At 35.1% G+C, this 72,089-nt stretch overlaps 1 protein-coding gene and 1 long non-coding RNA gene across 7 annotated transcripts; both read left to right on the top strand.

The window, feature by feature from the left end:
• Positions 1–557: 557 nt before the first annotated feature.
• Positions 558–54,844, top strand: LOC127876217 (CREB-regulated transcription coactivator 1-like). Of its 6 annotated transcripts, none has more exons than XM_052421265.1 (16): positions 558–711; positions 900–1,025; positions 4,289–4,414; positions 4,916–4,980; positions 10,735–10,791; positions 16,160–16,251; positions 20,161–20,225; positions 24,032–24,067; positions 24,672–24,712; positions 28,333–28,462; positions 30,137–30,337; positions 33,079–33,099; positions 37,978–38,247; positions 43,758–43,967; positions 45,097–45,349; positions 45,811–54,844. In XM_052421265.1, the coding sequence occupies exons 1-16, from the start codon at positions 601–603 to the stop codon at positions 45,975–45,977; spliced, it is 1,971 nt and encodes a 656-aa protein (XP_052277225.1). In that variant the 5' UTR covers positions 558–600; the 3' UTR covers positions 45,978–54,844. The 6 variants fall into 6 exon arrangements, with proteins under 6 accessions (XP_052277225.1, XP_052277227.1, XP_052277226.1 ...); XM_052421267.1 differs by having other exon boundaries at positions 45,097–45,340; XM_052421266.1 differs by having other exon boundaries at positions 45,100–45,349.
• LOC127876221 (uncharacterized) lies at positions 40,241–41,037 on the top strand. The gene is made up of 2 exons (XR_008047739.1): positions 40,241–40,727; positions 40,884–41,037. It is a non-coding gene; the product is annotated as an uncharacterized LOC127876221 (long non-coding RNA).
• Positions 54,845–72,089: the final 17,245 nt, after the last annotated feature.

The raw sequence follows: 72,089 nt of genomic DNA on the forward strand, positions 1-72,089 counted from the left end.
ATTATTATATATAATGCAAACTATAAACGAATAGTTATGCCATAAATTTGTATCGGGTACACTTATGTGCTATATATACGTTTTAAAAATAGCCCAACTCAATTTAAGAAGTTACTCCTATCACACTGTCCCATAGGAAATGGGTTGAACAATAAACCTTTGAATTGATTCATAAGACGAAAGGACAGCGCAGGTTCTTTATACCGGTAGGTGTCTATTCACATTGAAAACTCAATATGTCGAAGTTCTTCATCCGACCGAATGATCCGGTTTGTAGAACTCACTAGCCAAAACAAAAGATTTTGTTCGTAAAATTAATGACAAATAATTTATACAACAATGTGGGACATCCGTGCAATACAGTTTTGAAAAGGTAAACTGGTGAAAATATGGTATGATTATGACTAAGAATGTCACTGTCTCTTGTTAAAACTTAAAACACAACTATATTTATCTCATAACGATAGCTGGGTGTTATTTAACCGTATCTGAAGCAGGTGCTTGAAGTGACATCTATCGGATAGAGATTTGTGTAATTTCATTGGTCAAGACTGTGACAAGGACCCCCAATAGTGGCAAAATCATAACAAGTCAGTCAACATGGCGAACCCAAGAAAATTTAGCGAGAAAATAGCCCTACACAATCAAAAACAAGCTGAAGAAACTGCTGCATTTGAAGCCATTCTCAGAGATGTCAGCGCAGCTACAAGAGTGCGTGCATACCATGTCCATTTTTAATACGGAATTGCAAAATCTAAGAATGTGAAAATCTGTTCCTTTAACTGTCATCTAATTGATTTAAAATCTTGTATTTACATACACAGCAAATGTTTGTTTTGCAATATTGACGCCTATTGTAGGAGTTCTGTTGATTGATAACGGTTCCATATCGTTTACAGGGCCACCCAAAGCCACAGCCTAACCAGCAGCTCCATATTCAGCAGAATATCATCCAGCAATACAGAGGTGGATCTCTACCTAATGTTAATCAAATGAGCAATTCAAATTCAGGGATTGATTTACAGGTAATAGTTGTTTGAAGTTAACCATTATAGTTACTTAACAATATTCACCTGCTATTACTCTGGAAAGTATTGTATGAAAAAATCGAGCATGGATATAGTTTTCTACTGACTTATTGGTAATCCTGTAGTTTAGCGTCGATAATTTTTTGCTTTTTTTAAACAGCTAGAAATATGTTAATTACTAGGATTATGGTTAGCGTTATTGTTTATTGAAGCCTTGTTCTGGGGAAACCAGGGTTAATGCATGTGCTCAAAGTACCGTCTCAGTTCGCAATGGCTAATCAGAGATGACACTTTTCGTTTAATCTTGATTATCAATTAGAAGATCTTCCTTTAAACAAAAAAATCCTTTAAAGCAGTAAGTGTTGTCCCTGAATAGCCTGTGCAGAATGTACAGGCTAATCTGGGATGACACTTCTGGCGCATGCATTAAGCCCAACTTTCTCAGAACGCGATACCTTGTTACCTTAATAATAACATTAACACTAACCCTAGGTTAATAAATACCAGCTTGTTAAAAAAAAGCCTGTTTAGTTTTATGTGCATTTTTACACACTTGCCCAATGTTAATAAGACTTATATATCCCTAGAAATACCTCAGAACATATTTGACACATCTGGATTCATATAATAAAGAACTAACCAGTTGAAAATTTAAAAAGTGCTTCAGAGTTTGATGTGTTTTTGCAAACTTGTCTTATCTGACATTTAAAAGTGTGCAGTGTACATGTTGCACCATTAGTGTTTTTTCACTATTTTGGGAATGGTTCCGGGTCCCTCTGCAGTGCTCCAGCCAGCTTTTCAAAATAGAGGGGAGCTTCCCCAAAAAGGGCACATTTCACGCGTAATTTTGGAAAATAGGGCATTTGGTTATACATATACTTAAGTATATACTTTGGTTATACTATATACTTATTAATTGTAAACACTAGTGCATTGGATAACTTCACCAATTGTATGCTGTTCCTCATTTTGTGCAATGAAATTACAATAAAATATATTACTTTCTACATTGGCGCTAAGGAAAACAACTTAGTACTAGTAGCCAATTTCCTAACCGACTTGGGCTAGCATCCGACTACATTCATTAGAGATATGTAGATATCATATTTCTTTCCGGTGTGTGTGGGGGGGAGTTTTGATGTTTTTTTATCACCTATCATCATTGAACTGCATGTTAATCTTTCAGGTTCCAGTTTCAGCATCAGTGGCCTTTAAGAAGAAAATTAAATGAAGAAAACATGAAATAAATTCAGGGGTTTCACTGGGTCAAAAAAACGTTGTGACTGTCACTACTTAAATTCGTTGATTTAAATAACTTTGAGCCAATGTTTGTCCACAATAATAATATTTATTAAAACAAAAATCTATATTGACAAATTTAAAGTCTAAACAATGATCAATGTCACCATGAAGTAGCATCCAGTCTGGAGATTAAAATGAAACATTGTTATTGTTAATAATGGGATATATTTATTTCACAACACGTTATTTCAACTAATGTCAACAACGTTGACAGTTTTGTTAGGTCGCAAAAATATATGACAATATCAACATTACATTTTACTTGCAGAGTGATAAATCCCCCTTCCAAACAAGTTCTTTATTTGTTGAAATAACAACTGTCTGCCCTTATTCATTTTAAAATTCATCATGATTGAGGACAGACAGTGTTTTAAAGTTCAGAAATAAAATCCAAACACATATATGTTTCCATTCCGTAATTTGGGACTTAAAAATAACCGCATATTCGCGTTAAAAAAAGATGATTAATTTTCTAATGTTAATAGGTATTTTGAATTAAAAATCACTATTTTTGCAAACAAAAAATTATAGCCAAAGAATTAAGAATTAAAAAAAAACCAATAGTGCTGAGTTTGATTTCATTCAGTGTGATTGTGCCTAACCAGGCGTGATCTCAGAGATAATCTTTCACAGCATGTTACTATCGTCTGCAACAAAAGGCTAATTAGTGATCTGATAACAAACCATGCCCTTGGGGCTTGTTTGTTCACAATGTGTTGACTTTACACACCCCAGGCAGTCATGTAAGGGTGTTCTCTGTGTATTCATGTCGATGTTTCTGGCGATTTATACGGCCTGAAAGCAGGAATTAAGAGATCAAAAGGGCATTTGACAGAAAAATAGAGGGGCGCTTTTTAAGTGGGCAAATTTTAGAGGGGCGCAGCGCCTCTATTTATTGCTAGCTGGAGCACTGCTCTGGATTGTGAAAATTAGACTAAAATTAGGAAATTAGTTATTAGTGTTGTTGTTTTGCTAAAAGATGATAGAATAAAAGTGTTTTCAGTGTTATATTTACTAAGGTTGAACTTATATAGCTGGATAGGAGATGAAAAAAAAGTTGAGATTAAATTAGTTTTTTCGAAACCTTGAATTGGGAATGTTTAAATCCCTTTTTGGAAAAATTTATATTTTTTCCATTTTGAATGAGGCCGAATACTAGACCTTCTTTTGAACGAAAAAATACAACAATGACCATACTTGTACACCTTAAAACATCCATATTCATATTGCATGTCTTTCATGTATGTTACTAACCTTTATTGTATCTGCAATCACATATTTACAGTCAAATCCTTGCATAATTTATGTTGGGCAAACGTACCAATACCTTTTGCCTTTTATCATAATTTGTTTGGTCCAATTAAATATCAAACTTGAAGGGAATTGTCCACAGATTGTCTTGTCTTTATGACAATTTTCAACGTTTTTTGCCACAGATTCAAAAATTTAAAGACAACACTTATGACATAGATTCATCCTGAAAAACATTTTTTTTCATTTATGAGTTATCTTTATGATAAATTGGTGAAATTGTAAAGTGTTGCAAATGCGAAATGATTCAATAATTTTAGTGTTATGTTGCTGTTTTTGTGATAAGTAGTTCATTGGAAGTATAAAATGCTTTACCGGTACATCATGTAACAGGCCAGATGGCTGACAAGTGGTTAAAATAATGAGCCTAACTTTTTTGTTCTATGTTCTTTTAAAAATTTGTTTAATCTTTTATTCTGGAGCTTTGTAGTTCCAATGTTTATGTTTACAAATTTAAAGCATTAAGGGACAACCTAAAAAAAGAGTCCAATATCTGTGAACAAGTTCCATTCGACTGACTGTCAAATGAGTAACTAGAATTATAGATACCCCAGAAAAAGGCCTGTCAGGGAACGATTATCTGCCCCAATTTTGCCTTGTCAACACAGTGTACTGTAACAATAAATATTCCTTCGAAAATTCTGTAGGTTTTACAGCATATGGAAGCCATGAGGGGAGGGAGTCAAGCCCGTGTGGACAGGATTCATCCGAGAGACCGGGGAAGACAAGGGGGACCTCTTCGCTCCAGGCCTTTCAATATGGAGAAAACCAGGGTAATGATAAGCTAAGGCAGCAAAAAGAAGCAAAGTGAAAAAGGCTATTATGCAACCAGCATAAAACCAGAAAAGCCTGCAAGTAACCCACAGTCTGTTAAGGTTTAATGCTGTTTTCTGCTGATTATTATTATCTTAGGGTTTCAAAATGGGTAATCTGATTGACCTTGTTGATTACTGGTACTGGTAGTTGTCATTTGAAAAGATTTGTCATTGACAGAAGAACGTCTTTCTATTGTGACAATTTCCTGAGAAATTACATGATTTTTTAAAATGACATAGTTGTTTGGCCTCTTTCTAATAAATGAAATTTGCACTTATTCAGTTTGTTGATTTTTCATTTTGGACCAGCCATTTCAACTACATAAGTTGATTTTAAGAAATGATGTACATCTGTCTGTAAAACCTAGTGTCTGAGTTCCCAGTTAGAATTTAATGTTTAAAATAAAAGAATCCCACAGATGTGCTTAATTTCATGTCGACCATTTATTATTGTTGCAGGCTGATTGTTCACCATATGGTTCGGGCGCATATCTCTCCCCACCTCCTGACACAAGCTGGAGAAGGTAAGGCTGTGATTTGCACCATCTCTTATAGCAGAGCATCAATCACCCTTCATTGATTCCCAGTGAAGCAGGGATGATGAAATCAATTGTTCAATTTCCCGCTTTATTCTAAGCTTGTTCAGTAATTGGAGTATTGGTCAGACATTAGAATTTCTGTAAAGTGTGTAAGGAATCTAAACAAAGCACCAACACTGCATTTTGGATTTCATCACCCCTGATGGATGGAATTGAAAAAACATGGGAGCTGAAATATTGTAACTAGCTTTTTGAGATTTTCATATCGCTGTACGTATGAAAAGTTTAAACTATCTCAAGCTTTAAGCAATCAACTAAATGTGTTAAATTGGGACCCTTGATCATTTTAATGTATGCGTTATTGGCTATTTGTTAAATAAAGAGCCTGGGTTTATACAGTTACTTGTTAAATGAAAAATGTTTAAAACATTTGATTTAATTCCACATTCACCTAGATGATCATTTTGGTTACTCTTATTATGGATAAATAGTGTGGTTTTTTTTGCAATGTATATACCTTTGTTTAATTTTTTCAGTTGAATCTGTCTCCTATTGCCTTAATGTGTAAAAACGTTACTTATTACAGTCCTCATGTTTGCCTCTTCCTCATGCTGTGGAAACAACATTTTGTACTCCTAATTTCTGATTTTAACAGTCACCAGCCTTCCAAATGTTTGTTATGATATGATTGTGTTGTTAACATTCTTTTGTTGATTTAGCTTTAGCCCAATTTTAGAAACCTTAAGCTATGCCTCTTTACATTAATAATTTCATATTGCCATGATCTGCATTACACAAGAATACTATCAAACATATGTATTGACCAAGTGCTGATTGGAAGTAGTGTTCTTAAACCAAATGTCTCTTTTTACTGATCATTTTAAATGAGATGATACTGGGGTCTGAGCGTTGAAGAATAGCAGTGTTCTGCTGTGGATGCCAAAAATGGTCCCCCACCTGGTTTTTGAAATTTGAAATACAGATGATTGATTTATCTTTTCATGTGGCAAATGAGTTGATAGAAAGCAAAAGTGGAACAATAATTCTAAGGGGTTGTGACATTTCAGTTGTTCTGAACATATATAATGAAAAATAATTTGAAATTTGAGATTATAGCATTCAATGAGATATAAGTGCAAAATGTTGAAAAATCTTGAATGCCTAAAGAGAATAAAATCTGTTTTTATTTTTTTCCCGTAGTTAAAAATAAGCCAATTTGTTGAATTGATGTATTGGTTATTGATATGTGCAATCCCAATACAAAGTAAATAAATAATATTATTTGCAAAATAATTTACCCACTTGCCCTTAATTGTCAATGAGTGCCCCAAGCAAATATGACAATGAAAAGGCACCACAAATCAAACGTTTTACTAAGATTGGCTGCTAAATAATATGGGAAAACCAAAGGAGACTTGAGCAAAGAAAAATCGTTCCTTCCCCAAATTTTTATGATTTGTTTCCACTTCTTGTACCCAACAGTCCGAAACCAAGGTAGAAAATTGAACCTTGGCTTCATAAACTTAAGACGCCTTTTCATAGTCTTATAATCAATTAATAGCAAAAGTAATAAGCTAAAATTGAGAATATCCTTATATTTAATTGACTTGTTAAAGTCAAATGCTTATATTGAGAATATCAACTATTCCATTCCACTAATCCTATGTTTTCTTAAAGCCACACACCTTGAAATGAAGTACATGTTAATCAATACATGTAGATGCAATTTGAAAGTGTGCAAAATTGTCATTAAATCTATAGCTTAGTAAGCAAGTAATTTATTATTTATTTTAGTTTTAAAACCGAAAGTAGGATTTATATACGAATACGTACATTTTGACAAACGCGATTATTTTTTAGTTTTAAAGCGCAAAAAGACTGGATTTCTATCTTATGAACACCTGATATATTCTAATTGAGATAGATAAAATTAAATCAAAAGCCTAGTTAGCAGGTAATTTATTATTTTTCAAACAGTACCGCTTTTAAAACCGAAAGTTGGATTTCTAGACGTATACGTCCATTTCGACAATCGCGATTATTTTAAAGTTTTAAAGCGCAAAAGAGACGGATTTCTACCTTGTAACCACCAGATATATTCTAATTGGCATAGATAAAATAAGTTTCTTATTTATACTTAAATTTACAATGCCATGTATTTCATTTCAAGGTGTGTGGCTTAAAGTGTGTTGCTTTAAAAAGTAAAATATCAAAAATAGAATTGTTAATGCAGAGCATGATCTGTTCATATTCACCAGTATTATAGCAGTATATCCTGATAAACAATATGTTTTTACTAATCATTATTGTTAAGCATCAGGGGTGTAAAAAGTCACTTGGCCGTGCAGGGCTTTCAGGTGAAAAAATTATCTTGCTTCAAATTTCTTTGTAGTCACCATGCTACCTTTGTAGTCACCATTGTCAACAAGACATAATTTTTCTTAAGATAAATCGTGAATATCAATTTAATGTGATATTTTGTGGGGAAATAAACACAAGGAGTTGTACCTCCACACGCAAACAAATAACTTGATAATGTTAAAATTTTAAGCATATTGTTTCCAGACAAGCACCTATTGAAAAATAAGGTTCTGACTTTTCTATTATTTGGGTATTTAAATCGGGAGAGTATTTCAGATATCAGAGTTTCCTGCAGCCAAATTTTAAGCAGGCTAGTGGAATTTTACACCCTTGAAAAAGTATGCTTATGTGTAAATCCTTTGTTGCAGACCCAGTTTTGTGTAGCCATTTAATTTCTTTCAGTTGATATTTTATTTTTAATTTTGCAGCCTTTGGATTTCAGCTATATATTCTTATTGAGTATTATGTTTCCTTCATTAATTTTTAGTCCCCTACCGGTGAGACCGGAAAGGGACTTATTGTTTGCGCTCTGTTATCTGTCTGTCACACTTTTCTGGATCCTGCGATAACTTGAAAAGTTGTTCATATTTTTTCATGAAACTTAAAACATGGACAGATGGCAATATGGAGATTGTGCACATCATTTCATTTTGTTCCAATGTTAAGAATTCTGGTTGCTTCATGTATTGCAACAAATAGACAAGAAATATACCTGAAAATGTTGGTTCCTGCGATAACTTTAAAAGTTCTTAATATTTTTTCATGAAACTTGAAACATGGATAGATGCGCAATATGGAGATTATGCACGTGAGATCATTTTGTTCATACATTAAGAATTCTGGTTGCTATGGCAACAAATAAACTACAAATATTGCTGAAAATGGTGGATCCTGCATAGGTAGAGGACTTTTATTGCTGGGCAATAGTCTTGCTTTACTTTCGTTTTAAAAACATTGTATTAACCTTCTGCACAATTGTAAAGTCCCTTGCTGGCACACAATATCCACGAGATTGTAACAGTTGGCTGAAAACTTTATCAAAAGATAACACCACAATTCCCATGGGAGCCACATCCTGCTATAATGGGTATTTTATTACATGCAACCAGTGCAGCTCCAGACCAACCTGCTCATTGGCGCAGTCTGGTCAGGATCCACCCTGTCCACAATTAACCCTTTAACACTTAGATATGGATTTTGACGTGTTTGTAGTCCCATGGAAAATTCAATTTAGTTGAAGGTCTTTCAAACTAGATTCAAGTTTTAAAGGCTTCGTTTCCAACCCTAAGATACTAATGAGCAGCAAACAGCATAAAACCTGAACAGACTGCAAGTTACTCGCAGGCTGTTCTGGTTTTATGCTGTTTGTATTAGCAATTTTTACTTTGCCTCTGAGTGGGAAAAGGTTAAGTGGCACAAGGTTTTGCAATTATTTGCTAACATAACATGTCATCAGAGTATATTGATGAAGAGACATATATTGAGCGCTATACTGTTGGGATCTGTTTTAAGGCTCGTTTTTTTTCACAATTGGGCTAATTTAATTATAACATGCATATCAGCCTATTCCAATGACAGTCTTCCAAAAATGGATCATATTGACAAATTGTCTGGTTTCTATAGGGATAAGGTTATTGTGTCTTTCATGGTTTGTTTTAACATATTGAGATAAATGAAGTTTTTAACCAGGTTTTTAGAAGAAAAAAACTGGTTATTAGATTGGCGAATGTCGGTGGGCACGCTGGCTGGCGGGCGGAACAAGCTTGTCCAGGCCATAACTCTGTCGTTCATTGTGCAGATTTTAAAATCATTTGGCACATTTGTTCACCATCATTAGACGGTGTGTCGCGCGAAAGAATTACATCAATATCTCCAAGGTCAAGGTCACAATTTGAGTTTGAAGGTCAAAAATTGCCGTAAATGAGCTTGTCCGGGCCATTACTTTGTCGTTCATCGTCACATTTTAAAATAATTTGGCACATTTGTTCACCATCATTAAACGGTGTGTCGCGCGAAAGAGTTATGCCAATATCTGCAAGGTCAAGGTCACAATTTGAGTTTGAAGGTCAAAAATGGCCATTAATGAGCTTGTCCGAGCCATTACTTTGTGATTCATTGTGACATTTTAAAATCATTTGGCACATTTGTTCACCATCATTAGACGGTGTGTCGAGCGAAAGAATCACGGTCAATATCTCCAAGGTCAAGGTCACAATTTGAGTTTGAAGGTCAAAAATGGCCATAAATGAGCTTGTCTGGGCCATTACTATGTCATTCATTGTGACATTTTAAAATCGATCGGACGGTCCGTCCACCAGATGGTTTCCGGATGATAACTCAAGAACGCTTAGGCCTAGGATCATGAAACTTCATAGGTACTTTGATCATGACTGGCAGATGAGCCCCTATTGATTTTCAGGTCACTTGGTCAAAGGTTAAGGTCATAGTGACTTGAAATAGTAAAATGGTTTCCGGATGATAACTCAAGAATGCTTACTGCCTAGGATCATGAAACTTCATAGGTACATTGATCATGACTGGCAGATGACCCCTATTGATGTTCAGGTCACTAGGTCAAAGGTCAAGGTCACAGTGACTCGAAACAGTAAAATGGTTTCCGGATGATAACTCAAGAATGCTTACGCCTAGGATCATGAAACTTCATAGGTACATTGATCATGACTGGCAGATGACCCGTATCAATTTTCAGGTCACTAGGTCAAAGGTCAAGGTCACAGTGACTCAAAACAGTAAAATGGTTTTCCGGATGATAACTAAAGAATAATTAGGCCTGGGATCATGAAACTTCAGAGGTACATTGATCATTACTGGCATTTTCAGGTCACTAGGTCAAGGTCACAGTGACAAACTATGTATTCACACAATGGATTCCACTACAACTGACAGCCCATATGGGGGGAGGGGGAAGGGGGAGGAGGAGGAGGGTCTCACAGTCAATTATGACCATGTCAGACATCCCTGACAACCAAGGCCTGTGGTTTAAAAGGGATCATAGCCAGAGTTGATCATGTATATATGGACGTAAGTCCACAGGTATGTAATGAACATCAAAGAAATTATATCATTTAAACAAAAACATTGAAAAATCAATCATTTGGGTTATAAATAACCCCGGTTGGATTAGACAAAATTCAAGGGAAGTAATAACCTTTAAAGGGAGATGATTTCTATACCTGCCAAATGATAAATAGAAATTTTATTTCAATGCTGTGCAGTAGGGGGCATTGTGTTTCTGACAAACACATCTCTTGTTTTCCACTGAAAATTCGGTTTTGTTACAATTTTGTCCCTTGTTGAGCTTTGTAAATCTTTCTGTTTCTGGTGTTAGGAATTAACATTCTTCTCACTACAATACAGGCCTGTGCCAATACCTCGGTTTTACCGACACTTAAATGGTGTGAACCATTTGTCACGGTGAGTTGAGACCCTAACACCATGTCATCCTAACCTCCATTTCTCCGTGACTTATGAGACGGTGGCTGGGAAATCCAGGGTTAATGCATGTGTCATGTTTGGTGTCAGATTGGCCTGTACAGCCTGCACAGGCTAATCAGGGACAAAACATTCGCTCTTATGAGGGTTTTCATTAAAAAAGAAGTCTTTAATCAACAAAAATCCAATCTAGGCAGAAAGTGTCGTCCCAGATAAGCTTGAGTGGACTGCACAGGCTAGTCTGGGATGATACTTTATGCACAGTAATTAGCCCAGTTTTCCCAGAACATGGTTCATAATGTTCATCCAGCATCTCTGAGATCATTTATTGGGGACCTAAGTGATGGCCATTTTCAAACATGATGTCACATTGTTATGAAACCTGCTGAGTTTTCTATTAGCAAATAAATGATTGCAGTCATGATTTAGCTTTACTTACCACTCTAGGTATCTAACATTTGACATCAATAACTTGAAGCGCTAAATCTTATCTACATGTACAGACAAAGAAAAGGGGAATCTTTTGATGACTATTGTGTTTTAAAATGTTAACCTAATTGGCATCATGTTGAAATTGACTGAAAGCTTGTCACCAGGAGTTAGTATTCAGGCAATCTTAAGTGGCATCATTTATATGCATGCTGTATGGATGTCATCTGTGGCACATGCATCTTGCTGCTTCATGATAAGATGGCTTGATGGAAGATATACCACTGGAGATATGTTCACTTTATACCGCTGGATATATGTGTACTTAAATAACTATGCAGAGTAATTACTTTGGAGAATGGGCTTTTTACTGACCTTTGTGAACCAGAAGTCCCTGTGAAATGTGATCTTTTGTGATACCTCTGTTTGTAGTACATGTGTTTGAAATGGAATTCTGTAAGCAAGCTTTGGTTCAGTAAGTCCCAAGGCATCAGCTGTTTGAGTCAAAGTTTCTTGATTCCCAAAAGTTATAAACAAATTGCCCCCTTGTTGCAAAAAGGTACCATGTGACATTGAAATTAGAAGGCACATGAAGCTTTTTGCACCAATGGGGCGAATTATGTGTTTGTTCCTAATTGTTTCCTGTAAGGGTCATGGAGAAAATATGTTCACTGTTTGGTAACATTTGATAAATATTATTGTTTTTATGTGCGCACAGACCAATACTGTGCAAATGTATCTGTGTATGTACAGTTTATGTATTTTATGGGAAAGATCTAGACAGGAGTGTGGTTCATAATCTTCTGTTGCATAACAATCCAATTGGTTTTTGAAAAAGTGATTTTCATTTAATGTACTTCTAGATGATTGATTGCCAAAAATTAAATGGCATTATTATTACATTGCTTATTCATAACAAATACAATTATTTATATTGAGTATCAGTGAATGATTTGTTACTTCAGGTATTTGGGTCGACAGTTGTGTAAATTGTTGTATCAGTTTGATTTCCTATCGGAGCAAAGCACTATTTCTAGATCTTTCCCTATGACATATCAAGTAGCCAATCATTGTGGGGTTAGGTTTAAGTCCTATAATGTATTGCACAATATTTTGTCCACTGGCCTGCGTATATTGAAAGTGTACATTTTCTCAATTTCATGTTAAAAACTGTATTAATTTATGAGCAAAATAAAGTTATGTATGTGTTCTGGTTGACATGAAATTAACTGTTGAGTAAAATATTAATTATGAACATAGAATTATATGCATATTAAGTATTAACAATTATTTGAACTGTGTTGTGACACTGGTACTGGTATTGGTTATCAAACAATTTGTTTGAGTCTTGCTTTCTGTGCAATTTAATGTAATTTTTGTTTTAATTTCATTTGAGCCAGGTTACTTTACCAGACATAATTTCATGACTCATTTTCAATATTTTTACTGACACTAACCAGTAGTTTACTAAGAGCTGCATGGCATACAATGCTGCCTGGAAAGGGAAAGTACGTGGTGCAACTTGGTAGCAAACTTTTTTGCCCATATATAGTAATTTACATTAACCATCAATTAATATTATTATCTATTTACTTTTTATACCCCCATTACCAATGGTAATGGAGGCTATATAGGAGTCACTTTTTCGGTCGGTCGGTCGGTCTGTCTGTCGGTCTGTCCTGAAAGCTTGTCCAGGCCATAACTATGTTGTTCATTGTGAGATTTTAAAATCATTTGGCACATTTGTTCACCATCATTAGAGGGTGTGTGGCACGAAAGAATTACGTCGATATCTCAAAGGTCAAGGTCACACTGAGTTCAAAGGTCAAAAATGGCCATTATTGTCTTTATTGAGCTTTTCCGGGTCATTTATTGTGAGGTTTTAAAATCATTTGGCACATTTGTTCACCATAATTGGAAGATGTGTCGCGCGAAAGAATTACGTCGATATCTCCGAGATCAAGGTCACACTTTGAGTTCAAAGGTCAAAAATGGCCATACATGAGCTTGTCTGGGCAATAACTATATCGTTCATTGTAAGATTTTGAAATCATTTGGCACATTTGTTCACCATCATTGGACGGTGTGTCATGCGAAAGAATAACATTGATGTCTACATGGTCAAGGTCACTTGAGTTCAAAGGTAAAAAAAGTCCATAAATGAGCTTGTTCGGGCCATAACTATGTCATTCATTGTGAAATTTTAAAATCATTTGTTCACCATCATTGGACGGTGTGTCGCACAAAGGAATTATGTCAATATCTCCAAGGTCAAGGTTACACTTTGAGTTCAAAGGTCAAAAATGGCCATAGATGATAATGGCATAATAATTCTTAAAAATCACCATAAATAAGCTTCTCTTGTTTTGTGAAGACAGCATGCAAAATAGTCTGTGTCAATGCGACACGTGGGGGAATACGTCACATCTGTGACAAAGCTCTAGTTTAAAATTTTATTGTAAGGTTTAATTCAGTTACTGGGAGTCTGTTCTTGTCTTACTTGTTGTCGCTTACCGGTTTCACCGGAGGGGACTTATGGTTTGCGCTCTGTGCGTCTGTGAGTCTGTCTGTCTGTCACACTTTTTTGGATCCTGCGATAACTTGAAAAGTTCTTCATATTTGTTCATGGAACTTGAAACATGGATAGATGGTAATATGAACATTATGCACATCATTTCATTTTGTTACTATGTCAAAAATTCTGGTTGCTATGGCAACAAATAAGAAAAATAAAAAAATCTGACAATGTTGAAATTTCTGCCAATGGTGGAGCCGGAAGGGGACATATATTGCTTGGCAATAGTCTTGTTTATACAATTATTTTTATGTCCCCCCACCACTATAGTGGGGGACATTGTTTTTGCGCTGTCTGTTGGTTTGTTGGTTTTCGTCAAACTTTAACATTTGCCATAACTGTAGCAATATTGAAGATAGCAACTTCATATTTGGAATGCTTGTGTATCTCATGGAGCTGCACATTTTGAGTGGTGAACAGTCAAGGTCAAGGTCATCCTTCAAGGTCAAAGGTCAAATATATGGGTCGAAATTGCTCATTTAATATACACTTTTGCAATATTGAAGATAGCAACTTTATATTTGGCATGCATGTGTATCTCATGGAGCTGCACATTCTGAGTGGTGAAAGGTCAAGGTCATCCTTCAAGGTCAAAGCTCAAATATATGGGGGGACATAGTGTTACACAAACACATCTTGGTTTTAAAAAAAATTGGGGGGTGGGGTGGAGGGAGGGTCAATACTGTGAAATGTGGTATTTAATATCACACTTGTTTTATTGTCTATTTCCCCAAAAAACACGTGTTTAAAACTTAGGACTTTTAATATTGAAATATTTTACAAATTGAATGAATGGTGCTCTAGTAAAGTTCATGTTAAAAAAGTGCAAAGGTCAAGGTCTCAGTGCAAGTTAGTATAATGTACCCTTTACAATTAACAAAACTATTTGCAAAATTCTTATTTCTAGCAAAATGTCCCATGGAACAATGTTAAGAGTAAAGAGTTGGACTTTGAGCTACAGTTTAATTGATACAATTTTCTGACCATCTTAATGCCAATGGTTTTGCATCCCTTTTTGCTGATAAAATGATTTGTCCATCAGTGCTTCTGATGAAGTAAAGTTAAGTGTTTGTGTAGGGATATCTTCCGCTTTTTGTCACAAAGTCACAAGGCATACAACATTTCTTTATAATTAGACTGCTTTTTTTTTTACAAGAAATTAACCAAATCAGATAAAAATTACACGAACTAGTCTTTTTTCACTCATTAGTTGCCTCCTCTGTTTTTTGGATGGTGAAGATCCACTTACTTACCTAAAATTCAGTATGTGAAACTCCAAATGCATCTATCCTGTGTAATTTATACACACTTAAATACAACTAATGACCATCTTTATGATTTCATTTGGGTATGTACACTAATACAATAAAGAGTGCTAATTGTATGCACTTGAAAGAGCTTTATTGGCAGTTGAAAAAAAATGTTGGCAATGTTTCAGATTAGTTTTGTCACTGACTGCATGGTGTGTGCTGGAGAACTCTCCTTTTATCAAAACTTATTGTATAGAGTTACAAGTGCAATCTTCTTGCTTGTGTTTCAAACAGATTTGTATCTGACTTTTTCATTTCTCAAAAGTTAATTTTTTCTTTAAGCCTTGAAAATAATAGCGTTTGCCTTTGCATCAAGTCTCACAATTAAAACCTTGAATTTTTGGAAATGACCATGCTTTTCAAAAAAAAATTCTTGCGATTTTTTTTCTCTGTGCCTTGAAATAAATTATATAAAGCAAAGTGATAATTCTTCGACATGCCTGCTATGAGAATAGTGTATTGTAGTGGAATATATGCATCCAATAAAAAACTATGAACATCTATATTAAAAGCATTTTTCTAGCAAGTGTTTTATATTTCGGGGTAGAAAAACAAAATATTCCACAAATTTGTTTACCTTAGTTAAAAGATGTATGCTTGAGTGTCCAACTGGAAGTACTTTATGCACATTTATACTTTATAATATACACCTGGTGACAATTGTCTATAACATTTCAATCGATTGTTTTTACCCATGATCTTTTTGAAAACAATTATTATATAATAAACAATATATCAAGGTCAGAAAACAATAATTTCAATTTCATTTTGTTATTTCTTTAAGTTGTTTGCAATATTGCTATTTTTAACAGTTAAATCTAACAGTTGTATGCAATATTTCAATGTTAAATAGTTGTTTCTTACAGTTGTGTGCAATAAAGCAGTTTAACATTTAGTTCTAACTTATAACAATTGTTCCAAACAGTTGTTTATGAGGTTGCAATTTAAAACAGTTGCAACAGTTTTGAGCTCAACCTCAGCTTCCCCATCTGTCAGACTATTACTCTACTAAATAGCTGCTTGTATCTGCTTTCAGAACAAACTCAGACTCGGCGATTCACTCGAGCTCCCTTGGAGGGCCCCTGGGCATGGATCCCAGCCCCAACACTCCACCCATGCACAGGAGAAGTAAGATCTTCTACTCAAATAATCATAAATAAGCCTTATTTTTATTTTAAGCACATACCTGTAATGTAACAAATTGTGTGTTAATGAACACATCTTAAAATGCTATTGAGTCTTGCTTTGAGAAATCATGGCTTAATGCATGTGCACAAAATGCCTTGCCAGAAAAGTTTGTGCAGTGCCCACAGGCTTATAAGTGACAACACTTTCCGCCTAAATTAGATTCGTGCTTAGAAGGGACAAAGGAAACAAAAAATATTATATATGCTTAAAGTGTCATGCCTGACTGGCAGAGGCTCATCTGGAACAATACTTTTCCCACATACATACAGCCTGACTGGCAGAGGCTCATCTGGAACAATACTTTACCCACATACATACAGTCTGACTGGCAGAGGCTCATCTGGAACAATACTTTACCCACATACATACAGTCTGACTGGCAGAGGCTCATCTGGAACAATACTTTACCCACATACATACAGTCTGACTGGCAGAGGCTCATCTGGAACAATACTCACATACATACAGCCTGACTGTCAGAGGCTCATCTGGAACAATACTTTACCCACATACATACACCCTGACTGTCAGAGGCTCATCTGGAACAATACTTTACCCACATACATACAGCCTGGCTGTCAGAGGCTCTTCTGGAACAATACTTTGCCCACATACATACAGCCTGACTGTCAGAGGCTCATCTGGAACAATACTTTACCCACATACATACACCCCGACTGTCAGAGGCTCATCTGGAACAATACTTTACCCACATACATACAGCCTGACTGTCAGAGGCTCATCTGAAACAATATTTTACCCACATACTTACAGCCTGACTGGCAGAGGCTCATCTGGAACAATACTTTACCCACATACATACAGCCTGACTGGCAGAGGCTCATCTGGAACAATACTTTACCCACATACATACAGCCTAACTGGTAGTGGCTCATCTGGAACAATACTTTACCCACATACATACAGCCTGACTGTCAGAGGCTCATCTGGAACAATACTTTACCCACATACATACAGCCTGGCTGTCAGAGGCTCATCTGGAACAATACTTTACCCACATACATACAGCCTGACTGGCAGTGGCTCATCTGGAACAATACTTTACCCACATACATACAGCCTAACTGGTAGTGGCTCATCTGGAACAATACTTTACCCACATACATACAGCCTGACTGGTAGTGGCTCATCTGGAACAATACTTTACCCACATACATACAGCCTACGTTAGCGTTACCGATCGCCGAAATCGCCATTGGCGATTACAATTCCTGGCTGGCGATTAAAAATAAGATTTTCATGAAAGTGGCGATTGAAAAACATTAGACCCTATGCTTTACAAATGCACACTCTAAATGCCTGTTTTCAGGCCGTATAAATCGCCAGAAACATCGCTAAGATTACACAGAAAAGGCCCCAGGGGATAACGACGACAGCCTAGGTCGATAATCCACATGGCTAATGTCTTAATTGGTCACGCTTTACACTGCGACCAGACTTTACAAATATTTGGGTTACTTGGCGATTTACGTTATAACTGAACCACTGAAGCGTGCCATATAATGACCTATGCTATTGATGTTATGATTCAACTTAATCGAATCGACCAGTACGGAATTGTCATTTAATCAGAAGGGCGGAGTTATGGTATTGAAATAGCCACTATAAACTAATTTCCCAAGAAACAACAGTTTTTAATTGGCTAAAAAAGTAGATAAGAGTAACTTCCCTTTACTGTCGCTATGCGATTCAAAGACCGATTTAGAAAGTGAGTTGCAGATTCCGGGAAAAATGGATACTGCGAACGAAAATGGAAAGTCGGAGCAACAGAAATTGACACAATTCCTTAAAAAAGAAAGCGAACAGAATAATGTTAGCTCAGGAAATGACCAAATGTTAGGTTCGCGATCAGAGGACGTCTTAAATAGTGCAGACGTGAATGCAGAATCGGAAACGTCTACCTGTCAAGTCTCACGGTTTCGCCTTGAGTCTCAGGTTTTTGACATGCAACTAAGTAATTTTTTACGATTTCTTCAAAAACAAAAAATGAAAAAAGTAATGTTTGTATTTCATACAATGTCGTATAATTACTACCGAGACGGCGGGCTGTTTTAGTGGTTTCTGGCGGGCTGTTTTAAGGGTTTCTAACCTAAATACCACGTGTATCGAAAACTTTTTAACGGTATTAATGTATCATTACTACGCCCCCGGTGTCTCTGTAAACAAAAAAATCGGCTGCAAAATGTCAGCAAGTGTCTCACCAGCGAAGACAAATTTTCAAGCAAAAAAGGGCTAATTTCAGACAAAAATAGTCTTAATTTTACTCAGAAAATAGCCCCTAAACGCATCACAGACGATCTAGGATCTAAAACTTTTCAGGGGGGGGGGCATGCCCCCGGACCCCCCTAGATTTGGCGACTAAGGTTTTTTCCTTAGCGCCAACCTAGACAGCCTGACTGGCAGTGGCTCATCTGGAACAATACTTTACCCACATACATACAGCCTGACTGGCAGTGGCTCATCTGGAACAATACTGTACCCACATACATACAGCCTGACTGTCAGAGGCTCATCTGGAACAATACTTTTCCCACATACATACAGCCTGACTGGTAGTGGCTCATCTGGAACAATACTTTACCCACATATATACAGACTGACTGTCAGAGGCTCATCTGGAACAATACTTTACCCACATACATACAGCCTGACTGGTAGTGGCTCATCTGGAACAATACTTTACCCACATACATACAGCCTGACTGGTAGTGGCTCATCTGGAACAATACTTTACCCACATACATACAGCCTGACTGGTAGTGGCTCATCTGGAACAATACTTTACCCACATACATACAGCCTGACTGGTAGTGGCTCATCTGGAACAATACTTTACCCACATACATACAGCCTGACTGTCAGAGGCTCATCTGGAACAATACTTTACCCACATACATACAGCCTGACTGGTAGTGGCTCATCTGGAACAATACTTTACCCACATACATACAGCCTGACTGGCAGAGGCTCATCTGGAACAATACTTTACCCACATATATACAGCCTGACTGGCAGAGGCTCATCTGGAACAATACTTTACCCACATACATACAGCCTGACTGTCAGAGGCTCATCTGGAACAATACTTTACCCACATATATACAGCCTGACTGTCAGAGGCTCATCTGGAACAATACTTTACCCACATATATACAGCCTGACTGGCAGAGGCTCATCTTACTTACATACTTTACCCACATACATACAGCCTGACTGGCAGAGGCTCATCTGGAACAATACTTTACCCACATATATACAGCCTGACTGTCAGAGGCTCATCTGGAACAATACTTTACCCGCATACATACAGCCTGGTATTCCCAGAGCATGGCTCACGTTGAATAATAGTTTACTTGAAATAAATGAGTCGTGTTCTGAGAAAACTGGGCATAATGCATGTGCGTAAAGTGTTGTCCCAGATTAGCCTTTCCGCTTTTATAACATTTTTCCTTTAAATGAAGTCTCTTCTTAGCAAAAATCCAATTTAGGCAGAAAGAGTCGTCCCAGATTAGCCTGTGTGGACTGCACAGGCTAATCTGGGACAAAACTTTACGCACATGCATTATGACCAGTTTTCTCAGAACGCGACTCAAATGTATATTGCACAAAGCCATATAAGACAAACATAATACTGTCTGTAAGGCCTAGTAATTGTGTTTTCTAGTTACTTAAGTTGACACTTGTAATCTGGCTGATGAATATTCACAACAAAAGTAAGTCATGCTTGCTGAGGCATCACCATCATCTATCGTCAACATAAGTTAAGTAATCAAATGTGTCCCTGACATTTTCAATGACTTTGTTATTTTCTTCGTCATATTGTTACAGTTCACGAGGTGGTAGGGGAGAATTCCGGCCTGTCTGCTGGCCCATACCCTTGGGATCCAAAGAAGGTGAGACATGTGTAGTCTTAAATACTGGAGCTTTATTAGAATAAACAACATTCATATCATAAGCTGTATTAGACAAAGAAAACGCTAAAAAGAAAGAGCTGGCTCGGGTGACTTATTATGTGTTGTTTATTGTCATATGTTGTAAAGAAAATCTCCTGATAAAGTTCCTGATTGGGTCATAAAGTTTTGTTCAAAAGTCATTATTTGATTATCAGGACTTTTTCTCTCCATTTTAGACATATGACCTATACCAGATTAAATGGGATTTTTAACATCAATTTACTTCAAATTATTTTTGGATTTATTAGATTTGAATAATTATTGATAACATTGAAATACATGTATGGCAGAGCATTTTAATAAAAAATGTAGGAAAAATAAACATTACAACCTCAAAAGGCATCATTTTTTTGCTTACAGCTCTATTTCCAAACGTCTGAAGAAAAACCATTAATTTTGTTTTTTAGGACTGGTTTTGGCAAAGACAATGTAATGCCTTTTGGAATATGACTGATGAAGTCCTGAAAAATCAGCAAAAAAATCTCTGGATATGCCTTTTATGACTAGATGGATGCTGTCTAATATTACAAACCTTAACCTGTTTGTGTTAAACTTGGTTTGTTGTGTTGTATGTGGTTTATGTTATTAACCACTTTATTTCTTTAATAGACCATACAAAGACAATTTTTTTATTTAAAAGAAATTATTTAATAATAATGATTTAAGCGATACTAATTTTCTGACCATATTCAGTAAAAAAAAATTAACATGTGCCTTTTGAATTTGAAAAAATAGCGTGTAAAACATTAAAATTGGGAAAAATACAAAATTCAATAGAAACTTGTATTCTTGATGTGCTGATGTGTCAACTCAACAATTTTCACAGATATTGGGAATAAATAATTTGGCACATTGTTAAAATGCACTTGAAAATGTTCATATTAAAAGATAACATGCTACTAATTTACTATCCCCTGCCAAGTGCAGAGGGATCTAAAATTGGCGTTGTCAGTCCGTCTGTCCTACCGTCTGTCACAAAAATTAATTTTGGCGGGGGATTTCAATCCAATTAATTTGTGTGTTTTAAAATACTTGCTGTATACATGTTATATTATTCTCTGAGACATAGTGACTGGATTATGGAAGCAAACTAAATGACTTAAAGACACATTTTTATATGTCCGATTTAAAAAAATGGGACGTATTATAGTCTCACTTGGCGCGAGCGGCGTCCACAGCAGTGTCTGCTCTCTAATTCAAATAGTTTTCATCCGATCTTCACCAAACTTGGTCAGAAGTTTTATCTAGACAATATCTAGGTCAAGTTTGAATATGGGTTATGCCGGGTCAAAAACTAGGTCACAGGGTCACTTACAATGTAGTGCATTTAGCATGGTGTCCGCTCTCTAGTTGAAGTAGTTTTTATCCGATCTTCACCAAACTTGGTCAGAAGTTGTATCTGGACAATATCTAGGTCAAGTTCGAATATGAGTCATGCAGGGTCAAAAACTAGGTCACGGGGTCACTTGTATTTCAAGCATTTAGCATGGTGTCCCCTCTCTAATTGAAGTAGTTTTCATACAATCTTCACCAAATTTGGTCAGAAGTTGTGTCTAGACAATATCTAGGTCAAGTTCAAATATGGGTCATGCCAGGTCAAAAACTAGATCACTAGGTCACTTAGTGCATTTCAAGCATTTAGCATGGTTTCCGCTCTCTAATTGAAGTAGTTTTCATCTGATATTCAATAAATTTGGTCAGAAGTTGTTTCTAGATGATACACTGCAACGCCGATATATCGCGGACTGTTATATTGCGCTGTCCAATATATCGCGCTTTGGCTATGGCTCCCAAAAATCCGACGAGCATGATCACAAAATGACATGTTTTAATCTGAGAATTCGCTAACTTAAGCAAAAAACCGGTTCTAGCTAGTATTAACACCCTATATGTCGCGGCTTACTATGGCACGCAGTGAAGCGTGAAAAACAGTCGATAAGTGACAGTGTTGTGTACACACAGCTGGGGTTGTTTTTAACACTTAACAAATAACCAATTAGTGTCATTTCAAAGGTAATAATGGCAGTTTACTGGTATATAAATCGTTAAATTTCGGTACATGTCATGAATTTCTTTGTTCTGATAAAAGGCGCGCGAAAATTGGCATGGGTGTATTTATTTCTTAATAAAAGTTTCGTAGCGGGTACAACATTGAGATAAATTTATTTCCAATAAAAGTTTTGTTGTAAATTTCAACTAAAGTACCACGGTATCTCGCGAATTATGTGGCATTGTTATTTCCTCTTAATAAAATATAATTCAAACACGCTGTATCGTTACCATTACGCTGTTTCAGTTCCTTCATTAGGACTATTTATAAGCGTAAATTCGAATATATGCGCAATTATATTTTGTACGTTTTTTTTTACGGCAAGAATTCTTGTTTTGAACTGTTTCGCTAGCGATCGTACATGAAAATGAAAAATATAATTTACATTTTGGTTTTTATGATAAATAAAGATACATATGTAGTTATGAAAAATGTTTATTGTAGAATTGGTTTGCAATTATCACTATGAAAATATGTAGTAGCACCGTATATAAAATGAAAACATTGGGGAAATTTGACAAATTAACCGCAATACATTTTAGTTAGACATTTCTCGAGTTATATCGCGCGCCGGATATATCGCTCTAGCGATCTTTGGACCCCAACAACCGCGATATATCGGCGTTGCAGTGTATGTAGGTCAAGTTCAAATATGGGTCATGGTAAAGTTATCAAGTTGTCCAAAACCTTCAAACGGGCGTATCTTGTGACAGTTTGGCACTCTTGTTCTATTCTTCTGACCTAAAAATGTAAGTTTTGATAAGTTAACCTTTCAGTATCTTCTATTTCAGTTCCATGCTTCTTAAATTAACTGTATTGCGTGTCAAATACAATGAAGCAGCATATGCGTATGAATCTGATTATACACAGATCCACTAACATATAAATCAAATAATATTTTTCTATTTCTATTTTTGAATGACAATCTTGTAAAAAAAATTAGTTTGCAAGTAGATTGAACTCTACTTTGCAAACACTGATTTCCATGACATACATTCACTCTGTAGATTTATAAAAAATATTTGTAGTTAATGGACACATGCATTTCATTAATCCCTACTTACTTTATGATGTCAGTTGATTCAACTGTTACTGTCATTTTCAACAAGATTTTTTTTTCTAAATTGTCCGCTATCTTGGAATGCCGTATGCAACAGGGATGTCAAAAAAACAACATGAAATCATATATGTCCTACTACATTCGCAAAACCAATTGTTAACACTGATGTTGCTGGGCGACAGATTGAGATTCTCTTTTAGCTATCGTTTTATGGAATTATCGCTGTATAAAAGTTCTAAATTAAATGGTATTGAGTTAATTTGAAAAGTTTGGCTTCTGGGGGAAATTTTTGTGACATTAATGGTTAAAAAATGTAACTTTGCTTTTGGGAAACAGCAAAATATCAGGGGCTATTTAAAGTCAAAAAGGTACTGTTTTTATCCCCCTTCAAAAAGTGTGGGGTAAATGCTGCATACCATTCCATCAATTAGTAGGCCTGTGAGTCTGCAGGTCGGCCAGTCCGTAGGCCATTCGTTTTCGCGTTACATCTAGTGAATGTTCTGACCTAAATCAATGCAAATTGGTATAATAGTTCCATAATTATTAAATAGTTTATGGTACTGGCAACAATAAAATATGTTCAAAACTTAAATTTAATCCTCTGTACAAACATCTCTTGTTGAATTTAAATTTTAGATGGATGAATTTGATGATTTTCACCAAAATTATCAGGTTAGTTGAACACTTTCAGATTTTGCCCTTGGGTGTTATCCTTACTGTATTGAACTTCTTCTGTTGTTTTATTTTAGCTCTGTTGATCTTAAAGAAAAATAATTTAGAAAAAATTGTATACAATGTTATTTAACTCCTTCACATCAGATCAATTCTCTTAAAATGTATTTTTACCCATAACAAACCAGTATAAACGAAGGAAAAAATTGAATTTATCTGTATGGTTGTAAGGTTTATGGAAGTTTCCAATTTATTATAACAACTTGATAAGTCACATCTTTGCTTGAGGTAATAATGTCTTCATTTGCTTACATTAATTTTTTACAAACCGTCTATCTTCTATATTTATTTAAGTGTTCTCTAACTTTATTACGTTATGTTTTATTTGTACTTAGTTAAATTATATAAGAAGCACTACATTTCAATAAACATTCATATGTTGAGATATCAAGAGTACTATAAATAAGTTTACTGTATTTGACATTTTACTGCTTCTATCTGATAAATATTTTTATTACCAAGCAGAGCACTGTTAAAGCCATTCTTATATCACTATGTTAAAGTGAAAGATACACTTGATTATGTTTTCCCAATCTGTTTTCAGCTACAGCAGAGACCGAAGTCATGTGAAGTGCCAAATATAAAGTGAGTTGAGTCCAAAATAAAAACAATTTAGTATTGGTTAATGATTTTTAGCGAGGCTGTTTTCGGAGAAAACCTGAGCTATTGTCATAGCCAGCTCGTCGTCCGCCGTCGCCGTCCGACGTCCGCCGTAGGCGTCGTGCTAATACCATGACATTGGCCATAACTTTTTAAATATTGAAGATAGCACCTTGATATTTGGCATGCATGTGTATCTCATGGAGCTGCTCATTTTGAGTGGTAAAATTTCAAGGTGAACATCATCCTACAAGGTCTAGGGTCGAAAAAACAAAGTCAAGGGAAGTAATGAGCTTTAAATGGACATAGTTATCTGACCTGCCCACGTATATATTTTTGTTAAATATATCAAAGCGGCGCAGTAGGCGGCATTGTGTTTCTGACAAACACATTGTGGTAAAAGGTCAAGGTCATCCTTTACGGTCTACGGTAAAAAGTACAAATTTAAGGGAAGTTATAAGCTTTACAAAGGGAGAAAATTATTCAACATTGAACTTAGCCACTTTATATATTTGGCATGCATGTGTATCTCATGGAGATGCACATTTCGAGTGGTCAATAACAGTCACGGTAGTGGCTTTTAATTATTTGCTTCTAAAAATAGAGATTAGTTAGAGACAATTACTTTCAAGGGAAGTATTTTATATAATTATAAATCTCATATTATATATTTCCTTACCAAGAATTTAAGTTCTTTTCACAGTTACTGTACAGATTTTTATTTTTATTAACCAGGTTTTTAACCAGGTTTTCCGAAGGAAAAAACTGGTTATTAGATTGGCGAATGCGGGCGAGCTGGCTGGCGGGCGGGCAGAACAAGCTTGTCCGGGCCATAACTTTGTCGTTCATTGTGAGATTTTAAAATCATTTGGCACATTTGTTAACCATCATTAGACGGTGTGTCGCGCGAAAAAATTACGTCAAAATCTCCAAGGTCAAGGTCACACTTTGAGTTCAAAGGTAAAAAATAGCCATAAATGAGCTTGTCTGGGCTATAACTATGTCATTCATTATGAGATTTTAAAATCATTTGGCACATTTGTTCACCATCATGGGACGGTGTGTCGCACGAAAGAATCACGTCAATATCTCCAATGTCAAGGTCGCCACGACTAAAAATAGATTTATTTTAAAACAAACTTACAAAGGGGGTTAATTTTGTTTGTTCATTTCAAAAGTTCAGTTTGAGTTGTCTCCCTTTATCAGATTTTTTTTCACAATGAAAACCTGGTTTTGTGACAATTTTGTCCCTTGTTATTATTTATAACTCAAATGATTGATTTGTCAAAGCTTTTTAACCAGGTTTTCCGAAGGAAAAAACTGGTTATTAGATTGGCGAATGCGGGCGGGCTGGCTGGCGGGCTGGCTGGCGGGCTGGCGGAACAAGCTTGTCCGGGCCATAACTATGTCGTTCATTGTCAGATTTTAAAATCATTTGGCACATTTGTTCACCATCATTGGACGGTGTGTCGCGCGAAATAATTACGTCGATATCTCCAAGGTCAAGGTCACACATTGAGTTCAAAGGTCAAAAATGGCCTTAAATGAGCTTGTCCTGGCCATAACTATGTCATTCATTGTGAGATTTTAAAATCATTTGGCACATTTGTTCACCATCATGGTACGGTGTGTCGCACGAAAGAATCACGTCAATATCTCCAATGTCAAGGTCGCCACGACTAAAAATAGATTTTTTTTTTTTTAAACAAACTTACAAAGGGGGTTAATTTTGTTTGTTCATTTCAAAAGTTCAGTTTGAGTTTTCTCCCTTTATCAGATTTTTTTTTCACAATGAAAACCTGGTTTTGTGACAATTTTGTCCCTTGTTTTTTTAATGATATAATTATAATTTCTTTGATGTTCAATACATACCTGTGGACTCATGTCCATAGTTACATGATCAACTCTGGCTATGATCTCTAATAAACCACAGGCCCCCCCCCCCCCCCCCCTCGGTTGGATTGGACAAAATTCAAGGGAAGTAATAAGCTTTAAAGGGAGATGATTTCTATACCTGCCAAATGATAAATAGCAATTTTATTTCAAAGCGGAGCAAAAGGGGGCATTGTGTTTCTGATGAACACATCTCTTGATATAATTAGCATTTCTTACCTGTTCTATTTTGTGAATGCTAGTTTTCAATAAATACCAGTGAACTTATGTCCATACATACATGATGAACTCTGGCTATGATCTCTTTGATAAACCACAGGCCTTGGTTGTCAGTGATGTCTGACTTGGTCATTTTTGACTGTCTACAGTGACCTCTAAAAAAATAAATTCTGACAAGCTTTCGCAGCCGAGCGTGGTACCTGTTTTGCGGTGCTCTTGTTATGATGTATGTGACCATCTGTTAATTCTAATTACATTTCTAGTTCAAAATTCTATGTTCAAAATTACTAAAATACTAACAAATAATACAAATACAATTTATTTTAAGCATATGTATAAGGGATTCTGATTATTTTACTATGTTTTTGCAGATCAAAAGTAGGTCTGGTTTCAACTTGATGTAGATTCTATTTAATCAAATATGTTTTGAGTTGACTGCAAATGAAAGATAATAACCTTATAAAACAATAATACTGTTCAACAAAGAATTTATTGGTGGAAAGCACATCCAATACAGTAAAATATTGGATGGTCACGTGGAAGGAATGACGACACTCAATCTGAGGATATATACAGGGGTGTGATTTTTCCACGGATCCGCGGATTTCCGCAGATCGGGTTGTCCCGGGGGTCTCTTCTGAGATTCGCGTAAATTCGTTTAAAAAAATATGGGGTAGAGGGGGTACCACCGATTGCTCGGATGTTTTACATAAGCGGCCCGAAATATCCGCGGCCCGCGAAATCTCTTCGCATTTTACTTTGGTAGATTTTGCCTAAGCATTTTTAAAGTGAGCGATATAATTGGCTGTCGTTTCCCAATCTTCCAATTAAAATCGGTTTCTTAAAATGTGTTTGGTATTTCTAAGCTGATTTGTTTGCAAATGGCGCCGTTGTGAAGCGAAAATTAAGATTATTGAAATGACAAATAGCAATCGAATTAACGACTGACATCATATAGTTTGATAGGAATAATGAAATGTGTTTGCCAACGAAAAACACAACGTTTTAGATACTAACAACACATAATTATTTTGTTTAGAAATGTGTGTAGTGAATTTGTGTCATGGAAACCAGTGTTTGCAAATTGGAGATCAGTCTACTCGCGAAGTAAAACAATTTAGAAGAGTATCGTTCGAACATGGAAATAGACAAACATGATTTGATTTATATATAATAAGAAATATCACAACAGGCAAACTTAACATATGAGTCTAGCTCTGCAAATACATGGCTTAATGCATATGCATTAAGTGTCGTCCCAGATAACTTTAGCCTGTGCAGTCCACGCAGGCTAATAAGGGACAACACTTCCCTCTTGACTTCATTTTCGGTAAGATAGACTTCTTTTAAACGAAAATCAAAATGGAAAGTGTGGTCCCTGTTAAGCTTGAATGACCTGCACGAGCTGAGCTGGTACGCCACGATGCTCAGGCATTAAGCCTTGTATTACCACAGCGAGACGCGAGTGCTGTATCTGGCATATATTGTTTCAGCATCTACCCATCAGCTGAGCAGGAGCTGCAGGTTCACATCCCCATCAGTAGCAATACTGGCTCCCTTCCTGACCTGACCAACATACAGTTCCCTTCGCCTCTACAGACACCTCTTGACTTGGAGGAACAGGTGCGAGCTTACTGTGACTCTTTTTGAGCTGCTAAAAATATCTCTCCTTACTTCATACTTCAGAACATCTTGCGTTTATTTCAAATGTGTGTGCCTTAAGTTAAAAGTTAGCAAGATAAAAAGCAAAACTTGTACAGTAGACTCTGCCAATACCGGACTCTGAATACCGGAACTCTCCCGATTCCCAACGGTCAGGCCAGTCCCGTATTTACTCCTTTTATTTCTTTGTTAAAAAATGTTGAATAAACCGAACTTTCTCAAAACGGGAAACCGAACGGATATCTCCGTGAATTTGGTTATTTTCAACATAAAATACATTGAGTACACCGGACTGTTCAAATTCTCAAGATGCCAGAGGCGTTAAAATTACAATACCTAGACAGCACAGCGCGTGCGGTGTCACACATTTTGTTCGCTCAATTTTCGATAATCGGATTAAACATACCATAAATGTGTCAAGTCGTTACCGCGATAAAGATTACATAATGTAAAACAAACTGTGAATTGCTAGAATAGACATGCGGTAACACCAAAAAGTGATTGACTCGATCGTTTTATTGAGCTTATGATAAACAACTTAATTACAAAATTAATGCATGCCGTTGCGACGATCACTTTCTTGTGATCTTCTTCGGTAGTTTAAAAGATTTTATAGCCATGTTTTTAACGCTTAAATGGTTGTTTGTTTGTCAGATAAAACCATAAGAAATATGATCGTTAAATATCCATCCATCTGTCTGCAAATTCATTCATTGCCTTTTCTTAATTTCAAACGCATCTTCAGCATATATAGTCTCAAATCTACAAGTCTTCTCAAATCTAAAATGTCGCAGCCTCCAGCTAAACACAGACCCGTAGAGCTTACGTTAGAGGAGAAGATTTAGCTGATAACGGAATCAACTTCTCAACCAAAACCATCTTTGAAGGCTTTCGACGAGTGTGTGTGTGTGTGTGTGTGTGTGTATGTTTTGTGAAATGTGTTATATCTTGAATAATAAATCGTGTGTCCACAACAATAGTATTTTTGTAGTTATTCGTCAAAATTGTCTATGAGGTTTAATTAATTCAGAGCTATATATAGCGAACTCGAACATGACTCACTCGCCTATATGACAAATGTCACATACGTACATGTATAAAGCACCACACTCACTTTAGGATTAATCAAAACAAGTGGGTATGGAATGTTTTTTGCTTTTAATCGAATAAAAACACATTTTTTGAAGAATGCTTTAAACATAAACATTACATGAGTACAGTTATCACATGGTACATGTAAATGTATATGGTTTGTTTGTTTCTTATATGATGTTGTACACAATGTACAAAATGTATATTTCGGCAATATGCGTACTCTTGGTAAACCGGAACTCTCTGAAAACCAGACGATCAGGCCGGTCCCCAGACCGTCCGGCTTACAGAGTGTCTACTGTAGTAGTTATATATTGTAGTCGTACTTATGAAAACTGCTAATAATTTTTGATAAAAAAGCTGATAATTCATAAATGAATAATTGCATTTAGAAAGCAGTATACATACTCGAGTAGCATTTGACAGACGGCACTCATAACACTCCTGTAAGCATAAGGCTTTGTACACAAACATACCATATTGAAAATAGGTTTTAAACTAAAACTGACAACTGTGCTTGATGCACCCACAATTCAATTCCAGCAAGCGAACTACGCTAACAGCGTGGCTAACCTATCGCCAACAAGTGCTCACCACATGACAATGGGGCCGCCCACTCACCACAATGGATCTCCCTCCCAGTCACCTGGCTCCCAGCGACGCAGGATGAACCACAGTGGACCCAGTCCTCTCGTGCTGCAGCAGAACGGGAACCAGTCAATGAGGGTGCCCCTGTCTCCACCGGTATGTAGACTGGTGCTGTTGTGAATTTGAATCTTGCTCTGTGTAAACACGGCTTAGTTATCCCCGCCATAGGCGGAGGGATATTGTTTTAGCGTTGTCCGTCCGTCCGGAGCCATATCTTGAAAGTATCTTTTTGGCGGATTTCATTGAAACTTGGTATGAGTATATATATGGATAAGAGAATGATGCACGCCAAATGGCATTGTAAACCATCTGTTAATAACTGAGTTATGGCCCTTTGTATATTTAAAAAATGCTTTTTTTGTGTGTCCGGAGCAATATCTTGAAAATGCTTTGGCGAATTTCATTGAAACTTGGTATGGTTATGTCCATCAATAAGAGGATGATGCACGTCAAATGGCATTGTACACCATCTGTTAATAACTGAGTTATGGCCCTTTGTATCATGAACAAATGCTTTTTTGAGTGTCAATTATAACACTTACGTGTCCAGAAGCATATTGGCAGGTGATATCAATTCAACGAATTTGCTTAGTTGTACATTTGAGCCTTGCACTGAGTAAACAGGGCTAAGTTGTACATTTGAGCCTTGCACTGAGTAAACAGGGCTTAGTTGTACATTTGAGCCTTGCACTGAGTAAACAGGGCTTAGTTGTACATTTGAGCCTTGCACTGAGTAAACAGGGCTTAGTTGTACATTTGAGCCTTGCAAGGATGTGGAACTTGTATAACTGACTTGCCTGGCCCAGGATATTTTACTGTCGGACAAGTATTATTGTGTGTTATGCTTCAGCATTAACAAGTACAATTTTATGGTCAAATTAGTGTTGAAGGTGTTATTATCATAATAACAATATCAATTTGCAATATATCTATCACTCCATGAGTTCATTTATGTACTTGTAATTTATTTCTGACCAGGTTGTGAGCCCAACAAATAAAGAAGTAAGGACATACCATTGATGTTGTTGTTAATAGTATAGTCGTTATGCTTGTTATTGTTCAGTTGTAGAATATCCCTTGTATGAGTCCAGATTAAGTCATGAAATGATATGTTTATTTTTGGGTTGAAGCCCTTAGCCCTCTTTGTGAGTTATTTTACATTAGTCAATAGTGATAGATACTTTTCATTTTCTGGCTCATACTTTTCATTTTCTGGCTCACCTTATTGGTGGTCTGCAGTTGTCATCAATTTACTTTAAAGGACTTCTCTGAAACTGCGTGACAGATTTTACCATTATATTTCTCAGATGGTCATTAAGCAATTTGTTCAAAACATGTGAGTATCTTAAAAACACTGTTTTTAATTGCAACCAAAAACTTACTTTAAAGTTTGTAAAGAAATTTCATTCAAAGGCACTCGCTGGATTTCACAATTTTATTTCACACAAATGTGTATTTCTCCAAAAGCAAACACAAATCCTCTATTTGATGGCTTCAGTAGTGCATGCGTTGCCTTACCAAAGATTAATATTCTATAATTATCAGTAGAGTGTAGGCGATAAGTTGAAACAATCTTTGCATTTTCTTCAGTTGTATTTAAACCCGAGTGTTGCAAATCATAATTTTCTGTGTTTCACATAGTTTTTTTGTATAGAGTGCATGCAACTTCAGTGGTTCATACTGAATATGGCTTTTATCATAGATTCCTGGACATATGCTAAAGACCTGATTTCAACTTTACACCCCTGCTTGTATTATAGTTTTCCTTGATTTGAACTTAAAAACTTGCCTTTAAACAGTGACTCACTCATTAGGCTTTGAGTAATTACATAGTACAGTCGACTCTCGTTATCTCGAAGTCGGCGGGAACATGAAAAAATATCGAGATAACGAGAGTTCGAGATAACCGATAAGGCGTTTTCAAAGAAAAAAATGAGACGAAATTTTACCTTGTTTTTAACATCTATATACCTGCTAAGTGGTCTAGCTAAAGTCGTCACCGTGTGGCATAATACTCTCTACTACCCTATATATACGCGTTTTTACGAGGAACGACTAAATTTGCTATTTAAATGCTTAAAATGACATTTTAAGTGTTACTACATTGCATAAACACATGCGGTTATTATTTTCTAAACTGTCGAGTAAAAATCTGGTAATGTTGCTATTTAAAGTTATGATGCAATTGGCGTCCAATCAAGACGGGGGTTTTTCATCTGAACATGCGTAAATCACGTTCCGGAATACTGAACTGAACATGTACATTTTGTAGTTTAAATTGCAAAGTTCAATCGATTATAAGTACAGGATAAAATAAAACCACAGGTTATAAAGTGACAGGCCTACTCAAGTGTTAATGGCAAACGACATTACACACGTGTGATCATTGATGCAATTAACGGATCAATAGTCTACCGCACAGTATCAGGAGCAGCTGGGCGAAGCGGGACGTTGAAGTATCAAAGACAAAATTTTCTCACCTTTCCAGACACTGGGACAGTTATTCGCACTTCGAGATAAACCACAGCAAATACATGTAAAATCGGGACTCGGGGCAACTTTTTATATCGAGATTATCGAATTATTCGACATAACGAAACTCGAGATATGCGATGTTTATTAATATAGATAAAAAAGGAAAAAAAGTTGGGACATTGAGCTTACTTCGACATATCGAGAAAATCGAGATATCCGATGTCGAGATAACGAGAGTCGACTGTAATATAGAGCATCTTTGAATGATTTAATGTTCGGTTTCATTTATGATTAAAGTCATCACATTTATTTCTTTATGTTCTATTTATCAGAATCTTATTTAGTTGCTTTGAATTTTAAAGCGTGGAAGACGGACTGTTTATGTAAGTGACTAAAAATCTTTGCTTTGGATTGGGTTACATGCTTCGTTGGGGCTCCTGATATGCATGGCTGGCAGGGTGTCAGTGTTTATGTATTGTCATGTTGGGGCTCCTGATATGCATGGCTGGCAGGGTGTCAGTGTTTATGTATTGTCATGCTGGGTTTGTGAATGAAGAATGTGATGTCAGTTAGAAAGATTTCCATTGAAGGAAGCATGTTAAGAATATATGTGTGTGGAAATGGGAAACCTATCGAAGAAAGGAAATCAAAATGGTACTGTGTATCCAGCAATAATAATATAAAAGCATCTCATAGTAGATAAATATGTATTTCCAATTTGTTGCTGATGCAACATTGTAACCCATGGTGTAAAAGCAGTACACAGAAATGGCAAAAGTCAGTCATAATATACAGGCCAGACTTTCTTATAAAGAGGAAATTGTACAAACCAGTTGTAAATTTCACCGGCCTCATTTTATTTTTATTTTGTACTCTACACATCTCTTGCCTGAATAAGGCAATTAATTTTTTCCATATTTTAGTTAAAACCAGTAGACTCAGTTAGTCAGTATGTAAGATTTTTATTATAAATGTGAAACAGTTAAATTCTTTTGTGTAATATTTACACAGAAGTAAAATGCAGAAATTGTTTGCTTTTACTTTTGAAAGTTTCTTTTCTCTCGTTAATTTTGACTGAAATATTATCATAGCAAAAAACGAAATAAATCATATAATTGCGATCATTTTGAATATGGGCCATGCTCTGTGAAAAGGGGATTCAATGCATTTGCATGTGTCCTCCCAGGTTAGCCTGTGCAGTCCTGTGCACGGGCCGTATTTCAGTAGCTTCTTAAGTTAAAAAATAACTTAAGTTGAAATATTGTGCAATATTTTTTCTTATCTCTGCCATTTTTTCTTTAAATATAAGATTTCACTTAAGTTAAATTCTGGTAGCTTCATAAACTTAATAAATTTCTTTACTCTGTGTATTTTTGCTTATATATTTAAAATTAAGTTAACTTCCTTTAACTCTTAAAGGAATTTCTTAAAGAGAAATACTAAGCGCCTCATGTTTTATTTTTTACATTTCAAATTTAACTTAAGAAATTTATTTAAGAAATTTCTTGAGTGAAAACGTAAGAAGCTACTGGAATACGGCCCCAGACTGCACATGCATTAATCCCCCTTTTCACAGAGCAAGGCTCATATTTTTTTACTCCAATAAAATGTAGACAGTTAGAGATTGAATGCAAGATCAAAATAATGTTCAGAGGACGCTCATTTGCATACACTTTCGAATTGGCTGTCTGGTCAAGTTGACTTCAGGAATCACTCTAGGAATTTACCAATATTGCATTAATTTACTGACAGTTGTTACAAATGATGACAAAAATGATCTGATTATGTCTGAAAATCATGGGAATCAGTAGTTTCAAAATAATGCTGTTGTAAAAACTGCAACAAAATCTGTTGGCCTTTTGAAATTTTTGTTGGCAATGTCAGACAGGCTGACGATCTTTTGCCATGTCTGATAGTTCAACATTTTTAGTCCCCTACCGGTTTCACCGGAGGGGACTTATGGTTTGCGCTCCGTCTGTCTGTCCGTCCGTCCGTCACACTTTTCTGGATCCTGAGATAACTTTGAAAGTTCTTAATATTTTTTCATGAAACTTGGAACATAAATAGATGGCAATATGGACATTATGCACGTCATTTCATTTTGTTCCTACGTCAAAAATTTTGGTTGCTATGGCAACAAATAGACTAGAAATACTGCTGAAAATGGTGGTTTTCTGGATCCTGCGTTAACTTTAAAAGTTCTTAATATTTTTTCATGAAACTTGGAACATGGATAGTTGGCAATATGGACATTATGCACGTCATTTCATTTTGTTCCTACGTCAAAAATTCTGGTTGCTATGGCAACAAATAAAAAAATATTCTGACAATGGTGGAATTTCTGACAATGGTGGAGCCGGTAGGGGACTTTTATTGCTTGGCAATAGTCTTGTTTATACATCATATTGACATAGACAATATGCTGGAATAATAATGTAGTCCATGTGCAGCCGTAGTTTCTGTGCCAGAAGTAAGATAACCCTTTCCCACTCAGACGCACAGTAAAAATGGCTTGAAGGCTCTATAAAGGTGAGAAATTAAATTATTATGCATATAAACTGGTCTAATTTTTACCGGATTTCAGTTTCCTGTGCATAAAAAATGCTCATTACACAGCTTAAGTGCAACGTTGTCAAGACTTATGGAAGATATACCCGTTTCATAATTGGTAGAAATGTTTACAACTTTGCAACTAACGTGATGTGTAGCCTCAAAGCGTTTACGTATGCTAAAAATAGCTGAACAAAAATTTAATTTTAATTCTGTTTTAAACAATTTTTTACCAGCAAAAAGTTACTTATTAGATCACTACAAACGTTTTAACCATTTAGAAGAGACCAACTTTGTGAGTGATACCGGAAAACGTTGAAAATCAACGATATATTTTTGGTGACCTGAGTGACTTTCACTTTCTGAGTAAACAGCGATGTAAATAAACTGATTGTTTGCAAACACAATTGACTTGGAGGACACTATATTTTGAGCTTAAATCAAAATTGCATTGCTTATTTTTGTCTGGTAATGTCTAATTGCATATACGTATTGTTTTTTGATAACCTTTATAAATAAAATATGAAAAGCAATAATTAAAAATCGGTAAATAATTACAGATCGTATAACCTTTATAGAGCCTTTAAGGCAACCAGCATTAAACTGCAAGTGACTCCTAGTCTGTTGAGGTTTCATGTAGTTTGCTGCTCATCAGGGTCTTTGGGTTTGGAATGGCGGCTTTGAAACTTGAATCTAGTATGTGAAGTCTTAAATTTTATAGCGCTGGAACCGAATTGTGAAGGCCTTTGCAAACAGTTTGGATCCAGATGAGACGCCACAGAACGTGGCGTCTCATCAGGATCCAAACTGTTCGCTATTCTTATAGTTTTCTTCGAAAAAAAAATCAGAGAAAATGCTAATTTTAGAAATTCAGCAGAGGACCTTTTAGCAGACGATAAATTTCCCAGCATGCAAAGGGTTAAATTTTATTTTCTAAGGGACTACAAATGTATCAAAGTGCATATCTGAGTGGTAAAGGGTTGAACATTAATGTGGAAGCTATAGGCTTATCAGCCATACATGTAATTGTACATCCCCGTCCATTGTGCTCACTGAAACCAAATGCAACACGGAACATTTTGTAATGGTTATGGAAGTGACTTTTAATATACCATAGTTTTTCCAGGTTCCCTTTATTGAACTACTCATTTGTTTTATTAGTTTGCCTATTGTGTTAGTACCTGTATATTGTACATTATTGTTATAAGCCATTTAGTTGTATCTCTTGGTATAGAACATGGTTTTGACATACTCCCATTTTTGGTCCTTTCAAACAAACTTTTTTCAATAACATGTTTTTGTGACAAATGAAACCCAGACCATATCAGATAAATGTTTGTTTTTAGCACACCTGAGCACAACATTATTATTTTAAGCAATTGGGATACCTTGATGTCCGTCGTCTGAGTGTTGGTACCTCCATTTTTTTTATGCCCACTTTCGACGAAAAGGGGGTATATAGTTTTTGCACTGTCCGTCTGTAAGTCTGTCAGTCTGTCTGTCTGTCACACTTTTCATGTCCGCTCTCTATTTCAAATACTTTTCAACCGATCTTTACCAAACTTGGTTTGAAGTTGTATCTAGACAATATCTAGATCAAGTTCGAGTATGGGTCATGCCGGGTCAAAAACTAGGTCACAGGGTCACTTAGTGCATTTCAAGGATTTAGCATGGTCAAATGCTCATAACTTCTATCAAAGCATTTATAGGGGGCATCTGTCATGGTATGGTGACAGCTCTTGTTGTCTCAAACTACTGAATTGCTTGGCATATTTTTTACAAAACTACGAATGTTTAATGGGTGGTGTTCTATGAAAATTGTTCAAATCACTCCAGCCTGTTGAATATGGTGCCAAATGTCTAGAGGTCCTGTTCAAAGATTTTTTAAACCATGTCCTTGGTTTGAAAACTTACAATGTCCCAGGGGTCACATTTATAATATATACATAAAACAAAATAAATTCCAAAATCTGAAAACAAGAAGGCCTTAAAGTTTTATATTTACTAATAACGTCTGATAGTGGGCTTAGACAAAGTTGCAATTTTTTTATGTCTATTTATTTTCATAGAGTTGTGCCTACTTAAAAGTTATTTTTATTTGTACATTTTAATTTATATAAACATTACTGATATTGGGTGTAGCGTTGTCAAGTATGTTATTTATTAACAATTGGAAGAGCAATATTAATTATTACTTATATGTTAATACCTAACCTTTAAATATCAATTCCTACAATTACACCCCACTTGACGAACAATTACTACCGGTACTCATTTCATAACTAGTAATAATGCTTCTTTTAAGAAAATAATATAGGTAGTTCTTTCAAAATAATGTTCTATACTGTGAGATACAAACAATTTAACAAATCCTGTACAGTCTTGCAAAGCTGTAAATTTGTACTGGAGTCAGTGCATGTAAATGTGAGGTCATATAATTTTATTTTTATAATAAATGTGTTTATGGTGTCAAAGAGAATTGTACCTCTGTCTTCCAAGATTTACTGAGTTATTGCCCTTTGTTTTTTTTACTCGAGTGTATACTTGAACTTAAATTCAGAGCATTTAGGGGGCATTTGTCACTTGAACTGGCCACCCTTAATTTGTTGTGCCAAATTCTTTGCAAGGCCGATCAGAATTTGTTGGTAGAATTGCTGTTAGTTTGATGTTGTGGTTGCTCATCCATATTGTTTCGTTGATTGCCTGTGTAGGTACAGAACCATGATCTCAGCTCTTTGCACGTGGACCCACGCACACAGGCACAGTATATGTTGTATATGCGCCTACAGCAGCAGCAGCAACATCAGCAGCAACATCAGCAGCAGGGGCCTGGTGGGGCCCAGCACTCCCCCACCCACACTCCCCATGGGCCCGTATTGGGTGGGCTCATGGGACACAATGACAGCCCACGGGTACCCCCGCCCCACTTGGGGCCACTTCCCAAAGTGTGTGTCACCTCGCACGAAAATGATTCTCCAGAGGTAAACAAGTCGTTCAGAGATTGTTTATGTCTGTCTTTAAACAAGGCTGCATATAGGAGTCGCACTGTACGCCTTTGCAAAAATTTCCATGACATATTGATGAAATGGATTTTGAAATAAATTTGCACAAATGTCCACCATCGCAAAACATCCTTTTCCTTACTTCTACTGTCAAGGTTTAGAGTTCAAAGGTCCCATTTGGCCATAAAACAGCTTAAAAATTCATTTCTAATCCATGACTATATATCTTGGCCCACATGCAAAGCATCATGCCTGTGACACTCCTCTCCCTACCTTAAAGGCTAAGGTCAAACTAAGAGTTCAAAGGTCATATTTAGTCATTGAACAGCTTGATAATGGGCTGTAACTTGTATTGCATTATGCTATTTTAAAACAACTTTCCATTAAATTACCTCAAAAGGAGACAGAATTTCTTGTAAAGAAATACATGTTGCCCTACTTCAGAGGTCAAGGTCACATTCCAAGGTCAAAGGTAAATTGATTTACATTTGTATAAAACTGTGACTCAAGGCGCTAACTCTGTTATTCATCATGCAATAAAAAAAAATGATGTACCACTATTAGGTCCACTAATGACTTCTCGTATCTATGACTTCTCATCTATGAGGAGACTAAGTGTTTGGTGTATCATCCATCTAATTACATGTACCTCAAAGGTCAAGGTCCCACTTTGAGGTAATGAGTAAAATTTTGCTAAAAACAGCTTGTTTTAACATAAGTAGAGTTTTGAGACAAAAGTGAAATGTGTGGGCATCTGTGCCCTGTGTACACATGTTTGGTTTCTTCCAATTATTATGTGTACATGTATTTTGATTGTTTCTGTACGAGTGGCAAATATTAATGTTTCTTTGGAATGTATTCTCCCATTTTAAAGATGTATTTATGTTTAGTGACATAATTGTATCAATTTATGTGCACATTTATGAAACCAATTTATTGTTTCACTGTGTTTAGAAGTATACATTGTATTTATAAAATTTGCTCCATTTAAAATTGTACTGTTGGTATTTGGTTAGAACTGTATATGTACTAATTTGTCTTTTTTATTTATTAATGATAAGTACTTTAAAGAAAAATCTTCCTCATTATAGTGTATATAGAAATTAGAATTATATTAAACATATAGTTTAAATATCAATTATTATTTGGGGCTGATCAGTTGTATGCTTATATGGATGTACCTGCATGATCTTTGCACGAATATTTGGTGTTGTTTTAGTGAATATCAAGTACATGGGGAAATATTGTTTTCAATTTTTAGTTAGGAAAACCTTTTATGGATTTGCTTTTCTCCTTATTTAGCTCGATTATTATATATGAAATATATATAGTGGAGCTATCCTACTCTCCCCGGCATTAGCGTTCCCGTTAGCGTTAGCGTGCAAATGTTAAAGTTTGCGTACTACCCCAAATATTTCCTATGTCCTTTGACATATTGCTTTTATATTTTGCATACTTCTTTACCAACATGACCCCAATCTATAAACAAGAGCAGACAACTGTATCAAGCATTTTGACAGAATTATTGCCCCTTTTATACTTAGAATATGCATATTATTGATAAATCTGTGTTAAAGTTTGCGTACCACCTCAAAATTTTCTATGTCCTTTGGCATATTGCTTTCATATTTTGCATACTTCTTAACCAACATGATCCCATTCTATAAACAAGAGCAGACAACTGTATCAAGCATTTTGACAGAATTATGGCCCCTTTTATACTTAGATAATTGAACATTTTGCTTAAATTGCCATAACTTCTTTATTTATGATCACATTTGATTTATACTTTGACAGAACAACACTTACCTGACATACCACAATGCACTCCACCCAAACCATCCCCCATGCCCCACCCCAGAACCCCCCCTCCCCCCCAAAAAAAAGGAAATATTTTCTTTTCCTTATTTTTGAAAGATCATCTATTAAATGACCACACACCCACATTATACCCCCCCCCCGCCCTCTCCATGATGGCTTACGTTATACTGTCAAGCACTTGAATAGTCGAGCGTGCTGTCCTCTGACAGCTCTTGTTAGCTCACCTAAGCACAATGTGCACATGGTAAGCCTTTTTTGAAAAACTTTTTTATCATTATTATATCAGTCCAACAGTTTACTTCTAAGCTGAAAATTGTGATTTAGGTGGTGGCATCATTTGTTAACACAACCTTTAATAGTAAAGATTTCAGCAAATTATGATAATCGTGATGCAATATTTTTCTTAACTTTTTTGTTGCAAGCAATCAGTCTTTTAAATTGTTTTTATACGCCCGTATAAAATACGGGACGTATAATGTGAAACCCCTTGGCGGGCGGGCGGCGGGCGGAAGGCATCACTTTGTCCGGACTCTAATTCAAATTGTATTCATCCGATCTTCACCAAACTTGGTCAGCAGTTGCATCTAGTTGATATCTAGGCCAAGTTCGAATATGGGTCATGCCGGGTCAAAAACTAGGTCATAGGGTCAATAAGTGCATTTTCAAAGGGGCCACTTTGTCCGGACTCTATTTCAAATTGTATTCATCCGATCTTCACCAAACTTGGTCAGCAGTTGCATCTAGTTGATATATAGGCCAAGTTCGAATATGGGTCATGCTGGGTCAAAAACTAGGTCATAGGGTCAATTAGTGCATTTTCAACGGCGCCACTTTGTCCGGACTCTAATTCAAATTGTATTCATCCGATCTTCACCAAACTTGGTCAGTAGTTGCATCTAGTTGATATCTAGGTCAAGTCCGAATATGGGTCATGCTGGGTCAAAAACTAGGTCAAAGGGTCAATTAGTGCATTTTACTTTGTCCGGACTCTAATTCAAATTGTATAAATCTTATCTTCACCAAACTTGGTCAGTAGTTGCATCTAGTTGATATCTAGGCCAAGTTCGAATATGGGTCATGCCAGGTAAAAAACTAGGTCATAGGGTCAATTAGTCCATTTTCAACAGCGCCACTTTGTCCGGACTCTTATTCAAATTGTATTCATCCGATCTTTACCAAACTTGGTCAGTAGTTGCATCTAGTTGATATCTAGGTCAAGTTCGAATATGGGTCATGTCGGGTCAAGAACTAGGTCATAGGGTCAATTAGTGCATTTTCAACGGCGCCACTTTGTCCGGACTCTAATTCAAATTGTATTCATCCGAAACTTTTAAACAACTTTTTATCCTGCGTCAAAGTGGTATGGGGGTATAAGTCACATTCAGTGACAAAGCTCTAGTTCAAATAGTTTTCATCCGATTTTCACTAAACTTAGTCAGAAGTTGTATCTAGACAATATCTAGGTCCAGTTCGAATATGGTAAAGTTATCAAGTTGTCCAAAACTTTCAAACGGGCGTATCTTGTGACAGTTTGGCACTCTTGTTTTTAAATAAACATAGGCTGACCAAATCCTCAATTGATTTCTATAGAGAGTAAAATAATTGTGTTGTTAACGTCTGCGCTTATAGCTTTAATTACCCAAAGCTATACAGTTAATTTTATGCGAGTAAAACAAAACAATGTTTCAATATAAAAAGTATTCTCTTTATGCAAAAAGAAAGGTACATGTATTGTTTGATTGCTTTTTTAACTTTGTATATTAACATGTTTTTTTATTCCCATCATCAGCTTGGCATGTTATTTTAAGCAGACGAAAGTATTAATTTTCAGTATGTTGCGTACTGAAATTTGTATGATTAATTCCTTGAAGAAACACATTATTTAAAAATAAATTTCAGGCCAACCTTTTTATGCTCCCCAAAAATTTTTGGGTAGCATATCGTTGTCACTTTGTCCTTACTTCCTTCCTTCAGTCACACTTTTGTTACAGTTTCTCAGAGGGCCTTCAATATTTTACGGATTTCTTACATATTTGGCATGTAGGTACCTTGCATGGACCTCTACCTTTTGATGAGGTTTGAGGTCACTGGGGTCAAGGACACCGAGGCTAATAATAGATTTTTTTAGTCACACTTTTGTTACAGTTTCTCATAGCGCCTACAATATTTTACTGATCTCTTATATATTTGGCATGTAGGTACCTTGTATGGACCTCTACCTTTTGATGAGGTTTGAGGTCACTGGGGTCAAGGACACCGAGGCTAATAATAGATTTTTTTAGTCACACTTTTGTTACAGTTTCTCATAGCGCCTACAATATTTTACTGATCTCTTATGTATTTGGCATGTAGGTACGTAGCATGGACCTCTACCTTTTGATGAGGTTTGAGGTCACTGGGGTCAAGGTCACCGAGGCTAATATTAGATTTTTTATGCCCCCTTTCGAAGAAAAGGGGGCATTTAGTGATCGGACTGTCCGTCTGTCTGTTTGTCTTTCCGTCACACTTTGCGTTTAGGTTTCGAAAATGCTCATAACTTCTATGTCCCTTGAGATATAACCTTCATATTTGGTATGCATGTGTATATGGACAAGGCCTTTCCATAGGCACAAAAAAAAATTACCCCTGTGACCTTGACATTGAACTTAGGGTCCGCGTTAGTTTTCGAAATCTGTGTTTAGGTTTCGAAAAATGCTCATAACTTCTATGTCTCTTGAGATATAACCTTCATATTTGGTATGTATGTGTATATGGACAAGGCCTTTCCATGTGCACACAAATTTTGACCCCTGTGACCTTGACCTTGAACTTAGGGTCCGCGTTAAGGTTTCGAAATCTGCGTTTAGGTTTCGAAAAATGCTCATACCTTTTATGTCCCTTGAGATATAACCTTCATATTTGGTATGCATGTGTATACGGACAAGGCCTTTCCATGTGCACACAAATTTTGACCCCTGTGACCTTGACCTTGAACTTAGGGTCCGCGTTAAGGTTTCGAAATCTGCGTTTAGGTTTCGAAAAATGCTCATACCTTTTATGTCCCTTGAGATATAACCTTCATATTTGGTATGCATGTGTATACGGACAAGGCCTTTCCATACGCACACAAATTTTTACCCCTGTGACCTTGACCTTGAACTAAGGGTCCGCATTTAGGTTTCGAAATCTGCGTTTAGGTTTCGAAAAAAGCTCATAACTTCTATCAAGCGTTTATAGGGGGCATAAGTCATCCTATGGTGACAGCTCTTGTTTTAGGTGGTTATTGCCCTTCGATAAGTATTATGACAATCAAAAGAATTTGATGTTTCTGTGATTGATCACAGGAACTTATTATCCGAAGTGTATGAAACCATGCAGTATCCTTCATGGTGGGCATACCTATAATGTCATATTGTTCCACTCCAGTGAGTTTTCAAGGAGTTATGGCCCCTTGAATAATAATTAGTTTCCACACAATTAACACATAGATTGACAAATCACATCATATGGGAGCATCCATCAGTTTCACTGATATTCTTGTCTCGAAAATGTAACTGGTCAACTGTCTCATGTCTCATTTACAGGTGAGCATGTCTCATTTCCAGGTGAACATGTCTAATTTACAGGTGAACATGTCTCATTTCCAGGTGAACATGTCTTATTTACAGGTGAACATGTCTCATTTCCAGGTGAACATGTCTCAGTACAGGAACAACATATCTGATGGCGGTGCGTGCCAGTCGCCCACGTCGCCCCACTCACAGTCCTCCTACTCCCCTTCCCAGTCTCCAGGCATCCCCCCAGGGTCATCATGGCATAACAACATCTTCGACGACTCTTATCATCTCCAACAGCAACAGACAAATGCACTGCAACAACAGTTTGAACATTTTAACATGGTGAGCTCGAGTCTTTGAATGCATGAGTTTTTAAAGCAGTGTTTGAGAGTGGTGCATTGTAGGAAATCTTTTCTGTCAGACCTTAAAAAAAAATAAATACCTTAATTAATAGATAGATATCTGAATAGAAGTTTTATGGGCTAACCCTATGATGCTGATGAGCAGCAAATGGCATAAAACCTGAGTTACTTGCAGACAGTTCAGTTTTTTGCTGGTTGCACATGGCTATTTTAACTTTGCTTCTTAGTGGGAAAGGGTTTAACAATTAAATTTAAGCTTCAAATATGTCCTTACTATGGTATGTTGTAGATATGCAAGATACTTGTCTTTCCTATTTTAATACACACTGCTGAGTTATTTGCCCTGAAAGGTGACAAAGGAGGGATTGGTCACGTTTGTTTCAAAGCTTTACTTTATTTTAATGAATGATTTCATGGGGTTACATTGATTCTGACATTCCTAATCAATTATCTACATAAATTGTGACATTATGAGCTGTAAACATTATGCATTTATTGGAATTACTTAAACTATACGCTGAAGCATCAAATAGAAAATGATACACAATCTGTAAGTTATCTTGCATACATGTATATCTGGCAGTTACTCATTGACCAGTAAATAAAACTTGTCAAAACCATAAAAGATACTAAAAGCTTTGAGTGAAATTCATGAAATCATATTTCCTTAATTTACTCTTCACAAACAAAGGTTTAGGACTAAATCCTTTAAATCGTTTAATGTTATAAATGAGCCGCACTTGAAGAAAATGGGGCTTAATGCATGTGTGTAAAGTGTCAGCCCAGATTTGCCTGTGATGTCTGCTCAGGCTTAATGCATGTGTGTAAAGTGTCAGCCCAGATTTGCCTGTGATGTCTGTCAGCCCAGATTTGCCTGTGATGTCTGCTCAGGCTTATCTGGTAAACACTTTCTGCTTTTATGGATTTTCTTTTTTAAAGGATAGCTCTCTAAACGAAAATCCAGTCTCAAGATTTAAGTTCCTGATAAGCCTATGCAGATTGCACAAGCATTAATCCCCACTTTACCAAAGTGCGGATCTAACAAATAAAATTTCCCATTGATCAAGTTGTTGAAAACACTTCATTAATGTTATACTTGCTGTTGTTAGCAGCATCAACCCATCAGCACTAGTAGCAGCATAGCGCAGGGTTCCAATGGGGGGATGATAGTGTCGAGTGCATCTTCCTCCCAGCCCTACTCTCAGGCCAACAACAGTGGGATGGCAGACTACAATCAAGCCAACAGTCTCCAGTACTACATGGAGAACAACTTTAGTCTGAGTCTGACCCACATGAACAACACCATCACCAGCTCAACAGCGGGGACTAAGATACCTGATATTGTGTTTTCAGGTTGGCATAGTGAGTTGCCCAAGACAAATAGTGTACCTATAGTTCGCATGTGGTTTTCAAAATACTGTAAAATCAATATTATTCATGGGACATTGATTTTAGTTGGGTTCACTGATCCGCAAATTTAAAACTAACACATTGGAAAATTACCTATACACATTCATCTTTTTTTCCTAATTTCAGAAGTTTATGTGAACACGAAAGTCATTTTGGAAAAACCACAAAATTTTATTCCAACAAATATTAATGATTTTTCAGTATTTTGCAAAATTATTTATGAGAATATATATTGTTTAGATATTTAAAACATTTTGGGTTGATTGTCACCATGTATTTAATTATAATGCACGGTTCTGAGTGAACAATGTATTGTTTAAAACGTAATTCTTTAAGTAATTTATAAAACTGTTAATTAAATCATGGAAATGTTGCAGCATATAGACAGGCAATCTTTATTCTTTTATTCCCAGGTATGGGGGATGGTTCGTTCGATGCGGACCTGTTTGGGAGTGTTTCAGACGAGGCGCTCAAAGATGGCCTGGTCCCGTTGGACCTTGACGGGCTCCAGATGCTGACTGACCCGAGCATGATCACCGACCCGGACACAGAAAACTCCTTCAAGCTTGATCAGTTGTAGGACTAGTCCCAACCAAGCAAACGAACAAATACAAAAAAGCGGAAAGTGTTGTCCCTGATAAGCCTGTGCAGACAGTACATGCTAATCTGGGACAACACTTTATGCACATGCATTAAACTCCGTTTTTCCCGCTAAAGCGCATGGATGGTTTCCTAGAGGGAGTTTTAGCTTGTCAAGCCTTGGGGCTGTGGACTCAGCAGGTGCTTGGAGCATGATGTGAATGAATTTATCACCGAGCAACTCGTGTTGGGACGTTTTATATAAATCTTAGTGAACCTTTTGCTTCTCAAAATTGAAACATTTTATGTGTGAACTTGCATACATATTGCAAATGGCAGCCCACTGCTTTGATTCATTGACATATGTGTGTGTGAACTCTTTGTATTGCTTGTATGAATCAATAGCAAAATATAACATAGTATTGAATGGTGGCTGATTTTTCTCAAGATTGCTCAAAGAAGGAGGGAATTATATAAGACATGCTACCATGCTAAAGAACCGAACAATACAAGGACTGTGTGTGTCTGAAATTGCTCCAAGGATAATTGTGAAGCTTGATCTTGTTCACTGTAAAGAATTTTATGAAAAAGGATTGAAGGGTGACTGGATGCAAACAGAATTGGACTGTATCTGTTTTGACGAACCCATAATGACAGGTCACATTTCCTGGTTTGTGGTTAAGTTCAGGTTGCAGCTATGCTCTTGTTAATACATTTTTAAATACTTAAGCTGTTTCAACTGCAACTTGGAATAATTTGAAAAGATGAAATATGAAAACATACACACCATAAGGGGTCTTAATAAGCTTCACAATTCACTATGGTTATTATTATTTCTTATAATTTGTTTGCTGTATGTTGGTCTGTCTGGCTGTCCGTTCACAAAAACTTAAATAACCATGTTAAAGGGTTAACATTTTATTTAGTTGGTTACTTTATGGCTAAATGTTAGTGATGATGAAACATGCCCATTTTCACTGCAAGGCCTTAACTTTCAGGGTTGTGAGGTCTGGTTACTTTCACTAAAAATAATACTAGATGCTGTAATAACTCGAGAAAGAACATGCCATATGATAATGATTTTTGAAAAACTTATTTCGAGCAATGTGAGAATGTGCAACATGTTTTCACTAGATGTTTACAATCTGCTAAATGTTGTTTTTTTTATCCTGAAAACTACTCAGACAAATGCACATTCTATTCGATTATAATATGGTAGGCATGTACAGGTAAGAGTTTCTACCTGTTGTGGACTCTGGTATTGGTGTCAAAGCCACGCTTATCTTCAACAAAGGTAAACATGTGGGTTTTTGTTTAGGAATATGTTTATCACAATATAGGGTAGGCAAAGGTTGATGGTACATATGCTGAAATGCTGAAAACACACCGGTGTCTTGTTTTGCCAAAGAATTGCTTTTCACCAACTTGTCTAGAAATATTGTGCTAAAGTATAACTATAGTACCAGTGCAACATATGCCTCTTAGTTTATGGATTTGGGGTGAAAGTTGAGTGAATTTTTTTTTTAGTAAAAGTGAGTAGTTAATAAGTTGCTGAAAGTGTCAAATCCAAAAAGGTCCTCTAAGTTTGCTTTCCATAGTGTGTATTGGAAAGGGAGTTACGGACAAGATTCATAAATTAGCTTTGTCTTTACACTTATGTGTTCATGTATAGCCTTTGTGGATGTAGTTGACATGTTTACTTCTCCTTAACCCCCTAACATGGTAGCCATGTGAGATACTTTTAAAAATGCTGCAGAATAAATCAACTGCCAGAGTTGTCATTTACTTCATCAACATCCATGTCTATTTTTGTAATTTACTGCTTCCAAAAAGAGTCATTCTTCTACTGTAATCTTATGACGTCTCTTTAAAACTTTACTGTTATAGGCTTAGACGTGAAAATGATTAAAGATTATTTTAAAAACTAAATAATGTATGTTATTGATGATTTAAGTATGTTGGTTATATCTTTTTTAGGTATGATTTCTCAGATGAATGTATAGCATATTTTATGGTTTGATTATATATTTATTGGAATGTTTTACACAAGAAGTGCTATTTTATTTCAAATAACAAAAGGTTTTAGATAAGAAAAAAAAGAAGCAAATATTTAAGAATGTTTATATATTTAAGAAAATGTTATTGTTTAAGAACGTGTGGTAAAATACATTTTTTTGTGTAATATGTTAAATATGGCAGTTGTAACTGTTTATATTCATGTTCACGATATGATTTTATTACATGTATTAACATAGATATGGACTGAGCTCTATGAAAAAGGGGTTTAATGCATGTGTGTAATGTTTCGTCTCAGATTAGCCTGTGCAGTCTGCACAAGTTAATCAGGGACAACTTTTTTTGCTTTTATGATATTTTTTGTTTAAAGAAAGTCTCTTCTGAGTTAATGTTGAAAGTGTTGTCCCTGATTAACCTTTGCAAACTGCACAGGCTAATCTGGGACAATACTTTATGAACATGCATTAAACCCCCTTTTCACAGAGCACAGTCCATATGGTTTGTTAAGTGGTGGTGTGTAACTTAATTTAAGATAAGAAGTGGTAAATCATTTTGAGTAACATGTTAGGCTAGATAAATTGTTTTCTGAATATATACCACTGTCATTCGTTAATGGGTCTTAAGCAATATGCATCCAAGGTAGCTCCAGACAAGCCAGCGCAACTGTGCAGTCTGGTCTGTAGCTGCCCTGTCCAGAAATGAGACCACAAAACCTTGTGTGACTTTATAGCGGAGAGTAACTCCTTACCAGACTGACATTGTGCATGCTGCTCTGATGCTACTTTGGCAACATATGGCATAAGACCAATTTTCGCATTACCCAGCTTTCCTTTGTTGGTCGCTGGCCTTGCTTAATTTTAATTGCAACTTTGCTATATTTGCAATTCCACATTTTGAAGTAAATTCAGAAAATCTTATGATAATACAAATATTTTTGATAATTTTGATTAGAAAAATACTTTATGTAGAAAATTACTTTATTACCGGTACTCGATTTGAACTCTACAGAAATATTTCACTGCCTCTGTTGAAAAACAAGCAAAAAGATGTTAAGTTCACAATATGAACATTGTTTTAATTGTGCAGTGAAATATCTGATCATCATTGTACTGTTTCCCAGTGACCAAGTCATTCATTCATAGCCTGGCTTACCCCTAGTTTAAAGGAGAATATTCTAGTCATCATTACCTGTCATCATGTTGTGCTGTCAGTTAGTCTCTCTGCAGTTTGTCTGGACCAGATTCTGGACAGTAGAGAACTTCATGTGAACATTTCTCTGTTCTTTCAGGAGAAATGTGTTTCTTCCTAAATTGAATGTTCTGCTTATTTAGTTTCAAATATATATATTATTTGCAATTTTGATTTGAAATACTGTTTGTGCCGTGTTTTTTGGAAATGTAACTTAATGTGTTTGTGCCAAGTATCATCTCAGATAAGCATGTGCAGTCCGCACTTTCTGCTTTTATTGCATTTTTTCGTTTAAAGGAAATCTCTTCTCATGGAAAATCTGGACTATGAAGAAAGTGCTGTCCTTTATCAGCCTGTGCAAACTGCCCAAGTTAACCTGGGACAACGCTTTACGTGAATGCATTAAGCCCTGTTTTCCCAGTTTGCTGCTCATGTTTATTCCAACGCGGAATGTGAGGCATTAACCCTTTGCATGCTGGGAAATTTGTCGTCTGCTAAAATGTCGTCTGCTGAATTTCTAAAATAATCATTTTCTTCGATTTTTTTTCAAAGAATACTATCAGAATAGCAAACAGTTTGGATCCTGATGAGACGCCACGTTCTGTGGCGTCTCATCTGGATCCAAACTGTTTGCAAAGGCCTTTAAAATTCGGTTCCCGCACTGAAAGCGTTAAGTATTGCACTTGTTTGTCCATCTGTGTGTCCATCTGTATTTCCATATGTCATGAAGCATGGTTTTGAATTTCTAATTGTTGGATCTCGCTAAAAATTTCAGTTGAAAGAACTTAATTTGCTCAGGATGGTTAAGAAGTGATTCGGGCAGCAACTTTTGTTTGCCAGAATTGTTTTTCCACCATACAATTTAAAGTTGCTTGAAGCTAGTGTATTTGACCTCTCTTAAATTTCTGGATGGATCTCACTTAAACTTTTGCAATTCAATGACCTTTATTTTTGTAAATGATATAAGAAAATCATTTAGGCTGTGACTATTTTGGCAGAATAATGATCATTTGTCTGCTTTTGTACTGAACAATGTTTAGTTCCAGCCTTTTGTGTTTTCAATTATTCTGTAAATACTTAGTGGATCTCACTCAAACTGTTTGCCGTTTAATGATTTTAATTTGTAGATGAACGTAAAGAAAGGACTTTTGGTTGCAAGAGTTTGGGCAGAATTATGGCTCTTTGTCTTTTTGTCTTCTGGACAACATAAAGAGGATTTGTCTATGTCCAAACATGTGTTTTGGGGGCATTAGTGTCTGTAACACATTTCTATCTGATACTAAAGTTATTGTTGAAAAAAAAACAATTAAGAATTGCTACAATTAGAACAAGAATAATGTTTACAATGAGACATACCATGATATTCGCTTTGCAATAGATCTCTCTTTAGATGCAGTTGTTGTTCTTTTTTTAACCATGCGTAGTGGAACTTTAATGTTATGGATGTTGACAAGGTTCTTATAAAGTATGTGTTTATGAATATTGAATGGCACTTCATTATTGACAGCAGTCAACTTGTGCAGTAATCTATTACTGTTGTAAACATCGTTTGTTACATGTTTGTGTTGTTTTGTTTTTCACATTTTATATACTGTGTTTATGTTAATATTACACATTTATTGTAATATTTTATAAGATGTTTTTTTTAGATTTTAAAGTATGTGAAATTCTACATTTGTATTATATTCAGTGTTTCTGCATAGTATGTTGTATTGAGTCATTTTTCCATTCCATTTTGTTGTGCAAAGATTTTCATTAATATTTAGGAGTGTCTTGAAGTTGTTTGAATGAAAACATTATGGTTTATGCTTTTAACTAATCCTTTGCATTTTTGGGGCAACATTATATTTGAAAAAATTATTTTGTGCAATGTCTAGATTAAATATGTAATTAGTTGATTGACTACACAATAGATACATGTGCAATGAAAAAACAATTGCGGTTTATTCACCAGTCTTAAAAATCTCTTTTAATAACGATGATTAAAATAAAAGTTACATCTTTTCTAACCATAAGTATGTAAAACTATTCAAGGCATGGACTTCACAGGTGTAGTAGTGCACAAAAACACTAGGAAGATCTGTCACATGTGTGTTCCTTTCACAAGCGTTTGATTTCTGTTTGACTGAAATTTTGCATTTGTAGGGACCTTTTGTGTGATTTTGATGCTTTATTGTACCAAAAAATGTTATTTGCACAGTTAAATATAATGTTAGTCCTAAACATTGATAAATGGGTACCTACACTGAACTAGTCATTGGGACAACTGATGATTTTATGCACCCCCTCTCCCCTTGAAGAAGGGGCATCGAGCAGTTGCTCTGCTGGTCTGTGTATCTGTACGTCTCTCTTTATGTCTGTGAAATTTCTTGTATCAGCAATAACTGTACATTATATTTATGGATTTTGAAGTAACTTTCACAAATGTCTATCATCATGAAACGATGTATCTCCAGTGGAGCTCTAGACCCTGCCCAGTGGAGCTCTAGACCCTGTCCGCTAACGAGCACATGTAAGCCATTCTGTCTTTGTAGTGACCAGGGTAGCGTAAAAGCTAGGCTATGGAGGCCGGTCTGGAGCTATGATGGCTGCATTTTGCAAAAGACCCATTTTCAAACGATGCAACTTACATATTCTTTTACTATATTTTTTTAAACTCCAGAAAAAAGTAATAGATTATATTTGTAGTGCTCTGTTGTAGAGGACTCTGGCTGTCAGTGTGGTGACATAAAAATTTACCTTTATGATTATTACAAGTTGTCACAATGAACTTTTTAATGAGACACTTAAAAGATGCAAATTACAAGGCCTATGTTTGTTGAATTCAAAAACAACATCTCCATTCAATGTAATGCCCAGAAAAAAATAATCTTGTTTTTAAATAATTAATGGTTATTTAATGTTTTGGCTTCTGAAATACTAGGTGAGTTAAAATGATAACTTTATTGTGGCTGGAACCAAGTTAACCATATTCTACATCTAGTGACTAGATTATATTTTCTTATTTTCGAAATTTAAAGTGTCAGTCAGGTTTATTATCCCCCGCCAGAGGTTTAGGGATATTGTTTTGGCGTTGTCCGTCTGTCCATCCTTCCGTCCTGCACTTTTGTGTCCGGAGCATTATCTTGAAAGTGCCTGGATTTCATTGAAACTTGGTACGAGTATATATATGGATAAAAGGATGTTGCACGCCAAATGGCATTGTAAACCATCTGTTAATAACAGATTTATGGCCCTTTGTATCTTGAAAAAATTCTTTTTTATTGTCCAGAGCCATATCTTGGAAGTGCTTTGGTGGATTTCATTGAAACTTGGTATGAGTATATATATGGATAAGAGGATGGTGCACGCCAAATGGCATTGTACGCCATCGGATATAAAGGGAGTTATGGCCCTTTGTATCCTGAAAAAATGCTGTTTTGAGTGTCAAATATAACACTTTTGTGTCCAGAAGCATATTGGTGGCAGATATAAATTCAATGGATTTGCTTGTTGTCAATGCCTCTGCTGATGTTTCAATGGTGAAATTATCTTGTTTTATTCTTTGGCTGTTTAAGCAGATACAACATTTATCGCACCACATTAAAAATATCTAGTAAAGCTCACACCAAAATATTTGCATTAGAAAAGTTATACATGAAGTTTATATGTTAAGCAATAAAAGCCTCCTCTTTGTATCTTATATAATTATGCTCCCGGTAGGGTGGCATATAGCAGTTGAACTGTCCGTTAGTCAGTATGTCAATATGTGTGTATGTCTGTCTGTCTGTCCGTCCAAAAAAACTTTAACATTGGCCATAACTTTTTCACTATTGAAGATAGCAATTTGATATTTGGCATGCATGTGTATCTCATGGAGCTGAACATTTTGAGTGTTGAAAGGGGAAGGTCAAGGTCATCTTTTAAGGTCAAATGTCAAATATTTGGCGTCTGTCCGTCCGAAAACTTTAACATTGGCCATAACTTTTTCAATATTGAAGATAGCAACTTGATATTTGGCATGCATGTGTATCTCATGAAGCTGCACATTTTGCATAGTGGAAGTTCAAGGTCAAGGTCATCCTTCAAGGTCAAAGGTCAAAAAAAAATCATGGCAGCGTTTTCATGAAGCTGCACATTTTGAGCGGTGGAAGTTCAAGGTCAAGGTCATCCTTCAAGGTCAAAGGTATTTTTTTTAATTTAAAGCGGTGTTCTCATGAAGCTGCACATTTTGAGTGGAAGAAGTTCATGGTAAAGGTCATCCTTCAAGGTCAATTTCATCCTTCAAGGTCAAAGGTAAAAATATAAATGAATTCAACGCAGCGTTATCATGAAGCTGCACATTTTGAGTGTAGGAAGTTCAAGGTCAAGGTCATCTTTCTAGGTCAAGGTCATCCTTCAAGGTCAAAGGTATTTTTTTTTTTTTCAAAGCGGCTTTCTCATGAGGCTGCACATTTTGAGTGGTAGTTAAAGGTCAAGGTCATCCTTCAAGGTCAAAGGTAAAAAAAATATTTATTTTTTTCAAAGCGGCGCAATAGGGGGCATTGTGTTTCTGACCAACACATCTCTTGTTTTAATATATATTTCTGCTGAATATTTATTTGCTATATATGTGTCAGACTCGATTGTTGTTGTTGGTTCAATGAATAAAGGGATTATGCTTGCAAAAAAAGGGAGCTCGTTTGGTAGTGAAAAAATTTGCAGCTTCGCTTGAAAATGGATGTAATGCCATATGCAACAGTACAGATTCAGATCATTCACACTTTCTAGTCTTGATCTACTCTGTCCGCTAAAGTCTTAGCAGGTATCTTGGTCATATGCGGAACATTATGACTCCTCATCACATTTTAAGGATGTCAAGGTTTGTCTGCTCACCATACCAGATAGGTGGAGTTTTCTGTGGGTACTCCAGCTTTCCTATACTACTCAAGACCTCATCAAAATTGAACAATCTTTCAGTAACTAGGAAATAGCTTGAAGTTGCAGCTATAATTCAAAATTTGTCGCTACTTTTGTTTGTCTAGTAAGTTGATTAGGTAGAAGTGCTGGACCACACTCAGGGTCCACATGTAATGTAGCCTCTGGAAAGGACCTCATAAACTTTGAAATACACACACACACATGTCTGGAGCTACACTGTTTGGATATGTCATAAGACCTATTTTCCCTTGACGTCGCTCATCCTGGCTCCTTGCTACAATTTATGGCCTATTTCTAGTTATGAGTTTATTTATTTTTTATCAGTAAACTTGTTAATTATCATAACTTTATTTCAACATTTTTTTATGTAAATTTCAGATTTGTTTTGACAATATTTTTAAAGTTCCACAAGATCTTAGTAAACTAAGTGCTTTTTACTTCAAACATTGAGGCATGTTCATATATCAGTTGTTTTGCCTGAATCATGGCCTTGTGTGTTTAAATTCATATTTTATATTGTGCCAATGTGCATTTGTTGAACTACAACAAGCTGTCAACCTTATTTCCCATTTGTATGCGTTTGTATGAATGATGGACATATATATATAATGTATTGTTGTAGTATTTTACACGCTGTTGATTGCCGTTTTAATATGACTAACTGTTATTGAATGACGCTGGTGTTTTTCTTCAATTTACTTGACATCTTTCATTATTGTACATCCGCATGTAGATCTATTTCTTAATAAAACAATTTTAAATGTTCATCATATTTTTTCATTACTTGTCCGTTGTGTTAGTGAAGATGCTGTGCAAGAGCCAATATTATAACTATTCTTAAGAGCCCTAAAAATAACAAATAAATTATAATCCCCTCACTCCCTTTAGAAAAAGTTGGTCTGGGACACAACTTACACATATAGCACTACCGAAATTACCCGGTATTATATAATAAAGTGTACGAACGGAATTGACATTTTAAATGCTTGTATCTAATGTTCTTGAATGTTTCTTTGTATTTAGCCGATATAAATACATCTATTCTTATCTTAAAGTGTTCTTTGATCGTCACCAAACGTTTTATACCAGATTGATCTTGCCAGCATCAAATGACGTCACGTCAGTCGATACTTGTTTTCGTGAAATAGTAACCATGTTTTTGTCCAGCCCGCTTTCAGAAACCTCTAATTGCACATAAAGTATCGAGTTTATGTGCGTGCGTACATACGTCCGAGCTTGTTCTTACTGTAGTTTTGTCATTTATCGTAGTTTTATAAAATAACTGAAATGGTCAATATCGTTAGATGTATCGCGAGTCGAACCCGTATACATGTTTAAAAGTTCTAGATCACACTAAGAGGTTTAAAGTAAGATTTTACCATGAAACAGCTTTTCCGGACTGAAACATTGTCGTTCATCGCGCACTTTTAGTATATTTACCACTAATGACCATCACGAGGACTCCATAACCCAACCTTTAAGTACACACCTGAAGGCAAAAGGTTCAAATATGGGAAGAAAACAGTTTGTCCCAACTGTAATTGGTTCTTTATCATGCAATTTAAATAACATACCACACATGTCCAGCATTAGAAGATGGGTGTTCACATGTAGCCCCAAATGCCGAGGTCAAACTTCCACTTAGGTTACATTTAGCCATAAAACTGGTTTACAACTTTTCCGCTCTGTAACTTTATCATTCGTCTTGGAATGTTTAATTAGTTCACACTTATGCTCACCATGCGGATAAGGTAAGTTACCTCTTAGGTCCATGTCAAGGTCATACTAAAGATCAAACCTGTGCATGAAAGAGCTTGCTAATTGATTACAAGCATCATTGACATTTAACTCAATATGTTGCCGATAATACGGTAATCTCATTTGTAGTTAAAATCGTGATGAAACAACTGACATTGACATACCTTTTTATACTCGTCCTACAGATTCTTTAGTCAGCTCCCTAGAGACTTTCTGTCCAACAACAACATTGAAATCGTTTAGTAAATATCGAGCTATATACAACACTATTGAAATCGTTAAGTTAATATCGAGCTATATAAAATTCGTGTCAGATTCCATATAAATATATGAGTCGCGTTCTGAGAAAAATGGGCATAATGCATCTGCGTAAAGTGTCGTCCCAGATAAGCCTGTGCAGTCCGCACAGGCTAATCAGGGACGAAACTCTCCGCCTTTATGACCTTGTTCGTTTAAATGAAGTCTCTTCTTAGCAAAAATCCAATTAAGGCGGAAAGTGTGGTCCCTGATTAGCCCGTGCGGACTGCACAGGCTAATCTGGGACGACACTTTAAGCACATGCATTATGCCCCGTTTTCTCGGAATGCGACTCATATATATGACACTTGATAACAAGAAATATCTTTTAAAAAGATATACGGCGTTGATTGTGGTTGTGGTCGATGAAAGATAAAGAGTTATTTACATGCGACACAAATGCCTTTATCTGTGCAGTTCTTGGCAGCGTCACATGCAAATCAGTTACGTTGGGCCAGATTGCGTGGCTTATTTCGCATAATTAGATATTATTGACCATATATGTATAAATATAGAACAGATATACACAAGAAAAATGGAAATTAAATGAAAATATACGGGTCAATGACCACACACAAATAAACCGACATCTAATTAATTCATTTTATTATATCACTCATCACCCCCTGTACGTCGATAATCCAAACTAAGTTGGATAATTCAAACTGAAGAAAAAACTGTCGGCCGAAACTGAAACTGAAAGTTAGGTGATTATTTTATCATTTCTGCTAATTTAGTAACTATAAGGACGTAATAGTTCTACACATGTGATAATGAATGTCTGACACATACATGAGTTTTGAGTTGTGCAATGATTTAATAGTTTTCTAGTAAAAAACGATAAATTTGTCTTCGGGAAATGCTAATTTTCACGAAATGCGACCTACCGGTATGTGTTGAATTATTAACACGTCAATTGGCAAAAGAGCGAACGAAACTGTAACAGAGATATGCAAAATTATATCATGAATGTCCTATAAAAAATTTACTTTTAACACCTAGTGTGTTTCTGTGTTAAAATCATGTGTTTGCAGGGCGGGTATAACAGTTCATGGATAAATCCAAACTAATATGAAAATTTCTGTGGATAATAACCAAACTCAAAATGGATAATTCACAAACTGCAATGTATTGAACATGTTTTCCAAACACAGATTAGGCCACAACAAATTAATGATTTGTTCTACGGATTTTTGCTTTCCAAAAATGGAGCGAGCGAGCAAAATAAAAATAAATTTATTTTTATTCTATTTTTTGTTAAATCACAGGCGAGCGAAAGGCGAAAAATAAAAAACACATTATGTATTGTCAATGTAAATTGATATGTTTTCCAAACAAATGCAAAATACCAGTACAAGATCATTTAGAAGTAATAATTGAGTTTAAGCCCTTATCAAATGTTTGTAAAAATAAATAAAAACAGTCTCTAATAGCTGTTCTGCTTACTCACACCAGGTAGTTATTACTTAAATTTAAAATTGTACATGTAGGTTTCATTATCAAAGTTATATAAGAAGCTTGTTTTTCTGTCAAGCTGATGGTTAAATAACATGACAAATAAATAATACAATAAATATCAAGCATAAGCAGTGATTTTTCTTCGCGTCATATTTTACAGCATGTGCCTTTTTGATTGGGGATAACGTGCGATAAACCATTAAATTGAGAATATTGAATCATTATTATTATTATTATTATAGATAACAGTATACCAATTGTTAATAAGTGCATGTTTAACTGCTTTCTAAAATGTATATTATAAAGTGCTAGGGCATTAAACTGCTGTATGATAAACTCAATAAACCAATTGAGTTTACTCAAAAAAAAAAGACTTATTTTTTGGAAATTTTGGCGAGACTTTTTAAAGAAAAAAAGTTACTTTTTGAGAAACAGCTTTATTACAATTTTCAATTTGGACACAGCCTATACGAGTCTGTAATTTGTGGCAAAAACACTGATACGAAATATCTCGAATTTGTATTTATTCTAAATATCATAGGTTATGGTATTATAAAATACTAAATGCATTACTTTCGTTATTTTAGCACTATTAAAATTAGAAATGAGAAGTTTAAGTTTTGTAAAGTAAAAAAAAACATAACTTCCTAATGAAAGAAAAATAAGAAACGGGTAGTTAAAGTTTTGTATTTTCTTATAAAAAAAGTCAATCAAATTCCAGTAAAGTTGTTTAGGTCCAGAAAGTTTCTTCACTTTCTTACTTATGTTAAATTTATGTTTTAGGGGCATAATGTACACCTTGCACTTAGCCATCAACAGTTTGAACTAGTAGATAGGTGGCTCGTACAATTTATATCATACTCGACATGTTTTCGTCCAGTTCAACACTCCTTTGCATGTTAATTTTTAATATTTTAACTTAATCAATACCAACAAGTTTATTTGCAGATTTTTACCAATCGAACGCATACCGGCGACATTTGACATCCTGATGTAGATCCGGTTGAAATTATAAAATAACTCAAATCATCTTTGATGCAATGACTCATTGCCACGGGGGAAAATTAACATTTCTATTTGTGTCTTTTGCCGACATGACAAGACAGACGAACGCTGCAATTTGTTTTATCCATAAACCAATCTAATAACGCAAAGTGTAATAACACTCTAGGCCTATGTCGTAAAATACGTAGGCTAAATAAAACTAAATCATTTAAATAGGTGCGCAGCAAATTTTTTGATGCGGGCGCAAAATAAAAATAAAAATATTTTTATTCAGTTTTAAGATTTTTAGGTGCGGCGAATCCATCGAACATTTAATCAATTTGTTGTGGCCTTAGATATTACTCTTTGAAAACAACTTATTTATAACACAAAACTCACACGATGTGTATAATGGAATATAAAAAATACTTTCAACGAATATCAACATTCATTTATTTGTTATTAGTGAAATTAATTGCAACAGAACTTGCATATATGTTCAATTGAGATTAGAAGCAAAATAAGCATGCGAGATTTGCATTCCACGTACACAGAGATGCCATAACACGTGTTCCATGTCATTTTGGATAGCATGAAAAGCATAGAAATGTAAAAATGTCCCTACTAATTATTGAATCACTTGATTTAAAGGGATTTAAAGGGATTCGAGTTGAAGCTGCATGTAAGAGTGGCACTTGCCCCGCTGATTCTTGTATTTGTTACCATATTTGAGGTTTCGAATATTGCTTTAGGCTTAACTGATCTGATTCATTATACATTATGTCAGAAAGATTGCATCGAATGGCACACAAATATTCAAGGGGCATATCGACGGCTAGTATAGCATTTTATTTTCCGAAATATATTTACACACTGAACAAAACATATTTAATAATTTCTCTATACACAGACATAGATATTAAAAATCTTCTGTAAATTATGTATTTTAATAATAATAAAAAAAGTTTTTCCCGTGACCCTGTTCGCCGGCGCGGGAAATTTGAAGAAGTAGTGAAATATTTACTAGTTAATTGTACAGTATCCCGCTTTTCTATCCCGCTATTCGCATGCTCACTGACAATAAACGACCTTTAATGGTTTAGCATAGAAAGCTTGTGATAACCTAATTTGCCGGTTGTTTCATCTAAGGTAAGTTCTCTATTTATTTTTTTTTATACGTAATGGTTCGTTGTGTTATGGATAAGTATTTATTTCACGCATTTAAAGCGAGATTATACGATTTTTATATGTGTTAAATAATAATATATTGATAAAATATGTAACAATAACACAAAAAAGGCAAGACAAATTATACATTGAAGACGAATTTCATAAAATGCAGCAAAGATAAATTAGCGCCCCGAGCCGAGCCGAACATATATGTTCGTGTATCGTATGAATAGATATCGTTGCAGGAATTTACAAAGAACCGTTAGACTAAATTTAGATTCACATCGTACATGCATGATTTACATGCTGGCGAATTCGACTGTACAGACATTTTCGATTTCAGAATTGAATATCTGGCTTATTTCGCATTTTTCGACACATGTTCTTCATAACTTTTATTTTAATTTATATTGAAATATATGTTTAATAAGTTGTTTACAAATTTTATATAAAATATTAAGTATTTGACAAAACCGTACAATCTCGCTTTAAAGGACTCTGTACAATAATAACATCTGTAGTTTTCCATTATCTTCTGTTTTACCTGAAAAGCAAACAAAGTCATTTTAATGATGATTGTTTAACTATGTGCTAAAATGCTTTTGTTGTCAGCAACTAAATAAATCTCGAAATATTTTTACAAGAGTGGTCATTTAACATAGATCTTGACATAAAGACATCTTGCAGTTTGGTCATTATCCATCAACTTCCACATATAAGTTTGGAATTATCCATACACTAGTTTGGTCATTATACAATTTGTATATTCTTGTCCTAAACAAATAAGAATATATTGCGTTTTAGAGCATTTACGCCATTCAAATTTTTTACATACATATATGAAAGGTTAATACATAAGTCCAAGCATTAAAACATTAAAAACATTCGATTATAATTGTTTTTGGCCTAAAACTTTCGACAGTTTCATTTACTTTTTCCAGATTTTCAAACATATTCATTTTATTTCGACGTAATTGTTTTAAATTGTTATGGGTTTATTAGCGCATTGTATCCGGCAAATTACATTTTACCAAACAGAAACGTTTACTATGTCACAACTATATCGTAAATAAACGTGTTCTTACAAATAAATGACTGGAGTCTTTATTTCTGTCGACATTTTTTCTTCAGTTTGAATTATCCTTCTAAGTTTGGATTATCGACGTACAGGGGGTGCTCAAGTGCAGTTCAACACTCTACTACCACATATCATGCTGGGTATTCATGTGGTAAATTGCTGAAAAGTTGATTGTTAATTTCTTTCTTTTAATTGCTGATTAGTAACATATTTATGTGAACATTTGTTATGTGATTTACAATGATGAAGTTGGTATTTGGTGTAAAAATTAATGTTTTTTCCATGAAATTTCCAAGCTAGAAAGGTTGGGGTTACAATCATGACAGTACTTAATAAATATACATGTACATTTGTATATAGCAGCTTATCATTCTATTATTATAAATCATCAAGAACTCTATAAAGTTTATGTGGCATGCTATATACAGTATGCTATCTCAACTTGTTTATATGGACATAAACAGATGTACATTGAAAAAGTAAGGAATATTCAATTTGTTACTTCTGAATAATTTGATATGTGTAATGGAAAATAAATTATCTTCATCATTATTTTATATAACATAATTATAAATATGCTCTGAGATCGTTACAAACTTTCGCATATATATCATTACATACTCTTTAAATCAATAATCAAATACAAGCACGATGCTCCTTATAAAAATGTGCTTTCGTTAATTAATATTACTTCTTTGATACATATTAAAATGCGTGCCCCTGCATTTTTCTACAATCAAATCATATGACCGGTGTTTCACACCACCTTGGCTTGTTAATGACCCCTTAACAGTTAAATAGATTAGCTCTGATCTTGAGGAATATATGGAGAAAGGATTAACCGAGTAGGACTGAACAAGGAGCGTATATTGACGAGAGTCCGTGAATAAAGATATTTCTGGTAATGTTCACCGGGTTAACGCGATAGAGTTTATGTAAGTAGTCTTGTACTGCCCGCGACCTGAACTTTATACCTTGCGAGATTGTTAAAGAGGGGCATATCATGATAGGGAACAACAATATTTATATGATCAGCAAGAAATATCTTTAAAACAAGGTATACGGCGTTGATTGTAGTTGGAGTTTGTGAAAGGTAAATGAGATCAAGGATAGCGAATATCTTTTTCTGTGCAGTTCTTAGCTGCATCACACGCAGTACGGGATGTTACGCGGAGTTTTCGCGGCTTATTTTACATTATTACGTATTGTTGGTCATAAACCTATAGATACGAAACAGAAAACCAAAAGAAGATTGGAAGTGAAATTTAAACATATGAGTCAACCGGCCACACGCTAAGTATCCGTTCATATTTTAAATATTAATACGCTCGTTCTTCGAACAAACCTGTTTTAGTGGTTTGTCGGGCATTGCTATTTGATTCGATTATTAACAGTATCGAGAATCATTGCGCTCATGCTTAAAACATTAGTCAATATAGTGGAATAATTCTTGTTAAATTAATTAAAAATAATATTTATCATGGTATTGTTGAAAACACATTAAGAACTATAATTGACAAACCATAATAATATCGCTGAATATCTTCATTTAAACATCTTTCTGGTCTAAAGAAAACTCCAGTTCACCTAGTTCACGGATAGCGTCTATATTATATAACGATTATTTTACTGGCCGCGAACTTAGATCAGCACATAAGCGTATTCGAAGACGCAGCTATGACCTGTAAATAAACCACACAATCGCAAACTGACCCGTTATACCTCGCGGGTTGAGATGCAATGCATTAAAGTGAGGCCACTGCTCTTTATACTTTAACATGTTAACATGTTGACAGGAATATGAAAGTCAGTACTAAATATGAACGCTGTTGCCTCTGAAAATAGGTGCCCGCACAAACTGTATTGATGTCGAGATTGAGTGTAAAACTGTTCTATCTATTAAGCCTTTTCATTAGAAAGATCAAGGATAGCGAATATCTTTTTCTGTGCAGTTCTTAGCTGCATCACACGCAGTACGGGATGTTACGCGGAATTTTCGCGGCTTATTTTACATAATTACATATTGCTGGTCATAAACCTATAGAAACAAAACAGAAAACCAAAAGAAGAATGGAAGTGAAATTAAATTATATGAGAAAACCGGCCACACGCGAAGTATCCGTATTTATAGGCGCGTTCTTCGAACAAACCTGTTTTAGTGGTTTGTCGGGCATTGCCATTTGATTCGATTATTAACAGTATCGAGAATCATCGCGCTAATGCTTAATACATTAGTCAATAAGATGGAATAATTATTGTTAAATTAATCAAAAATAATATTTATCATTGTATTGTTGAAAACGCATTAAGAATCTATTATTGACATACCATAATTATATTGCCAAATATCTTCATTTAACATATTTCTGGTCTAAAGAAAATTCCAGTTCACCTAGTTCACGGATAGCGTCTTTATTATATAACGATTATTTTACTGGCCGCGAACTCCGGTGATGACCTGTATATGAACTCGATACCTCGCGGGTTGAAATGTAATCCATTAAAGTGAGGCCTCGCTTCCACTGCTCTTTATACTTTTACATGTTTACATGTTCACAGGAATGTGGAAGTAAGTACTAAATATGAGAACATAGCCTTTAAGTATAAACGCTTTTCCGCTGGTAATTCTATGAAAATAAAAGGTACACGCACAAACTGTATTGATGTCGAGAATTGAGTGTAAAACTGTTCTATCTATTAAGCCTTTTCATTAGAGATAAAATTGTTTCATGCAGTAGATCAAATCAGCCAATGGAATAAATGAAGTGTATTCATTCGTACCTAGCCGCGGGAAAGTTTATTTGAATTTTATTGGACACTTACAAAGGTCAGGTAAGGTGAAAAGCAGGCTTAATACAGCTACGCCGAAAAATGTTTCACGCAGTAAAACAGTGTTACAAAGACGCGGGCATGTTTCCAATGTTCTGGTGGAATGCTCAAATCAGCCTATGGGATAAATGAAGTCTATTCATTCTGAACTAGCCACGGTAAGTTTTATTTGAATTTTATTGGACAGTTACAAAGGTCATGTAAGGTGAAAAGCTGGCGTATACAGCTTCGCCGAAAAATTACAACTCTTAAGACTGGTTTGTTGACTGAAATGGTTTCTGAGACTGCCCCACATCTTTCAAGAGGCGCGTTTCAAACCACTTGTTATGCAGCCACGACTATGGAGTCTATGGTAAATGTGGTCAAATGCAGCGCCCTACGATTTATTAACCCACTGTTAAATTTCACAATCGCGCCATTATTTTACTATATTAAATATTATATACTGACAGAAATTTGCGCAAGACATGTGCACTTTCAGTGACGGGTATAAATGCCAGCACAAGGTTAGATAATCTTAGCAATTAACATCAAATCCTGAACAAACACATGTAGACAAAAATCAAGGTCTCTCCAATCTCTGTTTTACATCAAATGCGATTTCATTGATGTGTTCATTCAATGATATAAAAATAAACAAGTTTTGTTTATTGATCGAACTTTGGTCTAGCCATTCAGGTATCCATGAAACAATAGTATGGAAGACATTTGTTATACCAGGGACCTATAGATCCCTGCTTATACAAACTTTATGCCCTTCGGTATTCGCAAAACTCCGCACTCTGCCACTCTGGATCCAACCGGCTTTTTATTGCATAAGGAAGCCTCTGGTATAACGTGGGCGCCATTTTGTTTTCGGACTTCTTTTAAGCAAAATGGCCGCGCCCATCGACAGTTGTCAATTGAAGGAAAACAAAGTGCAAATCATGCCCAATACTAAGGAACGCGATACATAAAGTATGCAGTGCAGTTAGGCTATAGATTGCCTCGATTTAAGACCAAAATTATGAACGCTCTGTCCTGGAAATTGGAGAGGAACAAGGAAAATTTGGATATCTAAGTTCTGTAGTAGCGGCACCCTGTAATAGCTATAACTTTGTTTTTTAACTTCTACCCATGGTTCGAGTTGTCGTCAGCAGTATTTCTATGAAACTAACAATACAGATTTGTGTTTCATAGCTATAGACGAGTTAATTGTTATTGTTTACATTCGGGATTTTCCGCGCATGCGCACTGACTGGTTGGCAAAAACACTGGTTACAGTCACGTAAAACATGTATAAAGGGCTTTTGTTTAGTCAATTAAACGATAAAAAATCTGAAATAAACATTACAACTCTTAAACAATAGTGCAAATATATCATATTTAGTACTAATAAATGTATCATCATATATATAATTTCCTCTTTATAAAAATACAAATTAGTTATTAGTATCAGAGTAAACGTGGTCGGAAGACTAAATACTGACAATACCACACAACAAAACAATACATTAGCCGTATTCTTTTTTATAGTAAGACTTTAAAAATGATTTTTCAAAACTTATAAAACATATATTAATTTGATTATAACTATAAACGGTGTGGATATTGTTATTGCTCATCAGCGACCGAAAGTGTATTATAAGAGGCGCATTTAATCAATTATAAAACAAAGCCATAAAAAAACGGAATACATTAACAATCGTTAAATGCTGTTGTAATTTTCTTTTCCATAGAATGAATTTTCGTTTCGTTTCCATTGAATAACAATATTAATAAATTTTAATATACAAATGAAAATAAAACCTGCATCTTGTGCAAATTGAACTGTCTTTGCATGTATATTGAAATCTCTTAACAAGTAATAAGGAGTGATACATTTAACAATCTAGCATTTTATGATAAATATATGTATTTATTTAATTTATTTTACGCAAATACTGTTTATCCATTGTGATTGCTTGTTTTCATGATGGTGTTACGTGCAATGCAAGAACGTATAATCTTTACACTAAATTGACGAGTTTACATTTGCCGGTACCCGCGGTAAATACATCAATTGTGTAGCAGTAATATTGAACAATATTTTAACTTTAAAGACATAAAGCACTGTATTATTATGATTAAACTGGCTAACAAATAAATACACATGTTCCTGTTAATCGGTTTCGGACAAATATCTTCTTTTTTTAATATGTTAAATTATTTATTAAAGCAAATGTTACGTATTTTCGCTTTAATATTTGGCTTGCTCAATATGACTGCTCAATATGCCAAGAAATGACATGGAAGTATCATAAAGTCTGCCACATGTGGTCTATGCAAGGACCCAATTAAAGTATAGGTCCCTATGTTTATGACGCCGGTATGTTTTCTGTGTAATTGTCTGGGCAGTCTCCGATCATAACGAGATAATATGCTTGTGACGAACAACGGTTCAATTAAACACCAGGTTAGAAATGCTGAAACAAGTGTCAAAATTGGTGTGCACAATTAAATAAAACAATTAGATTTATGAATTTATTTGTTGTGTAACAAGGTAAGTTTGTACAGATATATTAAGATTAAAATCAGTTACTATATGTTGCGAACAAAAAGCGATCTATTTGTTGTTTGTTTCCATCCTTATTTGTGTTCTTTCATTAAATTTAATTTATTCTAAACGAATTTACATTTCTGAAATTTTGTATCTAAAATGGACGTGAAAATGCGGTAAGTAGAGATTTTTGTGGTAACCACATACCGAGCTCGTAGATAGTGTACGTTCCACTCCAGAGCTCGTTTTTAGTAAAAACAAATAATAACAACAATATAATCGTTCAAAAAATGAATTTCCACGCATGCTTATGTTTTATTCAGACATAAATAGTAAAATTATATTTGATACAGTTCATGATTATCAGTAAAAACGATGATAATGTCAACCTTCTCTATATGCGCTTATATGAATTCCACCTCTTTTTGCCAACCAGTGGGCGGAGTCTAAACTTTGCAGGTGCGTGTGACGTCACGCGTTAACTCGTCTATAGTGCTTAAAACACAATCATCAAAGTCAAGTTTCTTTGAGCAAGTTTGTGGTAAGCATTTATCCAATATTGTTTATACTTTTTGTCAACACAGCTAGATGCATATTAACTTTTCATGGCCAATTTCCAAGACTTGCCATTCAACCATCTCAAGTATTCTAATTGTCTGGTAAAAAGTACAAGTCCGTGGTCATCGTATGTTGTAAAACTAACATATTGACCTTATCGCAACATCCGGGCACTTGCGACAGTTAGAGTTACATGCCCCTTGACGACGGTGAAAACAAAAGCGCTGTCGCCATTTTATTTGCATTGAAATATTTAACACTGCTCGCAATTTTCTAAAGTTAAGGCACATCTTCGCGACCATTTTTTAGAATAAACATAGTCTACCCAGAAATAGAAATTCTTTCATAATAAATTTAATTTAATGAACGAACACAAATAAGGATGAAAACTAACAACCAATAAATTTAAAATATATTCAACATATAGTATCTGATTTGAACCTCTATATTTGTTACCTTATTACCTTGTTACGTATGAAATAAATTCTCATGATAAATGTTATTGTTTTTATTTAATTCACACCAATTTCGACACTTTTTGTTTCCGCATGTTAGGTATTCGAATGCCCCTTTCTTCATCACAAACCGATTATCTCGTTATGATCGGATACTGTCCAGACAAAGAAAACACGGTGTCATAAAGCCAGCTGGGGACCTATACTTGGGGCTCTGCATAAACCACATGTGGTCATTAAACACAATTTATGATACCTCTATGTCATCTCTTGTCATACTGAGCAGTCATTTAAGCCAAATTTTTAATGCCGAAATAATTGAATATACTGTTGCTTTATAAAACACGTTGACACATTAAATAAACATTTAATTAATTGCAATATTTTTCATTTGATTGTTTGCATCAGTCTTAAAATCGTGTAAGCTTTTGTATTCTGGTGCCCCTTTGTTTTGCATAATCCGATTATCTCGTTTTGATCAAATATTGTCCAAACTTAACTGACAAAAAGGTGTCATAAACCACACTGGGTGGTCCAGACAGTGTCATTTAACACGATAGATGCCACCATGTCTCCTCTTTCTGGTAGTATTAAGCAGTCATTTGGATGAATAATTAACGCCGATGTACTTAACAGTTGCTTAAATTAAATATGTGACATATGGTCAAATATAAAGTCATGTCCAATTTAGATCATCAGAAATTTACACCGTAAAGATACTAGCCCGATTAATTTATTAAAGTATTTAAACAAGTAACGTATTTAGCGTGTATCAGTTAATTAAAAAGACGTCATTCCGTATTAAGATTTAATGTTACGACAATAAACGATCGACATCATAAAAAAGAAATTACGTTTGACAGCAACGGGGGTAAATAATGTTTGAAAAACAAATATTTATACAGATAGATCTATATGTGTGTTAATTTTAATATTTGTCACTCGTACTCATTACAATGAACACAACTAAGGCTTTCAGTAAGTCATCTACCAGATGTCCCTACGTATTTTACAGCTTCACATTAGCATGATAAATTGACATAGTATAAATATAATTATAATGTTCGAAGATGAATGAACCCTGAAAAGAACGACAATACTCATTACATCAACATCTACAAGGATACTCCCATTATTACAGAATAAACGAATTTACCCGGTGTCTCAGTAAGAGAGTTAATCATGAATGTCGCCGTACTGGATCATCGGCCACTTGGTCGAGTCATTTTTCCAACATCCAGCTTGCAATTTGTACGGACATTCATTAAGTCCAATTAGTTTTATTTTCTGATCATATCGGGCTTTCGAAGTGCAATCTAACCCTTCCTAATATTCAAAAGACATTTTAAACACCAATTACAGGACATTTAATTACCTATCGACTTCCCAATAGGGATGCAATTGACGAAATATCAGCAGAGGTGCTCAATCAGCGTAGTAAATCGACCGTATCTATGGCATTGTTTTCACCGTCGCTAAGGGACTGCCCCTTTTGTGACGTCATCGCGATAAGGTCAATATCATGTGTTTCAACTTTGTTTTTTTTTAAGTATTCATTACATTTTCATAAAGCAAAAATATCAAAAACACACATTTTAAAATTGTGTGGGCAATTAATTATGTTTTGTAACCTTCTTAAACAACCCTATGGCCGAGCTGGACGACACAAGAGTTGAAATTTAATGTCCCTGTCCAACCAGATTGGTTTAACCTGGAAGTAAATTAGTTAAGGTACTGTAATTCAGTGCATCTCAATTATTCTTATGAAAAAAAGCAAAGAATTTAGGTTATTTTTACAGGACTTCTTTGGAACCAAATATTGCCCATTGAAAAAACAGCTCAATATTAGTGGAGTGTCAAAAAGTTGGTTTATCCAATAATACAACCGGAACCCCTACTATGATATTGTTTAATCAAATTTAATATAAAAATAGCGTACATGTACATTTAGCTACAATGACATAACATTTTCATATTACTGAGTACTCCTCAGAACAAAATTTGTCAAAGATTTTGTAGCAGCACAAATGAAAATAAAAAACACACTTTATTACATGTACTTTCTTTTGATACAAATGCATTCTTACTACATGTAGTACGTTAAATTGACATGTGATATTTGCACTGATCCGAGAATTAAAATGTGAACAAGTGTAAAATAATATGAGTTAACTTAGAAAAAATAGTTGCTATTGTTCATTTAGTTTTTCCTTTAAATCTTTGAGTTAATAAATGTTGCACCGAGTTACTTATTTAGTTTTGAAGGTATTTAGAAATTATCTAAGTAAAATTATTAATGCAATATTTTGTGAACTATTCATAAACTTTTTAAGATAGCCGCCCATGCAATGTAAAAGCAATACTATGGGAGAAAACAGCTTATTTTTAGTATAAATATATTATATTTTCTAAACTCTAAGAGAAAATTTACAGAGGGTATTTAAATTACTGATTTTGTTATGACATTTGGGTTTCTAATAACAAATTAATCAGCCCTCTGTCCACTATTGTTTATTGGAAAATCCAGACAGAACCTATAAGAACCCCAGAATGAAACTCAAAGCATGTAACAAGTCCATTTACCTGAATAGACTACATTAGTATTGTTAAACTTGGTTGTGAGAGTATTACATAAAAAAATATTAGAGAATAAAAGAATAAATAAACCAATAAATATTTGTAAAATAACGACAACTGCATTTTAAATAAACAGTCATTTCTTAGTTCTTTACAAAATTAATATCACCCTCTTGTAAATTTTAGTTTAAATTGATTGCAATTTGAAGTTATGTAACATTAACTTTTTAAAAGTGATATACATTTTTAATTTAAAAGGTGACTTACATGTAGGTGTTTCCCTGTATCAATATAATCTTACTGTGACTCAATAAAAAAAAATTTGGCAAAAAACTAAAGTAATAAAAGCCTTTCAATATAGGTAAGTGGCAAGGTAACACAATCATGTTTGACAGTTATTATTTACTTTACTTTATTCACACTTTTTCTTTAAATATATAATTATGTTGGTTGGTAGAGCAGATTCTTGATTTTCCAGCACTGAGCAGGATTTCTTAATTAATATAGGTCTCACAAGACTAGTACAAAAACAATGTGTTATTAATGCTGAATCTGTACAAATGTAAGAAAAGAACAAAAGATATTAGTAATATTTTTATTACTTTAAAAAACAATAATAAGAAATAAGAGTATGCTCCATAGAAAATTTCATACATTAAACTTAAATTTAAAATATAACAAACATATAATTTATTTGAATTATAATGCTTATCAAGCCTTAACACACTGTGTATGTACAGCTTGTTGTCCGGCTTGCTTAAACCTTAACATTGGCTCTAAAATGTCAGTGCTTCCACCTACAACATTGAAACTTCATATGAAGCTGCACCTTGATGAGTTCTACATGCCACACCCATTTTTGGGTCACTAGGTCAAAGGTCAGGGTCAGTGTGACCTCTAATATTCTTCTGAAAAGCTTTCATTTATTCAAAACTTCACCCGCAGCCGAGCATTGGCATCCGCTATGCAGTGTTCTTGTTTGCCACTGTCCTCAGCACAAAACATGATATATCTGCATGTGCAAACAACCAAATCAGTTATACTGTCACTTAATTATAGTAAATTTTAGTAAATTATAGGCTTTAAATTGTATTATGACACCACTCATGATGTGACTATACAATTATACAATTACGGAACACATTATCTATAAGAGAAATTCCAATACATCACCATATCATCTCAGATTTAAGGCAGATAATTTATTGTTTTTTTAACTGCCATTTTTACTATTACATATTTTTATTATTTTATGTTATGATGCATTGATCTTGTTTCTGAATTCACCAAGCAATCTATTATCATGTTAAACTTTTGAAGAGAGATGTTATCTGATATTAAAATTATAAAAATATAATAACTACAAAGAAAAAAACTTCAGTTGAATACTGTGATCAACTAAAATTTGCTAAAGAGCAAAATTTTAATCAGATCTTAAATTAAATTAAATACAAGTATAAGGAAAGACTCTGCCTCTGGGATCCCAGTTCAGACTTGTCAAATCTGCAAATTTGCCCTAGGCCATATAGAATTGGGAACTAATTACCATCAAGTCATGTTAAAAGGAGTAGGGTGGAGCATGCTTTTATTTATCTCTTGAGCTTTTAAATGAATTTTATGGGTAATTTTCATACAACAAAACAGAAGTGGCAGATTTTTTTTTCAAGCAGAACACATGATTTATACGAATGATATCATAAAGTGTATTTTACCTTTGACTTTGAAGGATGACCTTGACTTTTCACCACTCAAAAGTTGCAGCTCCATGAGATACACATGCATGCCAAATATCAAGTTGCTATCTTCAATATTGCAAAAGTTATGACCAAGGTTAAGGTTTTCGACAGACACACACAACAGACAGACAGGCCAAAAACAATATGCCCCCAATCATTCAATCCGGGGGAATAAAAGGTTATTTAAAGGTGATTTTAATTCACTTGAGAATATAATTAAAAGAAAAAGTGCATTTTATGCACATTTTATGCAACAGTAATTGCATTGTATTTTTCTGCATTTAGGGTTGCGTTCAATACACTTAAAAATGGAGACAAGACACACTTTTAACAGAAAGAATGTATTTTTTCAGCATTTTCCAGCATTAATAATCTTCTAGTATATTTTTTATCATCACAAATACACTTTACTAGGAAATCAGTATGTTAACCCTTTCCCAATCAGAGCTAAAGTGGAAATTGCTATGTGAAAACATCATAAAACCAGAACAGCTTGCGAGTAACTCACAGTCTGTTCTGGTTTTATGCTGTTTGCTGCCCATCAGTATCTAACGAATGGAGATGAAGCCTTAAAAACTTGAATTTAATATAA

The sequence above is a fragment of the Dreissena polymorpha genome, chromosome 4 (genome assembly GCF_020536995.1).
Source record: "Dreissena polymorpha isolate Duluth1 chromosome 4, UMN_Dpol_1.0, whole genome shotgun sequence".
NCBI lineage: Eukaryota > Metazoa > Mollusca > Bivalvia > Myida > Dreissenidae > Dreissena > Dreissena polymorpha.

Coding starts and splice junctions, on each gene's coding strand:
- LOC127876217 (XM_052421265.1), top strand. CDS start 601: ATGGCGAACCCAAGAAAATTTAGCGAGAAAATAGCCCTACACAATCAA. Junction 16,252..20,160: donor TCCACCCATGCACAGGAGAA/GTAAGATCTTCT, acceptor ATATTGTTACAG/TTCACGAGGTGGTAGGGGAG. Junction 38,248..43,757: donor ACGAAAATGATTCTCCAGAG/GTAAACAAGTCG, acceptor TCTCATTTCCAG/GTGAACATGTCTCAGTACAG.